The sequence below is a fragment of the Mytilus trossulus genome, chromosome 9, assembly GCF_036588685.1.
Source record: "Mytilus trossulus isolate FHL-02 chromosome 9, PNRI_Mtr1.1.1.hap1, whole genome shotgun sequence".
Taxonomy (NCBI): Eukaryota; Metazoa; Mollusca; class Bivalvia; order Mytilida; family Mytilidae; genus Mytilus; species Mytilus trossulus.
In genome coordinates this window covers 8106331-8178419 of record NC_086381.1, presented here as the reverse complement: position 1 = coordinate 8178419, position 72089 = coordinate 8106331, and the positions used below count along the sequence as shown (strand labels likewise).

Sequence of the window (72089 nt, the reverse complement as noted above, 5' to 3'; positions counted from 1 at the left end):
TACTGCTGGTGGATTTTTCCCCGAGGGCATCATTAACTTGGTAGCTTTATGCATGATGAATACAAATAATACTAAGAACAAACCGGCTGGGACGTCGCCCGGGTTACCAAGGTCCCCTTTTGCTACACGGAACACTGTAGCATTTGATTTGTGTGTTCCACGGAATATCCTCCGGGATACCCCTGATTTGACGTACGTTCAGCCAGAAGGTAATTACTACTTTAAAAATTCAGACACTTTTCATAAATTAAAGCCATGTTCCGTTAATATTTTCGACTGTTTGAAAACACCTGCTACAAGTGAATCAACACCTATCATTTCGTCTTGTAAACACAAAAAAGGAAAAAGGAGTACGTGTAAGACATGTGATATGTTAATCACGACTCCTGATTTCACCAGTAACTTAACAGGAAAAAAGTATTATACAAAATCTTTCGAACCTCTGGACTGTTCCACGGACAATGTAGTGTACGGAATCGAATGTACTTTGTGTGGACTACTTTATGTTGGTGAAACTCGACAAACTTTACGTAAAAGGATGAATCAACACCGGTCTGATAATAAAAATCCGCAATTCAGGGTTCTTTATAACCACTTTAATCAATCGGACCATGACCCTTCGTTATCTATGAAAGTACGGATCATCGAGAAAATTTATCACCACACAAATAGTTCAGTACTTAGTACTCCTTTCCGAAAAGATAGAGAAAATTTCTGGATAAGGGAACTAGGTACTGCAATGCCATATGGGTGCAATGATAATGTCAAAGGAGTAGGAAATTTGTCAAGTCCAGCCTGCAGTGATGTTAATGTAATGAGTTTATTTAATACTACCTTACGAAACCAACGTAGTCATGGACAAAAACGTTACCATCGACCTAATGTAAAAAAGTCTTCCAAATCTAGATCGGCCTCTGGAAGCTTTGATGACCTTCTTTCTCATCTGCATCATCCGTTAGGGTTACATTACATAAGAACTATTCTTTTTTCACTGCCGGTTAATTTTCTAAAATGTTTGAGAGATTATGCACTTGACAAAGGAGGTACTAATACATTTTCTCCAATATACAGACTTGTCAGTATAATTTGTGATGTAGCTCTTTTCCGTCTCTTTAAACCAGTAAGATCGGAACCTTTACATGAGGAAAAGAGAAAATTCCTTCCTGTTCACTTTAACAATAGAGGAATTGATGCAATCAACATCAGCAACGTTCTACATAACAAGGAGGTAACATCTAAAATTCCTATTTATTTTCAAAATCAGTCTGTTCCTATTGTATCCTACAGTTACACCAAAACCATTGCACCCAAAATATTTAACTATAAACAAGCATTACATGACCTTGATTTAGAACAATACCTAAAAAAACCTCTGACATGTGATTGTTCCAACTCGCCTTACAATTACTGCCCCTCTGGCCATGTTATTACTGGGGATCTAAACATAATTCAACATGATAATCTCCGAAAGGTGATTTCTCGTGGTCCTAAGTTTAGAGAACCCCAACACATCAATTGGAACCATAACTTCAAAATAATTATGGATTCCATTGAGAACTACGCCAGAGCATGGGCTAAGCGAGAAGAAGTTCAACTGGACACTTTGTCAGAATGGGTCAAAACAATCAGGTCTCTGATAAAACGTCGCATTCATAAGTTGAAAAACTGTGTGAATGATCGACCTAAGTCCATTTTCAGTGACAAAGAGGCTGTGAAATGTCTATCATCTCTTCAAGATAAGTATGTTGTTGTTCCTGCGGACAAAGCTTCAAATAATATTGTCTTTGTATGTAAATCGTATTACTACGAGTGTCTTATAAAAGAATTAGGAATAAATGAACACTCAGGTAATCCCACATACAAAAACATATCATTTGACAAGGATGAGATTTTGGCGAATCATAAGTCCTTCATGGCTTCTATGAACATTGCATTGAACGACAAATCGGAGGACTTACCTTGTTTGTATTGGATACCTAAACTTCACAAAATTCCGTACAAACAACGGTACATTGCCGACTCATCTGCTTGTTCTACTAAAGAATTATCCATCAGACTGACTAAAATTCTGTCCGCAGTTAAAGAGGGTCTTCAGATATACTGTGAAACTGTTTACTCTCGTAGTGGTATTAACCATATGTGGATTCTGAAAAACTCTAAAGAACTTCTTGATAATTTTAAATCTCGGTCTTTTTCTGAAATTAGTTCTATTAAAACTTTTGATTTTTCAACCTTGTATACAACCATTCCCCATGTGAAATTGAAAAACCGTCTAAAAGAAATAATCCACAATGCTTTTCATCATAAAAATGGTAGCATACGCTATAAATTTATCACTTTGGGATACCATAAGGCATATTTTGTTAATAAGGAACAAAAGGGTAAAACATACTACACAGAGGAACAAGTTATCAGTATGCTGGAGTTTCTTATTGACAACATATTTGTTGAATTTGGAGGTAGACTTTTTCAACAAATTGTCGGCATTCCTATGGGAACGAACTGTGCGCCTCTCCTTGCTGACCTCTTCTTATTTTCATATGAATCGGAGTTCCTTCAGACACTTGTCAAAAACAAGAAGATCAAAGAAGCCAGGTTATTTAATTTCACTTTCAGATATATTGATGATGTTCTTTCCATTAACAATCCGAACTTTTCTGATTGGATTCCATTAATATACCCACCAGAACTAGAAATTAAAGAGACCACAGACACGGCTTCCTCCGCCTCATTTTTAGACTTATACCTCGAATTTGACATACACAGTCATCTCAGTACCAGAATCTATGACAAACGAGACGATTTTAATTTTGAAATTATCAATTTCCCCCACCTTAGTAGTAATATACCAACTTCACCTGCATATGGAATATACATTTCCCAACTTATTAGGTATTCAAGAGCTTGCAGCTCCTATTCAGACTTTGTAAAACGTCACCAGTGTCTGAGCAGAAAGTTGATGAACCAGGGGTATGTCAAAGAACGTCTCGTCCTTTTTCTAAAAAAGTTCATCGGAAGATACCCAGAACTTGTTGATAAATATTCCGTATCAACTTCACAAATAATACAAGATGGTCTTGAAGGATAGATTTTGCGTACTGACGTTTGTTATCATCTTAATTACGTATTATAGAATTATTTTATAAGTCTTTTTTAGTTAATCATTTGAAGTGACTCAGTGGTTATGTAAAACCACATACTTTGAACGGCAAAATTATTTCATTGATTGATATTACTTTTACTTAAGGATCTTGAATACTATGAATGACAAAACTATTTTATTCAATAATACTACTTTTTCTGTTTAGTACTTAAGGATCTTGAATACTATGAATGACAAAACTATTTTATTCAATAATACTACTTTTTCTGTTTAGTCTGTTTTTCATGATATACATTTGACGTGAAACTGTACTTATGTATCCCGTCATACTTTGAACCACACCATTATTTTATTTATTATTATTACTTTTACTGTTAAGTCTGGTTTTTGTTATATCTACTTTACGTGAGTCTGTATTTATGTATGCCGACATACGACAAAATTATTTTTTATGTCTACCTGCGCGAATTTCAAACGCGCTATTTTACACCAGTAATGAAAACCTTCTATCATTTATGGGTAGACTTTACATAGATAAATTCAGCCGTATTTGACGTGAAACTGTACTTATGTATCCCGTCATACTTTGAACCACACCATTATTTTATTTATTATTATTACTTTTACTGTTAAGTCTGTTTTTGTTATATCAACTTTACGTAAGTCTTCATTTATGTATGCCGTCATACGACAAAATTATTTTTATGTCTACCTGTGCGAATTTCAAACGCGCATTTTTAAACCAGTAATGAAACCTTCTATCATTATGGGTAGACTTTACATAGATAAATTCAGCCGTATAAGAAAAGCAAAATGAGAATGTTAAATTAATGTATGCCTTTTTGTGCTTCTTTGTTACATTTGTTGTTTATGTAGAGATATTAAGATGATAACACAATATTGACTGTTGTACCCCTATTTTTGACATTTTTACTCTTTGAGTATGTTTGTTTTGTTCATGCATCGTTGACAATTTAATGGAATTTGATGCGACTGTCATATAAGTGAGAGGTTTAGCTAGCTATAAAACCAGGTTCAATCCACCATTTTCTACATTAGAAAATGCCTGTACCAAGTCAGGAATATGACAGTTGTTACCCATTCGTTTGATGTGTTTGGACTTTTGATTTTGCCTTTTGATTTTTGATTTTCCTTTTTGAATTTTCCTCGGAGTTCGGTATTTTTGTGTTTTTACTTTTTTCATCTCCTACTTCTAAAAGGCACAAGGGACAATGTTTTCTTTGTTTACAATTTATAATTTTTGTTAAGCTGCAGAAAACTCATATTGATTTAATATTTTTTTTATATTGCCAAAAAAGCAGAACCGTGTTAGATAATTACAGCAAAAAGTTATTTTAATGTCAGAATCTATTAATTACCGAAATCAATTCATCGAACGCGGTCTCGTCTTATGAATATTGTTGCCGGCTAAACTGATAAATATCAATGGCAGAAAGCTTCACACTAGTTCTTCTTACTATTGAAATAAGAGCAAAAAAAATTAAGAAAACCAGTAAATAAGTCATAAGTGACCATATTTCTATTACGTAGTCCCCTTTGGAAGTAAAGACAAATTATTCAGTTTGTTCTAAATCATGTTTGTCCTAACTACTCAAAGTATGATAAACTAGTGAACTAATTAAATGAATTTACAAAGAAAGGAAAAAAATAATGCGATACTAAGTACTTCTGAAATGATAAAAAAAAAAAAAAAAAAAAGTGTAAATAATATACGTACATCTCAAAAATATAACTGTCTTAATTTCTGATGGAATAGAGCTACCATGGAGTTTTATTTCTATGTGACTGCGTAAAGTATAGCATACGCTTTCACAGACTCCTCCCTAGTTCCCCTTTGAGGTAAACAAAAATAAATAGTTTGTTCTAAATCATGTTAGTACTATCATATAAGCTGATGATTAACTAAGAGTTTTGTCAAATGTATTTGGTAAATATTCTTCTTGTATGATCTTCATATATTGGAAAATTGCCAGTTTTTATCAAAAGAGTTATATTATGTCTTATGTTTGCAAAATGGAAGTAAAAATGTATTGAATTTTAAATCGCGTATAGTTTAATATATATGTTAGGTGTAAAGTAAATGATTCTTAATTTAACTTTAACTTATAGACAACCTTAGAAACTGTGATATCATTTTTGATATTTCAAAATTGATCGAAACTTTAAAACTGATCTTTGATAAAACATACAAAATTGACCGAAACTTTAAAACTGATCTTTGATAAAACATGCAAAATTTAAAAACGATTGTTCAAGAGCTTACTGAGATTTGCTCTGAATATTTTTGGCAATTGCAAAGTTTTATTAGGATTTGCATTTGAAACATGGAATCACAAATAGTGCTATGTATTGTGTTTAAAAAATCGTGTATATTTTTGTAAGTATTATTTGAGTACATAAATGTAAACGATTCTCCGTAAGGTGATAATGATATTATTACGATGTTAAAAAATTCGTTGCAAATAATACATACAAATTAGCATTTAATTATATATCCTGTTTTTTAATAAACTTTCGTGTCAAACCGGATCCTTACCCTTAACGTACTAGTATGCATTAAACAGTTGAGAACCAAAAAATCTTTTATGATACTTCCAAAATTTCACATGCTGTATGAATACCAGCAAAATTAAATAACAAAATGATTTCTTTTTCAGAAGCCAATATTAAGATACAAGGAATCACCAATTTAAATAGATTCAGACTGTTTATTTCAATACACGTACCAGAATGGCGACGGGCAATAGGTTCATGAATCATTACAGTAATATTCTTTTAAGTCGAACACAAGAAGAGTACCGCGATGAATACAGAAGGACGGAACATTCCATACAAATAAATAAAAGCGAATTGACCGTCGGTGATAAAGAAAATTATTCCATAAATAGTCCTTTAGGGGTAGAAACTAAAATTCAAAAATCTAAGCGAGCACACAAAAAAGAAGCAGTTACTACAGATGTAATTCAATCGCTCTCACGATCAAAAGCAAGAATAGAAACAGATAAGGATATGTCGACTTTCGAAATGAGAAAAACACGTGAGACACCTAACAATAATTGTATGGATGCGACAAACAGAGAAAAGACGATTAACAGTAGAGACATGGTTCCAACAAACAGAAAGAAAATAATAAAGAGTAATGACACGGATGCGACACATAGAAAAAAGATGTCTAATAAATATAACACAGATACGGAATACAGACAAAGGACGACTTATACTTATGGCGTTGATGCGAAATACAGTCACAAGACGACTTATGAAATTGATGCTACACACAAAAAGAAGGCGACTAAGAGTAATGGCACAGATGCAACAATTAGAAGGAAGACGCCTAACAGTAATGACCCGCTAGCGACAGTCATAAAGAAGATGGCTAAGAGTAATAGCACGAAATCGAAATACAGAGAGAAGATGTCTTTAAAAAATGAAATGGATGCAACAAAGAGAGAGAAGACGACTTACAGTAATAACTTAGATGCGAAAGACACTAAAAAGACCGCTAATAGTAGTGTAACGGATTCGACAAACAGAAAGAAGACGGATTACATATATCACATGGATGCAACAAACAGAAGGAAGACAGCTATTAGAAATTATAAGGATGCGACAGGTATAACGAAGAATAATGGAACGGATGCGTCAAACAGAAGGAAGACGGCTATAAGTAATTATAAGGATGCGACAGGTATAACGAAGAATAATGGAACGGATGCGTCAAACAGAAAGAAGACGGCTATTAGTAATTATAAGGATGCGACAAGTTACGAAGAATAATGGAACGGATGCGTCAAACAGAAAGAAGACGGCTATTAGTAATTATAAGGATGCGACAGGTATAACGAAGAATAATGGAACGGATGCGTCAAACAGAAAGAAGACGGCTATTAGTAATTATAAGGATGCGACAGGTATAACGAAGAAAAATGGTACGGATGCGTCAAACAGAAAGAAGACGACTAGTAGTAATTATAAGGATGCGACAGGTATAACGAAGAATAATGGAACGGATGCGTCAAACAGAAAGAAGAGGGCTTACAGATTTAAATCGGATGCAACAAACAGAATAAAGACGGCTTACGGTAATGGCACGGAAACGACAAGTATAAAGAAGACTGCGACGAGTTATAACAAGGATTTGAAAAAAGGAAAGAAGGTGGCTGAGATTAATGACACGGATGGGGTTTACAGAGAAAAAGAAAAATCAACCACGAGAAACAAAACTAAAAAACCCCAACAATCGTCTGGAGTACGCAAAAAATGCAGAACAAATGAAGTTCATGACGAAGATAGGTCACGAAGTAGATCTGCTGAAACGATAGTCCTGAGAAAAGTAAATAAATAAGAAGCTAGTGATTTAAGTCAACCTGTTATTCCGTCTGTGGTATCCACATTTATTTGCTCTATTATTGATAAAAGCATCAAACAAGGTTTTAATAACACAGACTTTTCAGAAAGCCTTAAAAAATCATTCATGATTTCAATACAAACATTAAAACAAAGATGTCTTACCAGAGGATTAAGAATATTTATGAAATGGTTACCAACTGCAGTAACTATGGCTACACAATTGAATTGTGATAAGCTTCAAGTAGCGCTCAAGTACAAAGACGACATGTGGAAATTCATTCAGATTATTAAGAAAATGCAAGATGGTCGCTTGACATTTTGGGAAGCAGTAAAACAGATTTTCATCAGAGCAGTTTTTGTTGGACTTAGATATTTTATTATATACCAATTTGGTACTGGAGGATATATTTACGAAATTTTCGTGTCCGTAGCTTTTCGTGGCATCGAGGATATGGTTAACCGCTTTGTATAATTCTATAAACATAATCACAATGGTTTGTTGACCTTCATTGAAATGTCATTGTGCTTTAAACAGAGAGCTAAGTATCTATGTTATAATATAATATTTGTTCTGTTTGCAAAAACTATGTTTAAAATTTTGTTTACATTAAAAGTTGTGTTTTTCTTTTTTGGTCACTTATATTTGAGACGAAGAGCATTAATGGCCAAGAGAAAATTTTTCAAAATGCCTTTCCAAATACTAGTACTGCTAAGGTAATATTTTCTTGAGGTAAAAACGTCTTAATATTTCTAAAGCATACAAAAAGTACAAATTATATATAGATCTTCTTGTGACGTATTGATACCTAGGGATAATAAATTAAAAACATTGTATTGATGCATTTAAGAATGACAAACGTTGGTTACATGAGAACATTCAAATATTTGTAGGTCAATTTATTATTATTTGCTTGTGATGAGTTAATGTATTCATCCAAAAGTTAAGGTCAGACTTTATTACTAAAGGGACGATTGCAGCTTTCAAATAGTGATGTCCCATGTTTATGTCAGCGACTGAATATGGCATATACATTTCTCATTTCATTTGATACAATATGTAACTGTTTGTGTTTTCTGTCATATATTCTCTGAAATGATTGCTTCTTTCACGGAAGCTATTGTACTAAGTATTTTTCGTAGGAAAATGTATGATTTTGAAAGTAAAACATACACATGCCAAATACTTTGGGCAAATTATTCAACCTATTTGTTCTTATTAACATGGTATTGGGTTTATAGTATACATATTCTTTTATTATATCTTCATGAAACAGTTTTATTGATAATCACAAGATTATTTATAACAAACATAGCAAACATTAAGAGTTGGTTGATCGTTATGGAATATTCTTTTCACAGATATAACTTGTAGTGGATATCTTCCTTATGTCGTATCTTAAATCCCGTTCTCTTTTCATGAAAGTGACTACTATACGGAATAAGATTATTGTCTGTTTTTACTAGCATGAGCAACACGACGGTTGCCAAATGTAGAGCAGGATCTGCTTACCCTTTCGGAGCACTTGAGATCATCTCGAGATTTTAGTGGGATTTGTGTTGTTTTGTCTATATTTGTCTATTTTGTGTTTTGAGTACTATTGTTTGTCTGTTTGTCTTTCCTTTGTCAGCCATTGTGCTGTCAGTTTATTTTTGATTTCTAAATTGATTGTCCCTCTAGTATTCTTCGAACTTTATTTTAACAAAAATATATTTTTTATTCGTTTGTTCTCTAGTGATAGATATTATAACATAATGTTCACTGCTGTACCCTAATTTGGACATTTGTTCCTAGTATATAGATATAAGAAAATGTGATATGAGACAATTTTCATCCAAGTCAATATTTAAAAAAAAAAACCATTCCAGGTTAAAGTTAGTCTTCAACACGGAGCCTTGGCTCACACCAAAAAGCAATCAATAAAGGGTATGTTCTATATAAAAACAAGAAACGAAGAACACTGACTAAGGACAGGTGCAAACAAATGCAGGTTAAACGTTAAGATAGGCACCTTCACCCTTACCCGTTACAACAGTATAACATCACAATATAGGAAGATAAAAGATAAAATATCAAGTGAAAAGGCTTAACTCAATCAAAAGACATATGAACACAAATGAAACATGTATATTTGTTTTGTACACAAATTGTGGTCAATGTAATGGAATTTCTTGCTACTCTCATATAAGTAATGAAAATACAAATGATTATTTGTTTGCTGAACCTCCTTAAGGTTGCAGTCTTGTAATTGACTGCTCCATAGGCTTACATGCTAAACAGCTGATCTTTGAAAATAAAAAAATAAAAAATGCTACATAGAAAAAATATTTCATGTTCATATCATGTATGTTCTAATGTGAAATTGTGATTTAATCGAAAAAAAGGGGGTCTTGCCACGAAAAATAAAAAGTTACGCAATCCTGAAGTCAAAACATTTTTTTCTACTTTCTGTTTGCTATTTTTACTAGGCCGCACCACTTCCAGTAAACATGATATCCTTCCACTTTCCTGGATTGATATCCCCAAAAGATGCAAGATATTTTTTAAAGTCTATATATATGTTTCAATTCAGCATAAACCTATAATCAAACAGAAAAAAATGAGTTCAGAAAAAAATTCAGAAAAAATGCACTATTTTGTTTCCCTCCATGTTTTGACATGCACCGGAAATTGGAGTTGTAATACAAGACTGGTACCTTAATGCAAAGGACTTGAGCTAAACAAAATGATTCTAAAAATTTAAAATCGAAAAGGCGTTTTCATCTTGTGTTGCTAAATTATAATTGATAAATAATATTATCGAAAAAAGCACTTGAATTGTGCGTTTATTCAAGTTTTCTTAAGTTAATAACATGTAATGTCCCATTAAGACTTACTACAATGAACTCATAATCGGGACACGATTGATGTTTATTAACAAGGACACACATACCTTACCTTAAAAAGGTTTTGCGTATACCAGTTTGTTGTTATACTCATTTAGAAATACATTTCTGCAATTTTCAACATATGCAAAGGGATGGTAACGTTTAACATTTTCTAAAATGTCAATTTTATTTTGTGTTTCATATGTTTAAATATACATGTACAGAGACGTGCAAAAGGTATTCGGTCACAATGGCGTCATGTTTACGTGTATACAGGTGACTGGTTTTTACATGGCCTTTCCCCACGTCAATTACGTCACCGAGTATTACTGTACTAATCTTATAGCATTGTGCATCACATGGGTTACCGTCATGTGACGTTTGTTGTCGTCTGCCATTATTGTTTTGTTAAACCAAGTAGAATAACAAGATGGGTAGAAAAGGTCAGGAACTGTCAACGATTGTCAAAAACATGATTGTGGGAATGTTTCAGAATGGTTTTTCTCGCAGAAAAATCGCTGACATACTTAGAATCCCCAATTCAACAGTTATTGACACCGTTCGGAAATTTATAGACACAGGTTCTGTAGAGAATAAACCCAGAAGTGGCCGACCATTGTTTGAAAAACCACGCGACTACCACAAGCTTGAACGCATTGTAAAGACAAGTCGGAGGAGTTCTTTATGTGATATAACAAACAAGTTAAATGAGGAAAAGTATGTTCCCGTGTCTAAACGTACCATTCAACACCATTTACATAAACATGGGTATCACAGGTGTGTAAATAAGAAAAAAATCGTGATCAGGGAAGTCAATCGGAAAAAAGACTTGCATGGTGCCGATAACAAAGGAGATGGACGGTTAAAAACAACTGGAAAAAGGTTATTTTCTCTGATGAGAGTAAAATTATGATTAGACATGCTGACCGTATGTACGTATGGCGAAAAAGAGACGAGGGATGAGACCAGATCTTGTTCAACCGCGGACTTCACAAACTAAATATCAAGTCATGATTTGGGGTTGTATTTGCTGAAATGGCGTCGGTACACTTACTCCTGTAGAAGGCAATATTAATGCTGTTGAATATCAAGAAATACTTGATGAACATTTGTGGCCAGTGATAGCTCGGCATTTTCCGGGAGGAAATTATTTTTTCCAGGATGACAATGCCCCTGTCCATCGTGCACGGTCCAATCAAGAGTTTGTAACTCGGAACGGAATAAACGGTATGAGCTGGCCTGCACAGTCCCCAGACTTGATTATAATAGAAATAGTTTGGTTATATGTAAAAAGAAAACTTCAAATACGTACTGGGATGATTAAATCTAAAAATGAATTGTTCCAAGAAATACATCGTGTTTGGGTAGGTATAACCCCTGACTATATTCAGTGCTTATATAAGGCGATTCCAAAGAGGATATTAAATATCAAGCTAAAAGGACACTGAACAAAGTGGTAGAGGTAAGTTTTTATTTTTGTTGTATTTAATTGGTTGATTTATTTAAGCATGAATTTTGCAACTTTCGTTTTGAAACGTAAACACGCCGTCATTGTGACCGAAACTTTTTTGCACGTTTCTGTATATATTTAAAAACAGTATTATACTATCACCAGGACATATTAATCTGTAATTTCTAATGATGATCAAACGTTTTGTTTACAAAGGAAGTCTAACTTCCTGTAAAAAAAACCCAGTTGACATAACAATGACTTTATGCTTAAAATCAATTTAGTTAAACATAATTTGAATCAAATAATAATAGTTATTCCAATTTACCATAATGATATTTATCTGAATAAATATTTGAGTCATTTTTTTATGCCAATTGATGTCATACTTCTGTAAGACCTTCATAATTGTTTGTTGTAAATAGTTGTATAAGTGAGTGAAAACAATCTCAAGTGTTTGTAAAACTTTTTTGTTAAAATGTTGTAACATTTTTATACCAAATGCAATAAACACTTTTTTCCACTTATGTAAATATAATTAAATTTCTCAAAACAAAAGAAAAGCGAGCATTCCTCATGACGTTGCTATGCACATTTCCAACGAAATGATTTCGATTGAATAAACACAATTGACCTAAGAAGATCGAACGTAGGATTAACATTCCAAATAGTTAAGATGAAAATATTGGTTATTTGTTTTTAGGATTACAATACATAATGACACATGATATTTTTGTATAAAATTTATCATTCAAATTCGGTGTAAAATTGAACTTTATGGTAATATTTGACGTAAAACAGAACGTCGATATTTACAAGGTCTGTTAAAACTATATATGAATGAAATATATTCAAGTTCAATGTCCAATACTACATTCAGAGCAGGAGTTAAAGGTATATTGATGTGATATGAATATGAATAATTTGAACCCTGTTAGGTACTACAGATCACAAATGTAAACCGTGAATTTGCACGACACCTGTCTCTTGGAAGCCGTGTTATCCTGCCTGAGCACATAATTCCAAGTCAACCAATGTTTACAACTGCTTAGAATGGATGTAGCACTAACCAAATTTGCAAGACTTCGATTCAACCTATTCATATCTTATCAAATTTTGACTAGGATGCTATGTGACAAAAGGAATCACCAGAAACACAAAATACACAAATTTGAAAGCAAATAACATACAAACGGAATCTTAAAATAAATATTAATCCATGTATCTTCAACTGCGTTGGCGAAATATTGAGCCGTAAGTTCTCAATAATTGTCAAATATCAATGACGCCGCATTTAGGAAAAAGAATGTAAAAATTATGTGAATACCAAAGCACAGATTACTGAGCTAGTAATACAGTCTTAAAAAATCAGTCCACCAGGAGCAAATATTTACCCGGTGCTTGAAAAATAAATCAATGTTTTATCATTTCTGTGCGTCCGATGTCCTTTTCATAAAGTACTCTCAGTTAAAACGACTTATTCACAACTTTGAGTTTTGGACGCAATAATATTTCTATATCGTTAGATTGATAACCTTCGACACCTTTTTTTCTCTCTCAAAGTTCACATTGACCATTTATGAATTTACCAATCGATAATCAACATCGTTGTAAATATGTGATATCAAATACGACAAAATTCAAACACAGATTTTTATCAATGATTTTGTGAAGTTCTATCTTATTAACTAGTGTAACTAAATCTTATCAGATATTCATGAATAAATTTTTCGTCTGAATTCAAACCTCTATTACCGATAGAGGCTTCCCAAACAAACAAGTTCGAGAACCTCACCGTCCATATAGCTTTGTCTTTTGTCTTTTTTATTCAAAGATTTTCTTTTTTTAGATATGAAGCATCTTAATGCCAGATTTTTAAGCCAGTTAGACATTTGATTTCAGCCTTTACACACAGTTGTTTTAAATTAAAATTAAATTTTTTGTATAAATTAAAATGTTTCTTGTTCATTTTATTTTGATTTCCCAATAAAAAGCAACAATATTAATTTGTGTTCTCTGCTCAACATCAAAGCGAAAGTGTTAAACTGCACTTAAGTACTTTGTTTTAATTTTCAATTCTTCATGTTAAAACAATCAGCTGTTAGACGGAAATATGTAATTCATCATCAACACAGGAAGTTAATTATTTCATATTTATGAGGACTCAAATGGATCGCTTAATGTATTGGGTATTATTTGAATTTTTATGTAAGTAAAATTTCATATATTTCAAATGATTGAATGATTGATTTGTTTTGAAGCCAAATTCAGCAGTGATTTTTTATTTCGTGGCTGCAGTTTTTATGAGTAGAGGGGCCGTGGTGCCCGGAGAGATTCACCAACCTTCTGTATGAAACTTGACAACTCTAACCAATTTAGATTTGAGTCGCGCGCACTTACTACGGGCAGGGTTAGTGATAAAGCAGTTCAGCTACATAGACCACTAAGCCACCGATGCCCCTTTATATGTTTCATAAAGTATACTCAGCTTGTTAATTTGAAAGATCCGCGAAAAAAATAAACTAAGAAGTAGCAACATCGACTCCAATTTTTTGTATTGAAAATTGTTATTTATACATTCTCAGGGGTTCTTGCAATGAAGATACCATATCCTTCATAATCAGGTTAAACCGATACGGTGCGGATTGTTTGTTGTGTTCAAGACCCATTGATTGCCTTCGGCTGTTTTCAGCTCTTTGGTCAGGTTGTTGGCTCTTTGACACATTTTCATTTTCAATTTTATAAGTATTGTTTAAAGGGGCACTAGCTGTCAAATTCATGGTCACCGATTTTACTCAAATTCTCATATTTGATTTATAACAATGTAAAACATCTATCCACCTTTTCAAAAGTCTAAAAAAACCAGTTTAGAGCGCATGGGGTAGATAACATATAGGTTCGTATTGTGTGTATTTTAGTCAAGACGCCATCGAATTAACTATTGATTTGACCTCAGATGACCATACAAGCGATGTAAACATAAATAAAGAAATGAATATATTAAACCAACACGTGCTATTGGATTTTTATAGGTCTGTTTGATTTTGTTTTTATAGATTAAAAATAGATGTTTCTCATTGCTTTTAACCGTATAAGAATGGTTTTATGTGTATCGAATTAGTAATCAAATGATTTACCGTAGTTTCACTTTCATTGTTGGCATTCTTTTTCTTTAAATAACCAGTACACTTACAATGCATGCGTTGTCAATCTCTAGCTAGGGGTTGAATTGAAGTTTACATGAATACGGATTTAAAGAGGTCAACTTATCACTAAAAGTGAAAACCTAATTATCAATGTTTCTTGGCGTAATTTGACAAAATTGAACCTTTTTGGCTGCAAAAAGCGAATTGTTATTTCACTATTTCACTTTCATTATTGATTGAACAAAAAAAATCAAACTTTAGATTTTTTATATATCTGGTAGCTAGTGCCCCTTTAAGAAATACTTGATGCAAGTTATACTTTATTGTAATTTTAACATGTGTAGGCATTATATTCGTGATTAATTTTACCCGAGAGAAAGTGAGGGCTAAAATAACACGAATGTAATGCCTACCTGTGTTAAAACTAAAATAAAGTATAGCTAGCATCAATTATTTCGTTTCTGATTAGGACAATGAAGGTAATATCTAGTTCCGATGTGTATACGTGTAGGTGTAGAACGTTGTGTAGGGTCTGCCATGAACCGTCCGTTTTTGTTTGTAAACAAGCAAACGCCTGGCAATGTGAATTTTTAAAGGGAGGAGTTTGAACAGCATGAACGGTGGTCAAAAGACTCATATCTAGGTCAAATATGTCAATTTCGAAGTGCAACAAGTGACAGACATTATAAATGAATTATTAACACATGTGCATCATTTAAGAGGTTGGAAATGTTTTAATATAACCAAATATCTTTAATGCATGCCAATTTGATAAAACGCATTATTCTGTAGTAGGCAATATACGCATGTGCAAACACATTTTATTGGATTTAGAGCACGGGTTTATTCATAAAGCGAATGAACAACGTCAGTCATATAAGAATTATTTATACTGGCACATGCATAACTAGATTGACCACCTGGCAAATATAAAAGACAAAATTCGTTAGCATTAAAACTATCGTGTATAAGGAAAACAAAACAAGAGACACATTTTATTATCATATTTGTTTACGATAGTAAATAGATGCAATTACTTTTTACTTTGTAGATATTGTTCAAAGTCAATGTTACATTTGCCTCACATGGAGTTTACAAAAGAATACACTAAGGTTCAAATGTTTGACTAGCAAGATAGATTCAAAAATTTCATTTGATAATCCATATAATCAGAGACAGGGGTATTGTAGTATTCCCTTTCCATCACCACAATGCAGTGCATACTACCGGAATGGTACCATTTACCAGGCTTTAGAATCGAAGGAGACAGTTTATGAAGTCATAGGTACATTAGGTTCAAATATAAATGGAATTTGGGCTTGTAATCATGGCAGAAATAAAGAAACGGCATTTGCAAATGTACAAATATTTAATAGGACAGGTAACTATTGTTTATAGACATCAAAATTAACATAAAATCATAGTTGTTCACATGGACATTCGATTAGGAAATCATGGCATAACTTAAAAATATTAAGTTAAGGCAGAGAAAATAACTTAAAATAGACCAAAGTTCACAGAGAATTGATTCTAAAACAACACGAATTTTTAGAGAGTTCATTAAAAGAACATAGGAAAACTAATAGCCGTTTGCCTTCTGTCGGCTGAATATCAAAATGTTTTGTCGTGTGATATTGATCTTTCAAAAATAGCGTTTTTTTATTTAATTAAAATCAGATTAAACTATATTGCAGTCACCTATTTTGTCCGTCTGTCAGTCGTTAAAACTTTTCGGATATGAAGCTATGAATGAGCTTGAAAATTTCGTCCTTACATTATTCATACAGTGATTTATTATCAATTGATTATAGCTCCAGAGTATATGCTGCGTTCATACGTTCATTTGAGTGGAACTGCCGTGGTGAAACAATATGAACCTGTATGGCTAACATGTTCGTCAAATGTGCCATTGCAAATAAGGGAAGTTATCATTTATGCAAACAATAACATTTACACTAAACTGACGACAGACAACGTGAAGTGTTATTCCTCATTTCATAACGGCGATTGTAAAGCGGATGAGTGCCAGTGTTCTAAGGATAGACGAACATATTTCATAAAACATGAGGGGTTCAAAGGAGGAAAAATAGTTTCCATTGAATGTAAAATAAAGTACGAATTACTGGTGGAAATGTCCGATTGTACCATGCTAAAGGTTATTGGTGAGTATTGCATACATAATTCTATTATATTGATTCTGTAAAACATTGACCTAACCCCTTGTATATGTTTTACTTAATTAGTAGAGTACTTCTAATTATATATAGTACAGAAAGAAAAGAAAAAATCCCAAACAAAATCACTACTACAACACAATACAATAACAAGTAAAAAAAAATCTGATTCTTTAAAAAAAATTGATCAGTTTGGGAACGATTGCTCGACAATTTTTTCCCGTATGATACGTTAATCTTTATGTTTATAAAAACTTTATTTGAGCTAAACACAATGTATTTCAACACATACTTTTATTGGACAAAAAATATTTAGCTTATTTATAACAATAGGACATCTTGTTTCAGATATCGAGGGACCCATGATTGTACATGAGAAAAGCTTGCCTTTTCTGGGAACAGATGTTGTTGAACTGACATGTTTTGCATACACCAATAGCACAGATATAAGAATAGAATGGGAATGTTTCAATATGAAACCATATAATCAGTACACAAATTTGACTTTTATTAAATCTGTCTTGTTATTTGAAGCACTGTCCGCAATGAATAATAAAACTTGCAAATGCAAGGTATTATGCACAGACTTTGTGACATCTACATCATTGAAAATAATTATTAGGCGTAAGTAGAATTACTGATACAATTAACCTCACTTGAAATGTGTATAAAATGTGATAGCATTTAATAGAACGCTTGCTTGCTTAGTAGTTTTAGAAAATTGTGAAAATGCAGTCTTAAAGCTATGTTTTGAAAAGTAAAATGCTTCTGCTAAATAAATATGAACTGTTTTTGACAATACAACGCATAAATATTGCGTACTTGAATCATTAAGTCATGCTGAATTACTGAAATCTTCAAAGCTTTTTAGTTAATTTTTAGACGGTGTCCGTCTAAAATGAAAGTGACCGGATTCTTGTTCATTCATAATATTGAAATTTTAGTTGTATTTGATGATACTACAAAACATATATAAAGGTTAAGGATTAACACGGATGCGGCCACTATAATTTTGGACAAAAACCATCTTAAAAGCATTTTTTTTGCATATTTGATAGATTTTTCACATTTAAGCTTGAAACAGATCGTTTTTAATGACGAAGTCAGTTATAATCTTTCACATAAACTAATCGAATCAATTGAAAAAGACACCTACGTGTTTAAAAAGTGGCCAAAAACTTTCTTTAGTAAACCTGAAATTTGAGGCGAAAATCGGCCCTAACCGGTTTATTTCTTTACTATTTCATAGATTTTTGTTAAATTTTGCATACAACTTCAACTCGTTGAACTACAACTTAAAAAAGGGGTAAAAAATGCATTTATGACTCTAATTTTCTGAATTATTGCAGATATGTAATGCTTACGACAAACTTACAAGTTTACACCATTTGATTTATTATAGTGGATTTCCCCTTTTAAATTTGCCCATATATCTATAAGTTTTCAAACAACAAACGTTTTCTTTGTTTTATTTTAACTTTAAATATGATTTCGAATTAGTTTTTATTATTACATTGGTTGTAATAAATTACATCGATTTCCCAGTAAGATAAAAACCGATAATTTCTCATATGAAATAAACGTTGTTATTTCACTCTCTGACGTCATACAACAAAAGGCGGTTTCAAGACGTCGATAACGTCGGATCAAAACAAATGATGAATGCGTAGGAAAAACATATAGTTCTTTTCATTTTCTACATTAATTTCATAAAAAAAGCCATTAGCCAATGTAATAAAAAGTATAACTAATCGCCGTATTTGAATATCAAAAATAAGAAAACTTGTGACCAAACGTCGCTATGGATTTAACTCGTGCTGCGCACTCGTTTAATGCATGCGTCGTTCGGTCACGCGTTGTCTTATTTTTGATATTCAAATACGGTGATTAGTTATACTATAATTATTCAGGTGCTCCAGTTCTTGTATTAAACAGCTCATTCGTTTGCAATCATACGACATCTATTAACATATCATGTAACGCAAGCGGCGAGCTACCAATAACAGACTTTGGGCCTTGGGTGCATACATTTAATGGATATTTCATCAGAAATTTAAAAGGCTTTAGAAATGGAAACATGTCGACAATATTCATCAACAAATGTAGCTTTCAAGATCAAGGAGATTACATGTGTCAAGCTTGGACCAGTGAACAAGGAGCTAGTTTCTGGAACAACATTTCTAGTGAGCTTATAGTAAAAGGTCAGTACTAGAAAAAAGTAAAATCACAAAAATACTGAACTCAGAGGAAAATCAATTTGGAAAGTCCATAATCACATGGCAAAATCAAAAAACAAAACGCATCAAAAACGAATGGTCAAGAACTGTCATATTCCTGACTTGGTACAGGCATTTTCAAATGTAGAAAATGGTGGATTAAACCTGGTTCTATAGCGCTAACCCTCTCACTTTAATAACAGTCTCATCAAATTCCGTTACATTTACATGATGCGTTAAATAAACAGTCACAATCAATAAAATAGTCAAAATATGGGAACATCAGTCATCATCGTATAACAATTTAACAGGACACAACAACATCTACTATCTATGAACACATGGATTGATTTGAGTGTCTGACGTCAGAAAAATTATATACGTCACATAAATTTGTCGTTCAATGTGCATACAATAGTTATCCAAAGTACCTGGATTATAAACAATTTTAAATTTTACATAGGCAATGAGCGCAGACAGGGTTAAAAAATCAAAAGTATGTAAGAATAAATTACAGAAATCAAACTAGTCCAAAAGTTATACATAGAATTTATGAGAATCCAAAACTTTTAAAAGGAACAATTTAACAGGACACAAAAACCTATCCACGAACACATGGATCTACTTGAGTGTCCGACGTCAGAAAAATTATATACGTCACATAAATTTGTCGTTCAATGTGCATACAAACAATTTTAAAATTTACATAGGCAATGTACGCATACAGGGTTAAAAAATCAAAAGTATGTAAGAATAAATTACAGAAATAGACCGAGATTCAAACTAGTCCAAAAATTATACATAGAATATATGAGAATCCAACACTTTTTAAAGGGGACAATTTAACAGGACACAATAACATCTACTGTCTAAGAACACATGGATTGATTTGAGTGTCTGACGTTAGAAAAATTATATACGTCACATAAATTTGATGTTCAATGTGCATACAAACAATTTTAAAAAAATTTCATAGGCATAGGCAATGTACGCATACAGAGTTAAAAAATCAAAAGTATGTAAGAATAAATTACAGAAATAGACCGAGATTCAAACTAGTTCAAAAGTTATACATAGAATTTATGAGAATCCAAAAATTGTCAATTCCACTACGCCATTGATTGATTTTGACGTTTGTGGTTCAACGTATAAAGTAATTCATAATAGAAATATATCATAATGACATATTATAGACAAATATCATACTGACGGGATCTTTTAAAGTACAGAGTCACGTTATAAGCACAAAAGAAATACAAAGAGTCACATATACAAAACAAATCACCAAAAAATGAAAGCCAATACAAACACATTGACGAGATGTATAAGTACCGAGCCACGTCAACCGGATATCACATAAAACCATTCAACAGTAAAAGTAATCTTAATAATAGAACAAAAACAAATAAAAGAACAATAAAACATGTTGTTAAGATGATACACAACATCAGTACGCAGAATCTATACATCAAGACCATCGTGTATTATTTGAGAAGTTGATACGGAATATTTATCAACAAGGTCTTGGTACCTTCCGATGAACTTTTTTAGAAAAAGGACGAGACGTTCTTTGACATACCCCTGGTTCATCAACTTTCTACTCAGACACTGATGACGTTTTACAAAGTCTGAGTAGGAGCTGCAAGCTCTTGAATATCGAATAAGTTGGGAAATATATATCCCATATGCAGGTGAAGTTGGTATATTGCTACTAAGGTGGGGGAAATTTATATAATTTCGAAATTAAAATCGTCTCGTTTGTCATAGATTCTGGTACTGAGATGACTGTGTAAGTCAAATTCGAGATATAAGTCTAAAAATGAGGCGGAGGAAGCCGTGTCTGTTGTTTCTTTAATCTCGAGTTCTGGGGGATATATTAATGGAACCCAATCAGAAAAGTTCGGATTGTTTAAGGAAAGAACATCATCAATATATCTGAAAGTGAAATTAAATAATCTGGCTTCTTTGATCCTCTTGTTTTTGACAAGTGTCTGGAGGAACTCCGATTCATATGAAAATAAGAAGAGGTCGGCAAGAAGAGGCGCACAGTTTGTTCCCATAGGAATGCCGACAACTTGTTGGAAAAGTCTACCTCCAAACTCAACAAATATGTTGTCGATAATAAACTCCAGCATACTGACTACTTGTTCTTCTGTGTAGCATGATTTACCTTTTTGTTTGTCACTATTAACGAAATATGCTTTATGAAATCCCAAAGTAATAAATTTATAGCGTATGCTACCATTTTTATGTTGAAAGGCATTGTGGATAATTTCTTTTAGGCGATTTTTCAATTTTACATGGGGAATGGTGGTATACAGGGTTGAAAAATCAAAAGATTTGATGGAACTTATTTCAGAAAGAGACCGAGATTTGAAATTGTCTAGAAGTTCCTTAGAATTTTTAAGAATCCACATATGGTTAATACCACTACGCGAGTAAACAGTTTCACAGTATTTCTGAAGACCCTCTTTCACTGCGGACAGAATTTTAGTCAATCTAATAGACAATTCTTTGGTGGAACATGAAGATGAGCCAGCAATATACCGTTGTTTGTACGGAATTTTATGAAGCTTTGGTATCCAATACAAACAAGGTAAGTCCTCCGATTTGGTGTTCAATGTAATGTTTATTGAAGCCATGAAGGACTTATGATTTGCTAAAATCTCATCCTTGTCAAATGATATGTCTTTGTATGTGGGATTACCTGAGTGCTCCGTTATACCCAATTCTTTTACAAGATATTCGTAGTAATACGATTTACATACAAAGACAATATTATTTGAAGCTTTGTCCGCAGGAACAACAACATACTTATCATGAAGAGTTGATAGACATTTCATGACCTCTTTGTCTCTGAAAACGGACTTTGGTCGATCGTTCACACAGTTTTTCAACTTGTGAATGCGACGTTTTATCAGAGACCTGATAGTTTTAACCCATTCTGACAAAGTGTCCAGTTCAACTTCTTCTCGCTTAGCCCATGCTCTGGCGTAGTCCTCAATAGAATCCATAATTATTTTGAAGTTATGGTTCCAATTGATGTGTTGGGGTTCTCTAAACTTAGGACCATGAGAAATCACCTTTCGGAGATTTTCATGTTGAATTATATTTAGATCCCCAGTTATAACATGACCAGAGGGGCTGTAATTATAAGGCGAGTGGGAACAGTCACATGTCTGAGGGTTTTTAAGGTATTGTTCTAAGTCAAGGTCCTGCAATGCCTGTTTATAGTTAAATATTTTAGGTGCAATGGTTTTGGTGTAACTGTAGGATACAATAGGAACAGACTGATTTTGAAAATAAATAGGAATTTTAGATGTTACCTCCTTGTGATGTAGAACGTTGCAGATATTGATTGCATCGATTCCTCTATTGGCAAAATCAACAGGAAGGAATCTCCTCTTTTCTTCATGTAAAGGTTCAGATCTTACTGGTTTGAAAAGAGGGAAAAGAGCAACATCACAAATAATACTGACTAGTCTGTATATTGCAGAAAATGTATTGGTGCCTCCTTTGTCAAGTGCATAATCTCTCAAACGTTTAAGAAAATTAACTGGCAGTGAAAAGAGAATAGTTCTTATGTAATGTAACCCTAGTGGATGATGAAGATGTGAAAGAAGGTCATCAAAGCTCCCAGATGGTGATCTAGATTTGGAAGACTTTTTTACATTAGGCCGATGGTAATGTTTTTGCCCATGACTACGTTGTTGTCGTAAGGTAGTATTAAATAAACCCATTACATTAACATCACTGTAGGCAGGACTTGACAAATTTCCTACTCCTTTAATATTGTCATTGCAACCATATGGCATTGCAGTCCCTAACTCCCTTATCCAATAATTTTCTCTATCTTTGCGGAAGGGAGTACATAGTACAGGGCTATTTGTGTGGTGATAAATTTTCTCAATGATGCGTACTTTCATAGATAAAGAAGGATCATGGTCCGGTTGATTAAAATGGTTATAAAGAACCCTAAATTGAGGATCTTTATTATCAGACCGGTGTTGATTCATTCTTTTACGCAAAGTTTGACGAGTTTCACCAACATAAAGAAGTCCACACAAAGTACATTCGATTCCGTACACGACATTGTCCGTGGAACAGTCCAGAGGCTCGAAAGATTTAGTATAATATGTTTTAGATGTTAAATTACTAGTAAAATCAGGAGTCGTGATTAACATATCACAAGTCTTACACGTACTCCTTTTTCCTTTTTTATGTTTACAAGAAGAAATGATAGGTGTTGATTCACTTGTAGCAGGTGTATTTAAACAGTCGAAAACATTGACGCAGCATGGCTTTAATTTATGAAAGGTATCTGAATTTTTGAAATAATAATTACCTTCTGGCTGAACAAAAGTCAAATCAGGGGTATCCCGTAGGATATTCCGTGGAACACACAAATCAAATGCTACAGTGTTCCGTGCAGCAAAAGAGGACCTTGGTAACCCGGGCGACGTCCCAGCCGGTTTGTTCTTCGTATATTTTGTATTCATCATGCATAAAGCTACCAAGTTAATGATGCCCTCGGGGAATAATCCACCAGCAGTAAAGTTTCTTCTAGGAAGAAACTTGACATCGACTTGGTTGTAGTAAAAAGTAAAATCACAAAAATACTGAACTCAGAGGAAAATCAATTTGGAAAGTCCATAATCACATGGCAAAATCAAAAAACAAAACGCATCAAAAACGAATGGACAAGAACTGTCATATTCCTGACTTGGTACAGGCATTTTCAAATGTAGAAAATGGTGGATTAAACCTGGTTCTATAGCGCTAACCCTCTCACTTTAATAACAGTCTCATCAAATTCCGTTACATTTACATGATGCGTTAAATAAACAGTCACAATCAATAAAATAGTCAAAATATGGGAACATCAGTCATCATCGTATAACAGTTTAACAGGACACAACAACATCTACTATCTACGAACACATGGATTGATTTGAGTGTCTGACGTCAGAAAAATTATATACGTCACATAAATTTGTCGTTCAATGTGCATACAATAGTTATCTAAAGTACCTGGATTATAAACAATTTTAAATTTTACATAGGCAATGAGCGCAGACAGGGTTAAAAAATCAAAAGTATGTAAGAATAAATTACAGAAATCAAACTATAGATATATATAATGTCAATATTGAAAGCTGCGAAATATACGACCAAGACTATGTTACGTCATATATTCAAAAAATATCTGCAGTTTTTCTTGTTTCAAGACAGGATGATCTGTTTTCAAGATACACTTCTTTTCACATCTGAACAGAGCTGAAATCATTGCATGAACATTGATTTTCAGTTAAGTATTCAAATAAAATCGATTGCAGTCTAATGACGCTCCATGGCGTCACTCAAAATTATTTTATGCAGTTATGGAAACTCTTCCTTGTGAGTCATAGTTTTCTTCTCTGTGTGTTCTAATATTCCGTCCGTTTATATATTATTTCCATATCAGGTTAAAAATTAGGTTAAGGTTTGTTACTAAAAAGTTCCTGAATCAATACTAGTTTTACTCTGATAGTGTGAACCAAATGCAGTCATAGGTACCAGCTGTTCGTTAAGGCAGTTAACATTAAAATGAAGTTTACGTCTTTGTACTTGTTTGTCTTTATGAATATTTTGATATGAGCGTCACTGACGAGGCATATGTAGACGAAACGTGCATCTGGCTTACTAAATTACAAACCTGTTACCTTTGATAACTATTTGCACTACTGAGTCGATGACACTGCTGGTGGACGTTTCGTCACCGAAGTTATCATTAGCCCAGTAGTCAACACTTTATTCGGGGTTGACATGAATATCAATAATGTAGTCATTTATCTTTTATAAATTTTCCCAAAAAACTAAGGATTTTTTTTCATCCCAGGCATATATTACCTTAGCTCCTTTTTGGCACAACTTTTTGGAATTTTGGATCCTCAATGCTCTTCAACTTTGTACTTGTTTGGCTTTTTACATATTTTGATATGAGCGTCTCTGACGAGTCTTATGTAGACGAAACGCGCGTCTGGCGTACTAAATTATAATCCTGATACCTTTGATAACTATTCAACATGATATGAACTATTCAGATTATGCTTGATTACTCATGCGAACCGATAGTAATAATGATGATTTTCTTTTAATACTTCTTAACAACAATTCTTCTTAAAATATTAGACTTTATCATTGTCTTACCTTTTTCAACCGTATAACTAAAACATAAACAAAATATTTAATTTGATTGAAGCATCAGTTACACCAAAATAATAATCAAAACATCAGAACCTGTCCTTAACAAAATATAAGTTTGGCTATGGTCTGGGTTGAACGCATAGCTCTTGACGTAAGTTGTCTACAATTAGAACCTAGAAAGTTCTTACATATTCACAAAACATTCATCTCGTCTTTGTCCCGCCTGCAGTCCGTTTTTACCAGATTAGATCGGCAAAAATTGCCTGTTCAACTCATGGAGAATCGGTTTCTAAACACTCCAAACCGGTTCGTAACTAGTACTACTTCTTTGTTTACACATCGATATTCGTTATAACGGGTTCTCAAATCGATCACCTCGTTCAAATACTTGCTCTGACCACGTTCTAATTTTGTCCGTATGTCACAATAAGTTAAGATCTTAACAAATAATTTTAAGAAAATTGTGATAACAGCAAGAACGGCAATATATACAAAAATTTTGCTTTTATGTTTGAACTATTTTTTTAAAAATTATTTTTGATTTTAAATTAGTTAAAATTCATAAAAATCTAAGGATTAATCATAACATATTTTCATATACAACAGTAATTAACTTGAGAAAATTAAGTTTTAGTAGTTAACTTTTTAGGAATTTGTTACTTTATATTTTCTCTTTTTTTTAAAAGTAGAATTTATATCATTTTATCACTATAGAACATGATACCCTGATATTGTGGGGTTAAAAGGGGTGTGGCAAAAAACGTTTTTTTGAAATAAAGATACAGCATATAGTTGCTTTCTAATTGTCTGATATTCAGAGTTCTGTCTTCGTTGTTATAAGCTGAGGTACAACTTGAACATAAATATTTTAGTATAATATGTATTTTATTTCTCTTTATACAAACTAGAAACTGTGATTAAGACCACTGAAAATACTCGATGTTTCCCCAGGGCTGCAAGGCAATTCATGTTTCTGGACTTAGTTAGAAAATGGGCTCTTTTTATGAAAAACAAAAGTCTGGAGTACCATATACAATCTATCAATTAATGAAGTTCGTAAAGAGAAATATGATAGCTTAATATTTAAAATTGCATTATACTGTATTTATTATTTTGCGCAATTTAGGTATTTCCTTGATTAATATATTGTAATTTTGCTTTGCAGGTCCCCCGTTTATTACACAAGGGAATGTGTATTATGTTTACAAGGAACGTGTTCTTTTGATCGGTGTAAAGTTTTATGCAGTACCAGCACCTCTTCAGACATACTGGTTTTTCGGTGACAATAAATTGGAAAATTCAACTCGGACTGCTCAGTTATTCTCTAATAACTTTGTACAAAGAGAAATGTATGGGAGAATAACAAGGACTGTCGGATATTCTGCAAACCTTTCAATACAAAATTATTCGAACGAATGGACAGCAAAGAAATATTCAGTTTTTCTACAAAATGAGATGGGCAATATAACTAAATACTTTAACACACACGAGAAAGGTAGGAATCTTTTTTTTTTATATATCGGACATTTTGTATTCTTTTTATTCTTCCCGCATAAAATACGATATTCACAATAAATCATTCAAATATCTACTGGAAGTAGTTAAAACACTAATTGTCTTGAATTATTATTTTTTGCTCAATTTTGTATACAAAACAGGTGCTACAGTTAATAAATCAATATCAAACTAAATAAGTAGGATCGTAAATAAATGTTTAAGTAGTCATTACGAAAATTTTAGAAAAAAATAAAAGCATATGAAAACAGACATTACCTTATTCAAACTCAACACTATTTAAAACTTTGGATAGGGAGTGGATCATCTGTCTATTACTAGAGACTGCAATTTTGACAGTTATTAAAGCGTGCTTATTGTTGTTGTTGCTGTACTCGGTTGTTGATTGTTGGCATGGTTGGTCTGTACTTATCAATGTGATAATGTTTCATACTTTAGAAAACAATAGCACCTTAATATAAAATATACGTTAAAATTATTTTCTGTAAACAAAGTCGATGACATACAAAACTTAAATAAAAAATCAAGGAGATGTTAAATGATTTCCACTTAGAAAACTACACACAAGAGACCAGAGGACGTTGACATAATCAACTCTAGAGCAGCCATATAGTAATCTATCAAGCGCACAGGCATGACACAGTGTAAAATTATCAAAACAAGAACCTAAGAGGGTGCATCTAAACAACTATAAACTATTTTACGCTTAAAATAACCAATGGAAAAACTGATATTTTTAATTTCATGCCACCGTTTAAAACATTTATTTTCTGAGGGCCGAGTACACAGTTATTGTCCCCTATCTGTCTATTCTAACATAGTTATAAATAAATAAAATACCACCTGCGCTTTACTAAAAAGATTTCGTATACATAAAGTTTGGCATAAACCACAAAACAAAAGAAATAGAAAACTTTATCGGATCATTTTCTCTTGGCAACACAAAACACAAAGATATCAGCATGGGTTGAGCCAGAGAGCTTCCGAAAAAAGAAAATTACACATATGTTTACCTAACTTAATGACGAATTTCTGCTCCAAATATCAAAAAGAAATTTTACAGAAATAATCTTAGATGACTTTAAACTCACATAAAAGCAACAAAAGGGGAAAAAAATTAAAGGGATAGGCAAAACATAAATAAATAAGAAAACATATGCTGAAATTAAAGGGAACTATATTTGAGGGAAAATAGAGGGAAAATAACTGTGTACTCGGACCTACTCTTTGGAAATTTCGACAATACATCACTTATTTATCAAGATTAATGCATAACAAACAATAAACACACACACAAACGTAGTTTCGAAGTCTTCATCAATGGCTTATCTCAACACGACTCTTATGATTGATGGGCATCAACAGAACAAAGATTATAATTCAAAATGTTTTTTGTAGATTTGTCTGGAAATAAAGAGTTTATTATTAGCAATACTATATGGATTTTGGCATGTACGGGAGCAATACTACTGCTTGTTACTATCACCTTGTCAAGTATTTTGTATAGGCATATTAGAATTAGTGGTAAGCTTGTTATCTGTTTTGAACAATTAGGAAGGGAATGTAATTTTTTCTATTTACAAAAAAAGAACTTATTATCGTTAAGAACGCTGCTAGTTAACTATCCACAAGAGTCCTTTTAAAATATGACGATAATGTTTACAAATATAGGACACTGTATGACCTTCAACAATGAGCAAACCGCATACCACGTTAGGCAAGGTCATCGATTAACGACCCTTACATGACAAGATACAAAATTTTCCGATAAGTGACAAAACAATAAACGAAAATAAAACCAAAACAAACTTGCATGTACAGCAACCATCGACAACAATTGAAAGAAGACTGTATTTCAAGTATAATTAAATGAATAATTTAAGTTTTAAGCGAACACGTTACTTAATTATTTATCAAAGGTACCAGGATTATAATTTGATACGCCATTCGCGCGTTTCGTCTACATAGGTATCATCAAGGACGCTGAGATCAAAATAGCTACAAAGCCAAGCAAGTACAAAGTTTAAGAGAATTGAGGACCCAAAATTTCAAAAAAGGAATGCCAAATACGGCTTAGATAGTCTATTCATGAGATATGATAATCCTAAGTTTTTCAAAGAATTGAAAGTTTTGCAACAAGAAATTAAAAAAAATTGATATACATGTCAACATCGAAGTGCTGAATACTGGGCTGGTGATGCCCTGGGGGACGAAACGTCCACCAGCAGCGGCATCGACCATGTTCATTGCTAAATGAATAAAAAAGAGATGACAAAAGAATAGACAAATCGACTTTAGATCAATTTACCCGAAATGAATTAAGCCTAAGAACCTTAATAACTATCAAATTAATCAACGGAAGATTTAAGAAAGGTATTGTATAAAGCATGTGAGTATCGATGAACTAACTAGTGAGCTGATGGTACCCTTGAGACTTGCAATTCATCAGCAGAGGCTCGCCCTTTGTTACAAAACAAAAAAATGATTCGTCAAACTTTGTTTACTAGACTCAGACTTACATCAAAATATAGTCAAGCCTTTACAAACACTCTAATACTAATCAATAGCGTTCTAAAACGAATAGCGAAATATTTTTAAGAACAACTTTGTCTGAGGGGGTTGCAACTTTAGTTTCTAAATGATTTCAAAATATAGCTATGGATATTTTAAGAAAGGTGTATTATATAGAATTTCAATAAGCAAAAAGGTAAAATAACAAAAATATTGAACTCCGAAAACAATTCTGAAAGTATTTAAGCAAATGGCAAATTAAAAGCTGAAACACATGAAACGAATGAATAACAACTGTTAGATTCCTGATTTGGTACAAGCATTTTCTTATTTAGAGATTGGTGGATGAAAGCTGACTTTATAGCTAGCTAAATATCTCATTTGTACGACAGTCTCATAAAATTCTATTATATTGACAACGATGTATGAACCAAACTAACTGACACAAAACAATAGGTAAACATATCAAAAATAAAGGTACAGTAGTCAATGTATGTATGTGTTATAATCTTAGGCACTACAATTACTATGAAATATGTAACAAAGAAGCACTCAAAATGCATAAAGTCCAACAGAATAGCAAAATTAAAAGACAATCATTCCAAAAGTTCCCATTTATTTGTATTGTAGTCCTGTCATGTGATGTCATTTTGATGTTATATTCAGCATTGTCATAAAAGTGGAAGGTTTGGGTAGCCACAACACATGGTTCAACACCCCATAGTGTCTTAAAATATCGTGTACTAAGTTAGGAAAATGGCCGTTGTTATATTATAGTTTGTTTCTGTGTATGTTGCATTTTACTGTTGTTTGTCTGTTATACGTTGTTTTCCTCTTATATTTGATGTGTTTCCCCCAGGTTTAGTTTGTAACCAAGATTTGTTTTTTCTCAATCGATTTCCTTATTTAGAACAGCGATATGCTATTGTAACTATTTATTTGAAGACTATTAAGCTCTTTTCGAGTTAACTTTATCAGTAATGCTTAAAAATATTATAATAGGAAAGTAAAGGATGTAAAAAGCTTCAAATTCTTAATAAGTTAAAGGTAAAAATAAAAGCTAATTCAATGACCGGTCAACCCTTCAGGAGAGAGTCTAACTTTAGTTTCTGATTTCCTCAACGACGAATTTTTTAAAGGTATTGTATAAATCTAGAAGGAACGAATAAATGAATAATGCGTTCATTCTTCATTTGAACACTTGCAGATCAACATCAGCGACATTATCCAAGCCCTAAAAATAAAATATATTTTATAGATTTGAACTCTGTTTTGTAAACATACTTATGGAAGACCAAGCGATGTGTCCCTGTTTAGAAGATGACTTTTGTGAGGTTAATCGAAAAAAAAATCAAGAATAACTTATCGTTCTTGTAAATCATACAAGACCCTCATTGGGAAGTCAAGGTAGTTTACTACCTCCCTAACACTTCAGTGTTAATAGAAGGGTTCATGGTGGTTCATTTACTATTCATTATTCGATAAACATTTAATATTTCTTCTTTTGCGTATTTAGGCAATAGTGTTATGAACCTAGAAAACTGACACAATTATTTGGAACAACTTTACTTTACCGAATAGCAATCAACGTTTTAAAACAACATCATAAAACGCCAGATAAAGTACAAATCATTGTCTTAGTTACACACATATATTAAATGAATAATGAGAAGCTTAACAAATAGATAAACAGAATAAAATGCTTGAAAAGTGAAAATATTGATGAGCTGTACTTTTTTTAAATAGGAAATAGTGGAATAAGTTCTACTAGATCCATGTGAGTAACAATAAGACAATTGCTATGTTCCAATGTAATACACATATTCGAAATTGTTAATCAATTTGTAATTATTCCTTCATGGTTATGAATTTAAGATATGCTCACAAAGAAAGATAAACATGATTGAAGTGTTGATGGAACATAAAACTTTAAATTGTTTGCGTCTTAAGCTCTAATCTTGACAAGCACGTCGGTAGTTTGTCAGTCTCTTAATAGCATATTTACACAAAATCATTCAGTGTCAGGCGATTTAGTTTTGAATTAGAAATTTTCCGAACAATGTGAAGAAACGTTCATGTTTGGCTCGTGATATCTTTTAATCATTAATTTGGAATATGTATCTTGACTGATTTTTTTCTGATTCTTCACCTAATTGTTTTATATAAGTTCATCTATCAAGAATTTCAATTAATATAATTTGTGTACAATTAATGGAAGATTAAAGAATATCTGCTCTAGAAGTTTCACATAAAGATAGTCAAATTTAGTTACATTCGGTATTACTTATATTGTGTGTAATAGCCTAAAAACAAAACTTTATATATATTGCTACGTGCATACCTTTATTCCATCCTAGCTCCTTTGTTCTAAACAGGGGTGATCTGAGCCGGATCGTACCTACCAGATCACCCCAGTTTGAGTTTCTTTGTTATGCATGCTTTCCGTTGTTCTATAACATTTTGGCGGGAATGTCAAATCCGCTATAAAACTTATAATCAAATATACGGAAAAGACTTAGTGTGTCAGTGTGAGATCACCCGCGTCCTTGTGGGATAACTATTAAGGAACACTTATTGACATATATCCAGTCAAAACTTTTACTTTGCCATTGCAAGGCCGTGATTTTCTCCTGCTGTTGTTTTACATTTGTTCACTTAAATATCGATTTGTTATGTATGCTGATTAATATTTGAAAGGAAAACACCTCCGGTTATAGTTAATCATGCTCAGCTAAGCCTCCTATCTATATATTTATATATAACGCCATGTTCAAGCATTTAAACCAAGTATTAATTTTTTCAATTTCATTTTTTTTCTCTCATAAAACTATCTGTATTTTAAGCAGGTTCAGTTAAACAAAGAGTTCCAGATGGTGAAATTTACATTATCCCTTCGTAAATGTTACGAACGCCATCACAAGTTGGTTGACGTTACGGAACATCAGTTTTCAGATGAATTGGATATATTCCTGATGTCATAATTACAATCCCGTTCGCTTTTTCCGATTATGACCTACCGCATAAGACTATTTACCTGGTTTATAATAACATGAGCATCAATATCAGATATTTAAAAAAAAGACGTTTAGTACGCTCCAGAATGTAATAAAAGTTGACAAAAGAAGATGATATAACGAATAACCAATGCAAATGCTGGATAAGCCAATCCAATTAACGCAATTTTCGTATCACTTTTTCATCACAAATGTATTCATGCTAGAAACGGATAACATACACAACCATTAGAGAATGTTAAATATACATGATATACTAGTATGTTTTTTTGTTGAAATCCGATCACCATGAAATAAGATGTTTTTGCAAATTTTATACAATTAAAGCAAATAATTCACGATATATTGTAGACTTTTCGATTTTACACATTTCATAAAGCTTTTGTAAATTAAAAAAATGATTTAGAATTTAAATATGCTATTAATCTTGAATCATAACAATTGTGTTGTAATAACCCTTTTACTTCTGAACGAAAGTTATTCAAATACGTCAACTTGTTTCAGATATTATGCTGCACAACCTACAACGCCAAACGTTCATGCATATGAAAGAACAGAAATTATTCCCCATTATGTAGATATAAGTGTTTCCGAAATCTTAGATCATCCTACATCTCCACAAAATGAATTTGAAGACAACGATAAAGATTCAGTAAATCAGAATGAGTATGACTATGAGTTACCACATGACTATATGGAAGTCTTATGAAAAGAGAGAAGAAAAAATTGAAAGAAGTAGAATTGGCTCTAAAGCAACGATATCTGAAAGTGAATTTGAGTTTTTATTTGTTGAATCATAATGAAAGTGAAATAGTGAAATACTAAATACTACATCGCTTTTATCAGCCGGTTTGGTTCATTAAAAAAAAAGACGCTAAAACATCGTTGGAAGTGAACAATCTAAAATGATTAAATCTGTATGCATGTGACCTCCAGTTAAACCCACTTAGCTCTAGTTGGGTAACACATCAACTAAGCGTGTTCAGGTATGAAAATAAAAGGAATGTCAAGTGAAACCATGGTAAACCATTTGGTTAACTGATTTAATCAACAAAAACCTATTCTTATACCGATAAAACTATTATTTACATAGTTTTTAATATGAAATCAAACAGTTATAGAGAAACCTAATTGTTTGCTCTATAAGTATTCATATATGTAAGTTTATAACGTGGGTAGTCATATTGTGAGTCTCTTCGATAGTAATTTATGTATGCTTACATTGCCTATGTAAATTTTAAAACTGTTTGTATGCACATTGAACGACAAATTTATGTGACGTATACAAAGTTTATGATGTCAGAAACTCAAGTCAATCCATGTGATCGCAGATAGATGTTTTTGTGTTCTGTTAAATTGTTCTTTTAAAATTGTTATGCGATGATGACTGATGTACCTATATTTTGACTATTTTATTAATTGTGACTGTTTATTTAACGCATCATGTAAATATAACGGAATTTGATGAGAATGTTATTAAAGACAGAGGGTTAGCGCTATAGAACCAGGTTTAATCCACCATTTTCTACATTTGAAAATGCCTGTACCAATTCAGGAATATGACAGTTCTTGTCTATTCGTTTTTGATGCGTTTTGTTATTTGATTTTGCCATGTGATTATGGACTTTCCGTATTGATTTTCCTCTGAGTTCAGTATTTTTGTGATTTTACTTTTTAGATGATATCTGCACTAAATAATAACGAAATGAAGATACAAATTATCTAGTCCATGCATTGTGGATTGCTTGTTTTAGACTCTTTATGATTTCGATATACATTCAGATATGTTATTAATAAAATATGAGAATTTAATTCGAATCAAATTGAACATAACCTTGACAACCAATGCCCGTTTAAATCCATATTATACTATTATAATTCTAGACATCGTAATATTTGTGTCTGATGTCTAAATTGTCATTTGCTTAAATATAATTACTTGATACATTATATTTTAAAATTATTTTGCTACAAATTGATTTTTATAATTCAATTGGTTTATTTATGGATTACAGTATGTTTTTCACCAATTAGTTCAAATATTTATATATTCAAATGTAAAACTATCTTATGTTTGTTAAAGGTTAATATTAATTCTTCCTTTTGATGACATAAAATGTTGCCCTTGGTATGCTTCTAAGTGCCCGGGATAATGTTTACAACTAGACCATCTCCATTATAAACGATTTAAGACCTCCTTTTATTTTGCTGTCTTATATAATGGTTGTCTTATTTCAAATCAAAAGGAATTTTGTTATTCCTGAGATTCTGTTGTTGATGACAGATCTTTGACATTTATGTTTACTTTTCCATACTTGTAAAGATGTCTATTTATTGTCATAGAATATGTTCGCTGATACGGTGCTTTTTGTCCGCAATTTTCATTTTGTCCACTTTTCCTTTTGTCCATTTGTTTTGCTTTTTGTCCGACACTTTTGCCTTTTGTCCGTTACTTTTTGTCCGATAATTTAGCTTTTTGTCCGACACTTTTGCTTTTTGTCCGTCGCTTTTTGTCCGTTTTGCCTTTTGTCCGATAGTTTTGCTCTATGTCTGATATAAAAAATGAGTATATTTTTGGCAGGTATTATTTTGAACTTCGAAACACCATGTCCTTTTAGGAGTTAAATACAGACCATACACACTTTACACTTTATAAATAATTTGTACATAAAACATTCGTTTCTTCCACAAGATATTGCATTGCCTCTAAAATGGCTCATGACACTAATATCCTAGACCACTAGGTGTCGGTCAACAGAGGGCAAAGGGAATTCTTTTGTATGTCCCAAAGTCTTAAAAAACTATTGACAGCTGGCTGAACGAAGACATAATCCAGGTGGGCCATTATACCAGAAGTAGAGATAGTTATAACTCTTAAACTGGCCTATGGCACTTATGTCCTGGATCCGCACGAGTTTGTCAGCAACGAATTAAAAAAAGGATAAGTTTTTCCGGTATATCACGTAGTAGAAAAAAACTACTTTATTGCCGGCGCTCTAAACCAAGGAATTCTACACGTTGGCCATCATACCAGAGGTATAGGTAGGCAGTGCCCCTAAAGTGGTCAATGGCCCATGGCACTTATGTCTTCGAACCGTTCGAGTTGGTCAGCAGAGGGTAATGGGAATACTCTTGTATATCACAAAGTCCACAAAAAAAATTGACGGCTGGCGAAACTAAAAGATTCTTCAGGTGCGCCCTTATATCAGAGTATATGAAGAGGTAGTCATTCTCTTAAAAAATGGCTTACAGCACTCATGCTAAAGACCCGAACGAGATGTCAGAAATAAGCTAAAAGGGGTTATATTACGAGGTTGAAATAAACTTTTGCCTGCTGGCTAAACTAAGAAATTCCCCATGCGGGCCATTATATCAGAGGTAGAGGAAGGGATTGCCTCTAAAATGACCATGGACACTTATGACCTAGACAAGTACGAGTTAGTCAGTAAAGTGGAAAGTTGTTACCCTAGTATATAACAAAGTCGAACTATTGCCGGATGGCCAAACTAACAAATTCTCCACGTGGGCCATGATGCCAGAGGTAGAGGTGGTCATTGCCTCTTAAATGGTCGAAATCACTTATTTCCTAGACAAGTTCTCGGTTTTATCAAAGAGTTTGAAGGGTGAGGTCGTACCTCTGCTTACAACGAAGTCGAAATAAATTATTGTCGGCTTGCCAAAGTAAGAGATTATCCACGCGGGCCATTGAACATGAGGTGACTGTGAGCGTTGTCTAATAAAATGGATGATAGCACGTGGTCGTGGTCTATGTCCTAGACCCGAACAAGATTTCAGCAAAGGGTTAAAAGGGGAGGTGATGCCTCTGTTTACAACGAAGTCGATATAAACTATTCCCGGGTTGCCAAACTGAACTATTTTCATGCGGGCTATTATATCAGAGGATGAGGTAGACATTACCTCTAAAATGGCAATTGGAACTTATGTCCTAGACTCGTACAAGTTAATCAGTAAAGAGAAAGGGGGTACCCTTGTAAAGCAAAAAGTCGACGAAAGTTTGTTATCAAAGTGTTAAAAGGGGTAGTTGGTACCTATGTTTACAACGAAGTCGAAATGAATTATTGCCAACTGGTCAAACTAAGAAATTCTCCACTTGGGACATTATATCAAAGGTAGAGGTTGGCATTGCCTCTTAAATGGCCCATACTTCTTATTCCATAGATTCCTACGAGTTAGTCAGCAAAGTGTAAGGTCACAAGTGCTATACATCATTTTGAAGGCAATGCCCAACTCTACCTCTGGAAAAATGGCCTATGTGGAGAATCTCTCAAATTGACCAGCCAGCAATAGTTTATTTCGACTTTGTTAAATACCAGGATACTGCCCTTACCCTTTGATGTCTTACTTGTACGGGTCTATGGCATAAGTAATATGGGCCATTTTAGAGGCAAGGCCTACCTCTGAATGACATTCCCAAATGATAATGTTGAGATTAATGACTCTGACTGATCTTTTCATGAATTATATTCCAGTTGGAGAGTGTTCTTTGTTGAATATGCATATAGACCATGGTGAGCGAGCCTCTAGTTTATCATTATAATTATGTATATCTGGTTAAAAATGACTATACAGACCAATGTCGAATACTTTTTGCTTGATAGATTTTTTGAACTGATGTGAAGTACAGGGTTATTTGAACGGACGTAATTCGAGTTCAAACGTTTGCTCTTGAACTCAAATATGACTTTCTTGCTTTTACTATCGACATGTAAAGTTTAGCTATTGGAATTAATTCACGCCCTTATTGTAAAGTAAGTTAAAAAAACATAAGACTATATGCCAGGTCTTTCTGGGGCTTAATTTAAGGAGGCTTTCCCAAGGACACAATTGCTCATAGACTGTATATTTACACTTTACAGTACACCAAGTAATACAGAAATTCCGCAAAAGGGATCTTTTAATGATAAGCCATGCTCATTGAAACATGAAACAACAGACGCTCAGCAGGACCGATGCTTTCTTAAACATCTCCGATATTGATCCCGCGTGGCTTTCCAATTGACACGAGTGTCCATTGGTGTCCATGGTTAATCATTTTGAGCTATATCAGTTTGCGTTGAAAATTAAGAGCACGGTGACCTTTCCTTGGTAATATTTTAATGGCCTTCCAGCGTAAAAAAATGTATGTTAACCAACAACCATATCACGTGTACCAAAAGCCGGCAGCGATTGGTCACACAATTTGCTACCTTCATTGACAAAAGTCTGACTTTTCGAAGAACCCAATAAACATCTAGTGTTGTCACTACCATATGATGTAGAGATTTCGTTGCACAACATGACAGAAACATTCTTTGTTAGTACTTTTTCTAAATGTTTTACCAAAATTTTAGCTGCATGTTACATATTGAACACTTAGAACAGCGAAACAAAAATTTAGATTTCAGAAATAAATAGCTTTTAACCATAGAGTTGTTTTTGTTAAAGGGTGATTCCTTATATTTTTGTGCAATACTTGCTCTTACGGAGGCTCGAGGGTAAAAAAATTCATCCAAAAATTAATAATTTTTTTTGTTTTCATTACAAATTTTATTTATTATACTATTAGTTATTACTTTATGATTTGGTAAAAAAATCAACCCTAAAAATCGAATAATTTACGCCCCACGTTTATATCACTGAAAAAGCTCCAAATTATAATATCTTTGGTGCAATTAGGCCGTTTGTTCGCATTAAAATTAAAATGTCTTTTTGAACTCATCGGTGAACTATATAGTTCATCCATAGAAAAAAAAGCAAAATTTTTTATTTAAAAAAAATGAATTAATACCCTCCCTCTTAACGACAAAAAAAAGATTAAAAGAACATTACGTTTAAGTATAACCTATAGCATTTTATAACCTCCATTGGTGGTATTTCATATATATTTCTGCAGTTTTTTGTATATAAGTTATTGTCCTGAATAAGCCTCTTTATGCGTTTGTGCGTTTTTGCGTTTCAGTTTTTTTTGTGAAATTTCCTCTATCAGCCAAGACAACTTTTAAATTTTGCCTTAATGAATGTTTTAGCAAGAAATCCATGTATTATATCGAATTGCTACAAATTTAATCATCTATAGCTAGTACCTCAAAAATGAGATTTTTCCGAGACGCTGGGTTTGAAATGGGATACCCTTTTCAATTTATACAATTAAATATTTTAAATCTTTAAAAGATGCAGATGGGATTTTTCGGTTCTTATGAAAGAGTTCGCAATGAACTAAATCATAAATTATGGAGCTTTGAAGCTACCTTATCAGGATGTAATGGATATATTTCATCAGCAAGATTCGAAAACGGATTAATCAAAATAAAAACTTTTTAAATACCATGATTTGAAAGACTAAGTTAATTGATAGGCTTGCCCCCTTTTGAATTCCACCTCACTTAAAATCTTACCACTTGGGGGATTTCTCAGCTCATATATTTTTTTAATTTTGTTTTAATTTTTCATATAATCTAAGCAATGGCCATTCATTGCATTTTTTTTTATCACTGGTCAGTCTTTTAAATGACAATTTTTTATCCCCCAAGTTCTATCAACTTACAACTCACATTTCATTAGTTATACTACAGTTGATAGGACAAGTCACGTCGAAATTCCTGTCAACCACTGTTTCGCAAGCATCAATAGTTCGCGCAAACTACGCTTTACAACAGCTCAGGATTCAGGGAATTCGACGGGAAAATATTTTCATAACTAGCAAAAATATTTTCAAAATTAGCTGAGATGATTTCCCAAGGGCAATACTTAAATAATTTGATTTTTTTGTAATAAATTTATATATCTTTTATATTTGTCAGTTTTTCACTGTTGAAATGTATTCGTTTCAGTCAGGCATTTTGTCTCTGTTATAGCACCATTCACTTAATTACAGACTTGGTATAGGTCATTAAGGTCAATTACAAGTGTATACCAGTTGTAACCTGCAGACGATAATCAATGAGTCCTTAACTATGTCACAATGTAGTTATTTCATAGTATACCTTCATGGAGAAACTATCTGGTTATAAATCATATTATATGAATTAATACAAATATACTGATAGGTTAAATTTTTTTAATCCCTGTCAATGACTTTAGTTACATAATTGTTACGTTTGGTTTTCAGCAAACAATCGGCTTTCCCATTGGAACAATATGTGCTTCTACTTTTACCGACTTGTTCCTTCACTCATATGAGGCTGACTATATACAGGTACTTCTTACTAGGTAGAAACTAAAGAAGTAAGCAGGACTATTTAACTCTACTTTTCGCTATAAAGATGCTGTTCTCTCACAAAATATTTAAAATTTGGTGACTAATTTTAACACATATTCCCAATCGAACTTGAGATGAAGGATACAACGGATACTGTTATCCTGATGTATCTAGAAATTAACAGTAAGGGTCGGTTGCAAACAAACCTTTTCGACAAAATAGATTCCCAATTGTCATTTTTACTATTCTTTGTGACAACATTACAGCAGCACCTGCATACGGAGTACTAGTATATCTTATATATATATATCTCCCTGTTGATACTATTTTCACCAGCTTGTGTTCCTATAATGATTTCCTTGATAAAAGTTTACGGGGTTCGTGTTACTCAGTCGTTAGTTCTCCACGTTGTATTTTATGTAGTTTGATATGTTTGTCTTTTTAATTTTTAGTCCTGACTTTGTCAGTTTATTTTCGACTTATGAGTTTGATGTTTTTCTGGTATTTTCCGCCTCTATCTGAAACATCGTTAAGACCAACATGCTCGACTAAACCCTTATCATGATACAAAAAATTATCAAACCTTAGACGTTAATGCTTCATAGGCGATTTTTAGATTTAACTACATCATGCACACTTTTAATATTGCTGATACCATCTGCTCGACACAATGTATAGACGTTTTAAAACGAAATGTTACTGTGTATTGTGTTCTGTTTGTTTATGTAGCACATGTGCGAAGTAATAATAAAACTTTTGGAATTTTCAAAACAGAGGATCTAAATTGCTTTAAAAAGAAGATTTGTCTTCTCTAGTCTAAACATTTACAATTTAAAAGTATGTTTAAGCTGCAAGTCGAATGTGGGACGGATGTTTTTCTGCATAGTTATGGTGTTAAACTCACCAAAGATTCCAGGAATATAGTGTGAAAAGCCAAACGACCAATTGAGACTTACGCTTTGGGTATTAGACCACTATGTTTTGAATAATGTAATTAGCAGTCAATTTTCAGAAAAAAACGAACCAATAATATTTCAAGTCAACACTTACTTGACTAATAGTGCACGTGTCCCAATAGACTTCATATTGTGTTTAGCAGATAACATATGTGTTATACATTATCAAAATAAAAATCAGATAGTCGAATAATTGATTTATGTTTGTCGTGTTTATGATAACAAATATGTGTATTTTATTAGTTTAACAGTATACGGAAAGATATCTGATGATTTAATATGAAACTGTTGATATTGTTCGAACATATTAATGTCGGTGATAAATTGAGTCAAACTTATTCAGGGCAAGTTAAGCATATTTTACTGCACAATTGTTATATGCAATTTGATAAGGACGACACATGAAGGAAAGGGTAAGAATAATAATAGGACATGATATGATATAAGATTTTATTCCATAAAAAAAAAAGAAACACAAGTACAAAATAGGTATTTTCATTTTTCACAAATACATCTACATGCCTATATGTTACGTGAACGGATCTGAAATAATCAAAATCAATAAACTCGCTCGTTTTGCAATTTATTAATATCATTCGATAAGCATTTATTCAGTAACTCTACTTAGGTCTTTCATATAACGATACATCAATATACAATGCGTTGTTGTTGTTTGTATTTAAGAAATCTTTCCCCGGTGAAGTGGAGAGTTGTTGGTGTATGTTACTGCAATCTGTGATTTTTTTTCTGTTATTCCTTTTTATACATTGCTCTGCAAGTAAATCATAAGTGCATCAGTTAAATATAGTGGATTCCAGGCTTTCAACTATAATTTGTGGCATGTCAATTTACGTTGCGATAGAAAAAACAAACATTTGCAGAACGTACCGCATACGATTATTAAAAAGATCACAAATAAATTCCCGTTCATGATCAATGAGATTTTGTTTTGTCTCAATCTAATAAATAAATAAAAAAAAAAAAAACATTTTTGATTAATACTTATGTTTTGTAGTATAAATAGCTTTTTGCACTAACTATAGTTGATACGACTGTTCAGATGAGTTTTATGAAGAGGATCCTGTTGAAGGCGGTCGGACATTGACCTATAATGGTATACTTTTTTAAATTGTTATTTGGATGGAGAGTTGTCTCATTGACACTCACACCACATCTTACTATATCTATGTCATTATAAAAACTCATTTTACTTTCTTGAAATACTTGCGGACAAAAGTAGCATAAGTGATGTACCTACAAGTTATTTACAGAAATATTTAACTTGAAAAGTTTACTTAACTTTGTCTACTTTTTTTTGGTCAAAGAAACGGGTTTTGTGTGACGGTCGTACAATGAGAGGGTTAGCCATTTTTATATAAGAAATTGTTTGTACCAAGTCAGGAATATGACAGATATTCATTCGTTTGATGTGTTTTAGCTTTTGATTTTGACATTGGAATAGGGGCTTTCCTTTTGAATTTTCATGGCAGTTCAGTATGTTTGTGATTTTACTTTTTGCCGAGCATGAATGTAATGGGGCTTCACTGAGAATTGAACGTGGGAGATATGTGATCATTTAAGAAAACAAAGTCACTCGTTGTTACATTGACACATTCCCCATTTCCATTCTCAGTTTTGAATTATTACGTGAAAGCCTCATGTCTTGAATTACATCTAGAAATTGACAACGAGGGTCGGTTGAATACAAAACTTTACGACAAAAGAGATGATTTCAGCTTTCCAATTGTGAACTTTCCATTTCTAAGTAGCAACATTCCAGCAGCACCTGCATACGGGGTATATATCTCCCAATTGATACGATATTCCCGTGCTTGCATTTCCTATCATGATTTTCTTGATAGAGGGTTACTGCTTACAAGGAAGCTATTAAACCAAGAGTTCCAAATGGTGAAGTTGAAATCATCCCTTCGTAAATTTTACGGACGCTATCACGAGTTGGTTGACCGTTATGGAATAACCGTTTCACAAATGATATCGGATATGTTCCTTACGTCGTAACTACAATCCCCGTCCCTTTCATGAATTTGACCTACCGAATTAGACTATTTACCGGATTTGTAATCACATAAGCAACACGACGGGTGCCGCATGTGAAGCAGGATCTGCTTACCCTTCCGGAGCACCTGAGATCACCCCTAGTTTTTGGTGGGGTTCGTGTTGTTTATTCTTTAGTTTTCTATGTAGTGTTATGTGTACTATTGTTTTTCTGTTTGTCTTTTTCATTTTTAGCCATGGCGTTGTCAGTTTGTTTTAGATTTACGAGTTTGACTGTCCCTTTGGTATCTTTCGTCCCCCTTTTGTAATCCATGCAAATAGTTATCAAAGGTACCAGTATTACAATTTAATACGTCATACGCGCTTTTTGTCTTCATAAGAACTCATCAGTGACGGTTAGATCAAAATATTTATAATGCCAAACAAGTTCAAAGTTAAAGAGAATTGAGGACCCATAATTCCCCGTAAAACTTGAGCCAAATACGGCTAAGGTGCCCTCTGTTATAAAATTTTAGAATCATTGTTGTTTGTGAGGGAAAGTTAAATATTGTTCTTATAATTAAGATGACTACCAATCATCATGTTTGGTTCATCAGGTTCATGACTCGGACATGTAACTCGGAAGTGGAACGTTCACGCTGATGCTCAATTGTCCATATACCGTTTAGTGGCTTTATTTGTTATATAATATGCAGATGTGAAGTAAATGAGATGGTTTTTAGATAATTATTCATTGATTTTTTTCTTGTAATTTTTATTTAACTCAATTCTGCATTAATATTTTCTTTAAGTAGTTCTTTTCACGAGTTTCCTGTGTGAAGTAATATTATAAGATGAAGAGTCTGTCTGTGAACCTATGTGTATTATTTGAGATATTAGACGTTTGAAATTCTTTACAAATGAACCGGACTGTAATTACGCGATTAAGCTTAAAAAGTTTTTTTTGTGTATTGTTGAAAATCTTAGACGTTCAAATTAAAAAGGGAACAATCATCTCTATTTGCCAGAAGTTTCACAAACAATTTAAAATCTTTTAACTTAACTTTCCATAAAGATCTATCATTAAACAATATCTGCATTTCATATAATACTTCCGGTTAAGATGGCGACGTCCACGTTTTTTAAATGAGAAACCAAATAAGTTAAAAGGACACTGAATTGAGGATCGATTCCTTCAAAATATACGAAAATACATAAAAGTATAAACAACACACACATCATGTATATCCTGTCATAAGCATATTCATTTATCACGCCATTCCCGGAGACAAATATGAGCTCCAGATTATCTAAACCCCCAGCAAAGTTTGACGACTGTGTCACAGGAGGGGACATTGACAATGCTATCAAAAACAATGAAAATCCGTTAATCCATAAACAATCTGATGGCCGTACAAATAATGTAACATTCAAAACTGAGCATACCGAAGTATGGAAAAAATGTACTCGTGTCCCATTTTGGAAATGACGCATCACTGATTAAAGACGGTGGCAACCCCTCGGTCATCAAAGTAACACCTACCGATGAATCTGGCACTGTTCTTCAAATAAAGATAAACATATATAAAACTGGGTCAATAGTTATTCAAGGTGCAAAATGTGCAAAATTTGAAGAAAAGTACTTTCAAATTCTCAAAGATGAAGTCGTCAAAATTGTTCAGGAAGCCCAACCCAATTGTAATTCACAAAACCAAAGTAACGTCAACCAAACCACAGCTTCACTGAAAGAAAAACCCGACGAGGAAGCCACTATACCTAAAACTTTTGATGATAGCTCACTGACATTACATTTAGATCCAGAGATGACAGTGATCGAACAAAAAGACCATATCTGCAACTCGCTTGCATCACCGCATAGTAATAAACAATTCACATCAACACCAGTGTCTAAAAAATCGACACTTACTCCGAAAGCCAAAGTGGCCCATCACCAAGAAACGCTTCACTCAAATCTGGACAGCATTTTTACTGTGCTTGAAACTGTTGATACAGCACTTGTCTCTATAGTTGGTATAGTCTCAGACATCAAACATGCTGTTGATGATTTTGACAATTTATCATCAAAGAGTGAAAACCAACTCAAGACTTTCACAAAACATATCAAAGAACAACTTAGTACTATAGAAAGCAAAATAAAACATAATTCTACATCTATAGAGTCTCTACATGTGAAATCTAATTCACTTGATAAACAAGTAAAAGATTTAAATATAAATCAGATTAAAATTATGGACAAGTTGGATATTATCCAAAAATCAGTTCTATCGCACAGAGAGGAACAAGAGGATTCAATAACAGAACTTAAAGAAAAATTTTATACGTTTGAAACACAAATTATAAAGGAACATGATAAACATTTAAAAGTTAAATCAAACGTACAAGATGAGACTGTATTTTCTCTCAACAATATCCTGGACAAGCCGAAGGACATTAACAACAACGATCAAAGTATAAATAGTTCTCAAATACATCCAGGCGATGATACTAAACCAGGAACAGACATAGACAATCTCTTTCTTGGTGATTCCATAATTAGAAGAATTCAAGCAAGGAGATTCAACCCTTATGAATCTACAGTTATAAACTATATAAATGGGGGGGGGCTGACAGTTGTATAGAAAATGTACAGGAAGCCGGTTATAAATTAAATCCCAAAAAGGTACTTGTGAACATTGGAGGAAGAGACCTTCGTGGAGAGGGGGTTAAAGAGCACAAATTCAAAGAGTTATTCTCTGAAATTACCAGAACATGGCCTAAGTCGCAAATCTATGTTCTCCCTTTACTGAAAAGGAAAGATATTCCATATGATCAAGTGCAGATGGCAAATCAGACAATACTATCTGCCAGTCAAGGCTTCAAAACTATTATAACACTAGATTCCTTTGTACCAGCAGACAATATGTACTTTGATCATGTGCATCTTAACACTACTAAAGGCATACCATCGCTTGTAAAATTTTTGAAAAAAGGTATGAATATTACACCTTCTAAAACCAATTCATCACAACCGTACAAGTTAACCACAAGACAAAGGGATCGACCCAATCAAACTACTAGACGTTATGACCACCAATATAACCAATATTCAACACATGAGGATCGTCTAACAAACGAAAGATACAGAAATTATAATAACAACCAAGTTAACAATATTCAACTCCAACCAGAGTTTCCACAACCACCAAGGTTTCCGCAATCACAACCATTCAACATGAACAATACTCAAGAACGACCACCATTTCCACAACCACAACAATTCAACATGAATACTAGTCAACGACCACCGTTTCCACAAACAACAACATTCAACATGAACAATAATCTACACAGGACGCCATTCCTGCAAGCACCACCAGTCAACTTACCGCCTTTGCCGTTTTATCCGTGGCCATGGGGCCCATTTAACCAACCAAGTAACCAAAATGGCTTTTCAAATTATCCGTAAACATTTGTTACAATCAGTATTAATTGCATACCACAAGATAAACATGTGAAACCTACAATGTATCTGTTATAGTTGAAAAACAATTGTAATTTGGTGTACTTATTTGCCTGACAAGTCAAGATATGACTAAAAATCAATGTTTTGGTTTTTTTTTTATTTATTTTTTCGTTGTTGTTTTATTTGTTCTTTTCAAATATATATATATATATATAAAGTATGAATATTCATAGTAATGAGAAAGAGAAATGAAAACACCATTTTTTTCATTCTATACTGTTTATAAAAGGAAAACATTTTTCATCCTATCTTTATGTTATATATGATAAATCATAAAAATAATGAAACTTCTATTAACCATTTATAGTAAAAATACAAAAAATGGATCATATAGTTCATTGTAATTTTAAAATTATCAATTCCTTGACAAAGGATCATCCAAAATCAACTCCAATTTTGTCCTTTTAACTTATACTTTAAATCATTTTACTAAAATAATGCCAAAACTTAGTTCTACTGAATATAACCTTAACATTGGCATGTGGAATATTCAAGGTTTAAATTCAGAAAAAATTACTGATCATACATTTGTAAATTTTGTATCAAAAATGCATATTATTAGTCTTGTTGAAACTTGGAGTGACAGTGGTAAACCTGTAGATAATATACCTGGATTTGATTTTATATGTAATAGTACCAGGAAAAAACATAAAAGAGCCAGACGTGGTTCTGGTGGTATTTCTCTGTATGTCAGAAGTTCTATATATAAAGGTATATCCAAACTAACTTGTACTCATAATAATGCTGTATGGGTTAAACTAGATAAACATTTTTTTAATCTTAAGAATGATATTTTTATGGCTACAGTATATTTTTCACCAGAATATTCTTCTGGTTGTACAGAAGACATAAATGAAGTCTATTCAAAGTTGCTAAGAAATATTGAGCACTATAGTCAACTTGGAGATATTGTAATTCAAGGTGATTTTAATGCATATACTAATACTATTCCTGATTTTGTTATCTCTGATGAAGCAAAATTCCCAAAATCAAAAGACAATGATTATTCAATTGACTCACATAATTTAAGAAATAATCTTGATTCAAAATCTGCAAATAAGAGTGGAAAGTTATTAATTGATTTATGTAAAGAATCCGGACTCAGAATACTGAACGGAAGAACTATTGGAGACCCTTTGGGCAAATGTACATGTATAACATATAATGGTTCCAGTCTTGTAGACTATACACTTGTGTCTTCTAATATATTACAATGCATTGGAAACTTTAAAGTTAGTGATTTTACTCCAATATCAGATCACTGTCCTATCAGTTGCTCTTTACCTACTTGCTTTCAAAAATGTAAAACTATAGAGACAAAATTAGATCCTCTCCCTGGTAAATTTTTTTGGGATAACAAAGCAATGGATTGTTATACTACAAACATTCAAAACTCACATGTAAAACAAAGACTAGATGAATTTGTAAATAATAAACAGATTGATTCTAATTCAGCTGTTGAAAAATTCAACGCTATTTTGTGTGATACAGCACTTTTATCAACTAAATTTGTTCAAAAGAAAATCATGAATAGGCCTATTAAGAAAAGTAAAAAACCATGGTTCTCAGACTCTTGTCATGACCTCTATACTACAGTTAAAAAGTACTGTTTACTTGTAAATAAGTTTCCAGACAACGGATCTTATAGGAAATCATTTTACTCATTCAAATCTAAATTTCGAAGAAGGTGTAAACAAGAAGAAAGAAATTACAAGAGTCAAATCTGTGACCAAATTTCACTAAATATGAAAAAAGACCCAAAGACATTTTGGAATTTACTTAACAAATTAAGTTCTCTTTCAGAAATAAAAGAGGAAAACCATTTTGATCAAGAATTATTTATAAACTACTTTAAAAAAATGAACAGTACTTCTAACATCCAAAACAATAAATTCCATGACATAATTATTGAAAAATTAACAGCCTTAAAAAAGACACTAAATACATGCAACTCTGACAACGAATTTAATAAACAAATCCAGCCAGCTGAAATTTTAAATGCAGTTAAAACACTTAAAAATGGTAAATCATCAGCTGAAGACTTAATTTCTAATGAAATGATTAAATGCGGTATGCCAGTATTATTAGAACCCCTATTAAAACTTTTCAACCTAGTATTTATGAAAGGCAGCTTCCCAAAATTATGGAACAAAAGTTTGATTACTTTAATTCATAAAAAGGGGAACAAATCTGACCCCTCTAATTATAGAGGTATCTCATTGACTTCTAATTTGGGAAAATTATTCAATAAAATTATACACACTAGACTAATGAAGTTTATTAACACTAATAATTTGATAAGTGAAAATCAGATTGGCTTCAAAGAAAAAGCTAGAACAGCAGATCATATCTTCTCATTAAAGTCTATTGTAGACAAATATAAAACTAAAAAAAAGAAAATTTTTGCAGCATTTATAGATCTGCGAAAAGCCTTTGATACTGTCTGGAGGGAGGGTTTATTCTACATTCTACTCCAAAACAGACTTCCAGGCAAGCTTTTTAATGTCATCCAATCAATGTATAATGACAACAAATGCAGAATTAAATTTCAAAATGGTATGAGCCATGAATTTATATCAAATTATGGAGTAAAACAAGGGGATGTACTTAGCCCCACTTTGTTTAATATTTATATAAATGGCCTTGTAAATGACCTTGATCATGCAAACACTCAACCAATTATTATAGGAGATGTTAAATTAACATCATTATTATATGCAGATGACATTATTTTATTATCTGAAACCCAAGAAGGGCTACAAAATGCACTAAATGAGTTAACTAAATTTTGTTCCCTATGGAAACTTGATGTTAACAAACAAAAATCAAAAATTATAATATTCAATTCTAATGGAAAATCTCACTGTAATTATTTTAAAGTAGAAAAAGAACATCTTGAGACTGTTAAATCTATTTGTTACCTTGGAATAACTATAAATTGTTCAGGAAGTTTAAGTCATTCAAAAAAAAATCTTATGGAAAAAGGGAGAAAGGCTTGGTTTAAAATAAAAAAAACAGTCTCTTTAGATAATTCCTGCAGTATGCTTGAAAAATTATTTGATACTTTAGTTGTTCCAATAACTCTTTATGGGAGTGAAGTTTGGGGTGTAAGCCAAGTGTTCAAAGATTCAGATCCATTTGAACATTTACATATTAAATTTATTAAAGAAATTTTAGGTGTACAAAGCAAAACAACAAATGTAGCCTGTTTAACTGAGACAAACAGAATCCCTTTGTACTTTAAAATTCAGCTTTCAGCTATAAAATTTCTAAACCATATTGTAAACTCGCCTAACACTTTAGTCCATAAAATATATAATAATGTAGAGAAAACAAGTAAATGGGTTAACATTGTAAAAGACTGGTTAAATAAATTAGGTTTTGGTCATCTCACTTTTGATACTTTTAATTTAAAATATCACATAAATAGTATCCAACAAAGAATCTATGACCAGGCTTATCAAATTATAAATTGTTCTATCAATAAATGTGAAAAATTAAATTTCTTTTGTCATACTAAAAGAATTAGAAAAAGGCCCCCATATATTGATATATGTAAATTCAAAACTGACCGATCAGTTTTCAGTAAATTTAAACTAAGTGCACATTCCCTAGCAATTGAAAGAGGGCGTTATACCAACATTGAAAGAAGTAAACGCATTTGCTTATCCTGTAACAGACAAGAAATTGAGGATGAATACCATTTCTTCTCAATCTGTCCATGCTATACATCATTAAGGGATACCTATATACAAAATATTAATAAAAATCTTAATTTCAATTTTATTAAATTGCAGTCCACTATAACACTTAAGCATTTGACTGTACTTTTAAATAGCAGTCTACCAGTCATTATAAAAATCACCATAAAGTATATTAATGATTGTCTTTTATTAAGAACATCTGTATAACTTGTATTTCTTTTAATATGCAATGACAACCTATTTTTTGTTTGTGTTCTTTTTTCAATTGTTCATGAACATTAATAATGTGTTAACTGTTGATATTTATAGCCTTTTTTCTTCTTTGCTGTGAATACCACTGTCACTCTAATATAATTGTAATCAATTTAACTATTGTAAGATTATTGTCTTAATTTTGTATGCCATAACCATTTAATGTAAATGTGTTTGTGCGAATAAAATATTGTCTATAATGAAAATAGTACTAGTATGCTTGAAGTCGTATTATTTTTAGTATGACCGACCAAATCATTTCATACTGGTGTTTCAAAGGATTAATCTATTAAGTGATATTCACGAATTCAATGTAATGTAATCAAGAAAAAACCTGAATTTCTTCATCCTGTCGCAGTGGAGTTAATGTCAATCGTTTTGTTCTATATTTTCCTTTAATAAAAAAATAATATATTAGAAAAATACGAATAAGTTTAATTCTATAGATTGATATTTAGTGACTCATTTTTTTGTTACGAGGACTTTGAAACTAAGATGTGGTAATCTATTGTCATCTTGATGTGCTCAGTTGATTACACTCAGAATAAACATATATATCTTTTTCAAATACTTCTTATATATATTTATTATCATATGATAAAAAAACAGTATGTACTTCAAAGGGGGAATTATCATCTCACCTTTCGAGATCAATAATGGAATAATAAGTACTCCAATTACGACACCTATCATCAGCAGGAAAACCGTGGAAACTCCTGTAAAAATAGAAAAAGGGATAATTTCATAATTATAAGTTTTTGCTTAATTGTCATTTTCCAAGAAGCGTGCAGAACTAGCTTTGCTTCAAATAATGAAATACTAGGCATGGGTAAAATTTTATCCTGTAATGTACTGCCTTGAAAATTCCCCCCCCCCCCCAAAAAAAAATATCCACTGATGTAAACCAATTTACACTCCAATTTTTCATGGTTACAAGTTTTTTTTATCATGTCGACTCAAGTTTTCAAAAGATGTCATAAAAACACAAAAATAAAAAAAATAAATATATTTCTATAACTTGCCAAACAATCTGCATTGAAATACAAGGTTATTTCATACAACACAGAATTAATTGTCGGCCATTTTCTGCATAAAACTGGATGAGACGTACTATATTTTGATTATTTTACTCGAACTAATTTAAATGAAATGTCCTTAAAGGTATTCATTGAGCCAATGACAACTAATATATAACACTTGTAACGTTCATTTTGATTTGTTTACGTCATCAATTTCCATAGCTCCAACTCGCAATTTATGCTTTGAAATCGTACGTTCAGGCGCAGACGACTTATCGTAAATGTATGATTTGACGATGTTTTCTGTTTCATTAGAATGTTGTGTCATGTGTTCTATTATTTGTCTGTTTGTCTTCTTTCATTTTTAGCCAGGCGTTGTCAGTTTCTTTTCGATTTATGAGTTTGACTGTCCTTCTGATAACTTTCGTCCCTCTTTTATTATTTATCTTTTATTACTTTTTGGAATTTTTGGTCCTCAATGCTCTTCAACTTTGTATATGTTTTGGCTTTTTCACTATTTTGATCTGAGCGTCACTGATGAGTCTTATGTAGACGAAACGCGCGTCTGGCGTATGAAATTAGAATCCTGGTACTTTTGATAACTATTTACACCACTGGGTCGATGCCACTGCTGGTGGACGTTTCGTCCCCGAGGGTATCACCAGCCCAGTAGTCAGCACTTCGGTGTTGACATGAATATCAATTATATGGTCATTTTTATAAATTTTCTGTTTACAAAACTATGAACTTTTCGAAAAACTAAGGATTTTCTTACCCCAGGAGTAGTTTACCTTAGCCTTATTTGGCACAACTTTTTGGAATTTTTGGTCCTCAATGCTCTTCAACTTTGTATATGTTTTGGCTTTTTCACTATTTTGATCTGAGTGTCACTGATGAGTCTTATGTAGACGAAACGCGCGTCTGGCGTATGAAATTAGAATCCTGGTACTTTTGATAACTATTATTAAGGATGAACACCTCTGAGGAGCCAAAAATTTCTAGAATTAAACTTTTTTTCTAACCCTGTTTTTTGGGTTCATATGACTGTAAAAAAATAACTGGTGAAGAAAAAATCATATGGTGGTGCACCTCTTTCTTTGCTACGGCCCTTTGAAAGTACCCAATTTTGATGATTTTCTCATTTTTCATCAGTTTTTACCTATTTTTGGGCTATAATCATGAAAAAAATCACATTTCCATAATTAAACTTTTTGTCATACTTTCAATAAAGATAAAGGGGACCAATCTGAATAAATTTGAATTACAAAAACTATAGGTAGGTGTTAATATAAGAAAGTTTTATCATATTTTGATGCTTTTTTGTGCCAAATTTACCATGTTGTCAATTTTGTAAATGTGTGATTTTTCTCCATTTTAAGTACAAATTGCATATTTTGTCAACTTCTTTGTTATAAATGTTTGAAAACATACATATCTAAGAAATTTGAAAAGAAAAAAGGGATGTGCGATGTACATGTTTCTGGTAAAATAATTTTTTGTATCCCTCACCCATTTTCTCGAAATTTTGGCTAAAAATACTGACTTGATTGGTAATAAAATTTGAAAAATTGATTACTCAAAAACTACTCATTGGAAATACCCAATTTTTTCAAATAGTTGAGTTTGATTAAAACATTTTTTAAATTCATTCATATTTTCCACTTGTACCACATGTTTTAGACATAATTCCAGAACGAGATTTCAACGAGACTGAACGAGACTGAAATGTCAGAAGAATACATCCTTAAACATGACTTCAGTTATTTTCATTTTTGATAACACTTGGTCGATATCATCGAGTGTATCATGAAGATAAATCCAGAAAATTGATTGCGAAGCATACAATGAAGAGTTACTTTTATTTGTGATGACATACTTTCAAGAATTTACAAAAAAATATTTCTCATACTTTTGGGTTACCACCTAATAGGCAAGGAAGTTAAAAAAAATATGACATAAACACGGAGTTAATACAGTGATATTTAAAAACTAGAGGCTCTAAAGAGCCTGTGTCGCTCACCATGGTATATGTGAATATTAAACAAAAGAATCAGATAGATTCATGACAAAATTGTGTTTTGGTAATGGTGATATGTTTACATCTTACTTTACTGAATATTCTTGCTGCTTACAATTATCTCTTTCTATAAAGGACGTGGCCCAGTAGTTTCAATGGAAAATAGTAAAAGTTTACAAATTTTATGAAAATGGTTAAAAATTGACAATAAATGACAATAACTCCTTAGAGGGTCAATTGACCATTTCAGTCATGTTGACTTATTTGTAAATCTTTCTTTTCTGAACATTATTGCTGTTTACAGGTTATCTTTATCTATAAAAGTATTAAAGATAATAACCAAAAACAGCAAAATTTCCTTAAAATTACCAATTTAGGGGCAGCAACCCAACAACGGGTATGATTCATCTGAAAATTTATGGACAGATACATCTTGACCTGATTAACAATATTACCCTCAGTCAGATTTGCTCTAAATGCTTTGGTTTTTGAATTATAAGCCAAAAACTACATTTTACCCCTATATTCAATTTTCAACCATGGCGGCCATCTTGTTTGGATGGCCGGGTCACTGGACACATTTTTTTAACTAAATACCCCAAAAATTATTGTGGCCAAGTTTGGATTAATTTGACCCAGTGGTTTCAGTGGAAAAGATTTTTTGTAAAAGATTACCAAGATTTACGAAAAATGGTTAAAAAATTACTATAAAGGGCAATAACTCCTAAAGGGGTCAACTGACCGTTTCGGTCATGCCGACTTATTTGTAAATCTTACTATGCTGAACATTATTGCTGTAAAAAGTTTAACTATATCTATAATAATATTCAAGATAATAACCCAAAACAGTAAAATTTCTATAAAATCACCAATTCAGGGGCAGCAACCCAACAATGGGTTGTCTGATATATCTGAAAATTTAAGGGCAGATAGATCTTGACCTAGTGAACAATTTAATCCTGTTAGATTTGCTCTAAATGCTTTGGTTTGTGAGTTATAAGCCAAAAACTGCATTTTACCCCTATGTTCTATTTTTAGCCATGGCGGCCATTTTAGTTGGTTGACCGGATCACCGAACACAATTTTTAACTAGACACCCCAATGATGATTGTGGCCAAGTTTGGGTTGATTTGGCCCAGTAGTTTCAGAGGAGAAGATTTTTGTAAAAGATAACCAAGATTTACAAAAAATGGTTAAAAATTAACTATTAAGGGCAATAACTCCTGAAGGGAACAACTGACCATTTCCATCATGTTGACTTATTTGTAAATCTTACTTTGCTGAACATTATTGCTGTTTACAGTTTATCTCTATCTATAATAATATTCAAGATAATAAACCAAAACAGTAAAATTTCCATAAAATTACCAATTCACGGGCAGCAACCCCACAACGGGTTGTCCGATTCATCTGAAAATTTCAGGGCAGATAGATCTTGACCTGATTAACAATTTTACCGCTGTCAGATTTGCTCTTAATGCTTTGGTTTGTGAGTTATAAGCCAAAAACTTCATTTTACCCCTATATTCTAATTTTAGCCGTGGCAGCCATCTTGGTTGGTTGGCCGGGTCAGCGGACACAATTTTCAAACTAGATACCCCAATGATGATTGTAGCTAAGTTTGGTAAAATTTGGCCCAGTAGTTTCAGAGGAGAAGATTTTTGTAAAAATTAACGACGACAGACGCAGGACGACGACAGACGTAGGACGACGACGGACGACAGACGACGGACGCCGAGTGATGAGAAAAGCTCACTTGGCCCTTTGGGCCAGGTGAGCTAAAAATCCGATATTGTTGTTTTGGATAAAAGATGAACGCGTGTACGGGTTTTTGCGTTAAGTAGCACGTCAACATATATAGTATGTAAATCACTCACAATTATTTATACAAACATTATACAATTTTACGAACGATCTTAGTGGAAGAAAAGTTCATATAACTTTACTACATTCAGTAGTTCTTTTGGTATGCGTTTCGATTGATTTGATTTAATTTTAATCGCTTTATGGTAACATGTTTCAAATTTTTTTTACATAAATAAGGCCGTTAGTTTTTTTCGCTTGAATTGTTTTACATTGTCTTATCGGGGTCTTTTATAGCTGACTATATGCGGTATGGCCTTTGCTCATTGTTGAAGGCCGTACGGTGACCTATAATTGTTAATGTTTGTGTCATTTCGGTCTTTTGTGAATAGTTGTCTCATTGGCAATCATACCACATCTTTTTTGTATATTCACGTTCATTAGTCTGATTAGATAAACATTTGAATTCGAACTATCACGGTATCTTACTTGTACAACGGCCTTGTTCATCTACAGATCCAAATAGAGGTACTACGATAAACAAAGTACTGCAGGTAAATAAAAGGCAAACTTTCACAACTAAAAAAAAAAGACATTCCCGTCTTATATTGCAACAATCTTAAAGTTGAAGTGATATTGATAATTTATCTGGATTGTTTTATACTATCGTGTTATTGCATGAATATTGGGGAATATTGTCCGAGTAGAATTTTATATTGCACGAGCTTGCGAGTGCAATATATGTTCTACAGAATTTGGAATGTATTGCACGCAAACTTTTGGTTACTTTCTTTTGGAAATATTATATTGCTATGCAATAAATACAATTATCGATGATCAATTACTTTATAAGTCTTATACTGAGACAAAACAAGCTAATTTTGGGGCCCTTTATAGCTTGTTGTTCGGTGTGAGCCAAGGCTCCGCGTTGAAGGCCGTACTTTAACCTATAATGGTTTACTTTTTAAATTGTTATTTGGATGGAGAGTTGTCTCATTGACACTCACACCACATCTTCCTATATCTATAAATATTAAAACGCAATAGAAATTTCCACAATTAAAGTAGAGAACATTGGAAGTGACAAGTTTTTTTTTGAACAAATCACTCGATTACAAGGAAGTTTTGAACCAATTGAAGCACTTTTATCAATATGATATTTTATGGACATATTTTTGTGTCAGATAATTTATTTCAAGAAACAATCAGTATTCGTGAGTGCTTATTAAACCTTTTCTGTTATATTGCTACTTCATCCTTGAAAGATATCTTTTATTAGAAATTCATGACAAAATTATCTTATACCTCAGGTAGGCTCTGTCGTATTTTCTCATTGCAATGTTAAAGAGATACAACTATGAGTACTAGTAACCTGAATAATTATACGAATATTATGCAGAATTTTGAATCATTGTTTCTTTTAGTAAATAGAACTTGAACATTATATGGATTGGATCGAACGCAAATGTTTTTTTGTGCTATGTAATCGACCATCGATCCTATGTTCATCATTATGTTGTTTTGAAAATCAAAAATCAAAAATAATGTTCATTACCATAACGTTCACGGTACATATTCTACTACACCAGGTTTACATTTCAACTATTAAAGTCGTGGTTATTTTAAAAGCTTTAAACTCCGTATTTGATTTGATTTTCTAAATATTTTGATGCGAGCGTCACTGTTAATGGGTGGAAACACATTCGCTTTTTTCCCGATTATCAGGTTGTCTGTGTATTGTATTCCGTGAAATGGAATAACTGATTAAAGATAAAACATAGAAATCGATTGCATATATTGCCCTTATCGGCTTCCGTATATAATAGCTTACGATTGAATATTAAAATTTACTCGAAGAATATAAATATATTTTACAACTATATATTTTACGTACACATCAATAGCAATGGACTACTGCACTTTCCACTACATAATTTTGTGAAGGCAAAGGAGCACAAAACAGCAAACCATTGCTCAAATACTGGTCTTTCTACAATGGATCAAAACAGAATTATGACAAAAAATTGTGAAATGTGACAATAAATTAGCGATGCATTCAGTCGGTTTTTTTTTTATTTGTTGGAAGAGTAGTTTAGTGCAGAGTACTTCTGGTATATCTCGTCAAATGATTTTCGGAATGCTAAAGATTAAAATATGCAAGCCTTCAAAGTACACAAATTTGACATCATGGTATCAAAAATTAAGTGACCACTGGCATAATATTGCTGTCAATTGCAAATAACAACGTATGTTGATCAGAATGTATTTCTTTTACTTCATATTTATTTATTACTGAGCTCAAATATTTTTCTATTTTCTGTTCTTATACCGTTTACTTAATAATAAGAACAAAATCTATTTAAAAACATTATTGGCAAAGACAATCCATTTTTTCATTCACAAAGCTGTTCAGTTCAAAATGCGAAAGAACTCAATAATTTAGGTAGTTTTTATTTGAAAATCGTATAGTTTATCATATGTATTGTTTCTGAAAAAAGGATAATAATCATAAATAATCAATTACATACATAAGAACATGTGATTAGTTTGTAAACAGGACGACTAGTCACCATAGTCAAAATGATATTCAGATCACACGAAACTCATACATCTTAATTTATGAAGACACGCCTAAAACAAACTAAAGAAGACAGACAGCAAGCAATGATAATCAATTCAGTACAGGTTTTAATTATTCGTAACCTTAACCCTTGATAGTGGTGTAACATCACAACATCAGACCAAACTGTAAATATCAGTAAGAAAGACATTTTTCTACTTAGATTGGTCCAAAGCATAACAATAACACCTTAGCTGATATAGGGAGAAGATACAGAAACTAAAGAATACCTGCAGTTACTTACAGGGTTCTCAAAACCGATAACACATTATTAATACATAATGTCTTAACCGATTAAAGTTTTTAAACTAATTCCTGTAACAACGAACAGTTGTCCGAGGACAACAATGGTTTTATTGGTCATTTCTTTTCTTTTCCAAACATCGTTTTCTATGCATAATGAGTTATTTGTCTTTAATGTCTTTTCCTTTCTTATTAAATTTTAAGTTTGTATTGGGTAGAAATATAGAAAACAGTTGAAATACATTTGTGTTTATTTTTTTGACAAGATTTATTAATTTAAATGGTAATAAGGTCACATTTGAAAAGGTATCAGGTTTAGTTTTCAAATAATTTTTGACGGTATACACGTCTATCGATTAAATTTGTAAACTGTAAAGGTTTAATTTTTATAAATTTTTGGATACATTTCAGGACTTTCACTGTTCTGTTTACACACAAAAATGGGGCTGAATGCAAGTTTTTTTTAAATGACAAAACATTATAAAGAACTAACAGAGAAATCGATAGTGGTCTGTAACCAGTTATGTATGTTTAAATTGCTCAATAAAAATATTTGAATAAAACAAAGATATGTTCGTAAATAAAAACTGTTCCCATATTTGTTTTTCACACTTTTTGTTTTTACTTTCATCACTTTTCAAAACTAAGATCTAGGAAATATGGAAATCGGTTGAAAGCAATTTACAAGAAATATACATTATGAAAGGCATTGAGGTTATGTGCAATCCTTCCTCTTTGTTCTTACCTTGTTTATATTCGATAAACCATAATATGGTACGACTAAAAAAAATGGTACTGAAAAAAGCAATTATTATCCACAAAAGACAAGTATATGGTGCAGTTGAATACCCAGTGTCTGAAATATAAATACACGGAGCATTAGGCATATCATAAAAAATGGCAACCGCTTGCAATAACCATCCTAATTAGATTGGTGCATATCTATAAAACCAACCGAGCTGTTGATATCAACTGAATGGTGTATATGATTATGATGTTAAGACATTTTGTGTTATATCTTTCATAAATAATTGACTGACAACCTTATCGCCCTGTTGAACATTTTCTAATGTAGTTCATTGTTATGTATGAAATATTATATATTTTATCAACATGCTCAGCTTTAATAAATTCAAAAATTCCTCAGAGATAAATGTTTCAATTCTGTAGGCAAAAGGAGCATAAAGAATTAGGCTATTTATTTTTGATCCATTTTTGTCAAATAACTCTTTTTCTTTAAGGTCTTATACATTCTGATCTTAAGGCGAAATATACCAAAATGACATTCAAAACGAATTGACAATCCCAATTAACAAAAACACGAAAAACAACAGTACACAAAACACATAATAGAAAACCATAGACTGAACAGACCATCCCCACCAAAAACCGAGGGGATATAAAAAGCAGGAAAAACGAGGTGGGCACAAAAAATTGTTCACAGTTGTATTTTTCTTTTATAAGATCCGATCATATCCATTAAATGTCCAGACACAAGTCTTTTTAATTAGTACTTGAGTGTCACTCTGGTATCTGGTGTCTCTATTGCACGAAGGGTTAAATAAAGGCAACAGTAGTATACCGCTGTTCGATATTCATAAATCGATTGAGAAAAAAACAAATCCGGTTAACAAACTAAAACTGAGGGAGACACATCAAATATAAGAGGAGAACTACTTCACAACAGAAACACAACATTAAAATGTAACACACACAGAAACGAACTATAATATAACAATTGCCATTTTCCGGACTCTCAGGACTTTTAAATAAAAAAAAAACCGGAGGATTGAACCTTGTTTTGTGGCATGCCAAACCTCCCGCTTTTACGGCAATGTTAAATTTAACATTAAATTGACAACATTACATGCCAGGACTACAGTACAAATAAATGGGAGAACATATAGGACAGATAACACACGAATAATAGCTAACCTAAGTTACCAGGTTCAAAATTCAAGACGCCAGACTCGCGTTTCGTTCACACATGATTAACCAGTGACGCACTGATGAAAAAAGTTCGAATTATGATTTTCATGATTTAGTTGTGATATTACTTTTAATAATAAAAAAAACCTTCTATTTGGCACATCACAATATAAATGGCAAAGCTATTACCACCTAACATGTATGAATGCATTATTTGTGTTTTAACGTCCGTTTTGGTAAACTTTCTAATCTAAATTATAGCACAATGTTAATTGCTGTACCCCTTTTTCGACATTTTTTACCTATTATTATGTCTGATTGTTTGATTTGCACTTCGTTTTTAATATAAAGAAGTTTTATGCAACTGTCATACAAGTAAGTTGTTCAGCTAGGTATAAAACAGGTTTAATCTACCATTTTACATGAGAAAAGCCCCTACCAAGTCAGGAATATGACAAATGTTGTCCATTCGTTAGTTTTGATTGAGCTTTTGATTTTGCCATTTGCTTAAGGACTGTCCGTTTAGAATGTTCCTTTTACGTACGATTGTTATTTTACTGTTTTTCAACAACCGAGAGTATCACCAGTCAAGTAGCCAGTACTTCGGTACTGGCATGAAAATACGGATTGTTGTGTTATTAAAATTTGCTGTTACAAAATGATAGAAATTATTATAAATTAAGGAATGTATCTCCCTGATGCAAAGCTCTGATTCCTTTCACGGATTTGGCTATACTTTTTGGACCTTTTGGATTATAGCTCTTCATCTTTTATATAAGCTTACGATTTCAAATATTTTGACCACGAGCATCACTGAAGAGACATGTATTGTCGAAATGCGCATCTGGTGCAAGAAAATTGGTACCGTTAATTTTATTAATATGTTTTACCACAATTAGCTTCGGCCAACACCCCTGATCAAGAATTGTAAATGTCTAGGGATTGAAAATCATCATTGAGATTTTTGGTAATAACACGCTTTGTATTGCGGACAAATGTTTTCTTAACCCTTTCACTTTCAGGCATTTCAGACCTTAACTTATCGCAAAGACACTATCAAAGTTCCAAAATGAATACTCCATCTGCACCAATGGTCATGCACAGGCCATGTTGGGCTCAAATGAAAGATAATTGGTCAAATATTTCAGAAAATTAAGTTAACATGGATAATTCGTCCTTTTTTTGTCACGAGGTATATTTTCAAAAGTCACGTTACTGTAGGAGACAAGCGTGAGAAAAAACGAAATCCTTGGGCAAAAAGTCGTGCAGAGACATATTGTTGCGGTAATAGGGTCAGATTTTGATGGAAACACAATGCCTCGAGTCTGTTAAAGACAAACACGTATCATATTGGTATTAAAAGAGAAATAACGTGCTATAGGCCTTACATTAAAAAATAAAATAAAAAAATAGACGCTCTTTTCGTCCAATTTCGAACTTGGAAACTAGTTTTTTGTCTAATTCGTTTTCAATTAATCAGTACCCTAACTTTTGTTTTACAAGGGAAAATTCATTGAATTATCAATGCTAGCTTGATCAGACATGGATCAACCTGGACCGAGACCGATGAAGCAAATTGGGCAATTTGGCACAAACATTCTTTTAAAGACATTTCGTAGGCTTTCTGTTTGAAACTGAAAGTAAAGTTAAGTTAAGTTACTTTAATATAGGAAAGGATTTTCCCAATTCTGGCAATGAGATTCGAACACGCAGTCTCACCGCCTTGGGATATTTCAACATACCCCTGCGCCATTGGTATCGTGAAGAATAATTAGAAATTTAGGCAGTTAAGGTGGTATGGGTTTTTTCCTCCATCTTGGATTGTAAAAAACAGAGAATCAAAAGTCAGCAAAATTTGATGTAGGAATGCAGATATTTAATGTGAATTTTTATACAAATATATCATGCTTACAAGAGGTATTTGCCAAAAATACAGGTTGAGAGGTACAAATTTCCAGAGCCGATAGGCGAGGGAAATTTGATTACCTCGAAACCGGTATTTTTAGCAAATACCCATTGTTAGCATGATATAATTGTTTAATTCCCCCGAATGTTCCACCTCAGTGAGTTTATTATAATCAAGTATCATATGGAATTTATACTTGAATGTATATTGTTTGTATACACTGCAGTTGTGCTATTTGCGCAGTCAAATTACATCGACCGTATGATTATTTCTTATCATATTTTTATGTATCGTCACTAGCTGACCTTATTATGACAATATGCTGGTTCCCAGCAGACTACTACACTTAGTTCAACAGTTTGAGTGAAACGTAATACAATAAATGGACTCCAGTTTTATGTGATCGGTTGACAATTCATTTTCGTTGAGTTTTATTTAAGACGTCATTAAAAGTACAGGTTCGCAGAAGTTTTACGTCATTCAATCATGATGCTTTTTATCCTTAGTATTTCATCTGGAACCGTATATTTAGTATGACCATGAATTTGTCAAATGAAAATAGAAATAATTCATTGAGGTATTTATAGACATGGTATTCCCCTTCTGCCATGGTATTTGCAAGGGTATTCCCCATCTGCCATGGTATTTGATAGCAAATGCCCCGGCACATGGAATTTCCTAATGACAAATACCCCGGCAGAGAAAAGAAAATCTTAATTCATAGAAATTGGTAAAAAAAAAGATGGTTCTCATCCAATCAAAATACAGCATTTAATTTATTACATATGGTGAAATTACATTTAAAAGAACCAATTTGTAAAAATATAACTTATAAATAATAATAATTTTGCAAAATGTAATTAGTTTTTGTTGGTTTTTGTTTTTTTTGTTAAATTGGCATTTTAAGTGGAGGTTACTTTAAAACAGTGCATTTTCTGAAGGAATCTACATGAAATTTTCCTATTTTGTATTTTTGCCTGGGAAAACGTACGGTGACCCTATCTTTTCTTTTGATATTCTCAAAGCATTGTCTGAAAGCTGTCTTTTCTTTCCATAAATATTTAACAATTCTATCATTTTGTTTAGTTTCTAATCCCAAAATTGTGTTTTTTCCTGTATAATCCATACAAAATGTGTCATTTTGTCACGACCTGTAGCTTGAGAAAATGCGCGGTGACCTATCATTTTTATTATATTTTTCAACATATATCAATGGATACTACGTGTTGGCAAAGAATGAACAAATTCTATCATTTTTATTTTAGACTCCCATACCACCTTAAGTCTACTACTCAAGAAATGAAAAAATAAATAATTATAAAGATTCTCACCCAGTTCGTTTTCTTTTAGAAATTTATATGTTTACATGATATTTTTGTTGTTGCCAAATGCATGATATTGACGCAAATATAGGAAAAATCCACTCTTTAGTATGTAATTTTTACATTGAAATATACATGGACCTTTATCTTCATCATACTCCAACCATGTTTTGTTACATCTATATCAAAAGAGGGACGAAAGATACCAAAGGGACAGTCAAACTCATAAATCTAAAACAAACTGATCGCCATGGCTCAAAATGAAAAAGACAAACAGAAAAACAATAATACACATGACACAACATAGAAAACCAAAGAATAAACAACACGAACCCCACCAAAAACTAGGGGTGATCTCAGGTGCTCCGGAAGGGTAAGCAGATCCTGCTCCACATGCGTCACCCGTCGTGTTGCTTATGTGATTACAAATCCGGTAAATAGTCTAATTCGGTAGGTCAAATTCATGAAAGGGAAGGGGATTGTAGTTACGACGTAAGGAACATATCCGATATCATTTGTGAAACGGTTATTCCATAACGGTCAACCAACTCGTGATGGCGTCCGTAAAATTTACGAAGGGATGATTTCAACTTCACCATTTGGAACTCTTGGTTTAATAGCTTCCTTGTGAGCAGTAACCCTCTATCAAGAAAATCATAATAGGAAATGCAAGCACGGGAATATCGTATCAATTGGGAGATATATACCCCGTATGCAGGTGCTGCTGGAATGTTGCTACTTAGAAATGGAAAGTTCACAATTCGAAAGCTGAAATCATCTCTTTTGTCGTAAAGTTTTGTCTTCAACCGACCCTCATTGTCAATTTCTAGATGTAAGTCAAGATATGAAGCCGACTTAACTGTATCTGTAGTATTCTTTATCTCCAATTCGATGGGATAGATGCGATCCACATAGTCACCAAATTTTGAATTGTTTAGTGAAAGAACGTCATCTATATAGCGGAAAGTAGATATAAAGGATATTGCTAACTTCTTATCTTTCTGCCTAAGAAGTTCCTACATGAAGTCAGCCTCATAATAATAAAAAAACAAGTCAGCAAGTAGAGGGGCACAGTTTGTTCTAATTGGGATGCGGACAGTCTGTTGAAAAATACGTCCTCCGAACGTAACACATATGTTGTCAATCAAAAAATCAAGCATCTATAATGGTAATATCGGTTTCAGAGAATTTTTTGTTTGAATCAGAGTGATTCTTTACAAAGTAGGATTTATCCCTCCCTAAGACGAGATACTTGTATCTACGTTGGCCATTCTTTTTTATGAAGCAAAGTAATACCAACTCTTTTAATTTGTCTTTTAGTTTGGAATGTGGAATACTTGTGTAAAGAGTAGAAAAGTCAAATGTTTTAATACTGTTACAAGATGAAAGAGAGTTAGATTGTATGTACTCTAAAAGATCTTTGGAATTTTTAAGTATCCACATCTGATTCACGCCACCTCTAGAATAGGCAGTTTCACAATAACTTTGAAGCCCGTCTTTGATTGCTGATAAAATAGATTTTAATAATTTAGAAAGGGGTTTCGTGGAGCACTTGGAAGACCCAGCAATATACCGTTGTTTGTAAGGACACTTATGTAGTTTAGGTATCCAATACAGTGATGGAAGATCCAGTTCTTCATCTTTGGTTGAAATACCAAAGGAACAAAGAACAGACCTATGATTATCCAGGATTTCCTCTTTGGTAAGTGTTGTGAGGGTATATGTTAAGTTTCCAAGTGAATTGTCTATACCTAATTCGTTTATCAAGCAATTAATGTAATGACTTTTACAGACAAAAACGATGTTATTTGGGGCTTTGTCTGCGGGGACAACAACATATTTATCATAGAGGTCGGATAGGTGTTTAGCAACATTTGGGTCTTTGAAGATTGACGTAGCATGGGCATTAATGGACCCATTCAGTTTCTTAATCCTGATTTGTATTAACGACCTTACTGCCTTAATCCATTCGGATAAAGTGTCTTCGTCTTCCTTCTCGCGCTTAGCCCATTGCCTGGCATAATCCTCGACTGAATCATCAAAATTTTACAGTTGTATTTCCAATTGATGGATTTAGGCTCACGATATTTCAGACCTTTCGATAACACGTTTCGTAGAGAAGTGTTATTAACAATGTTAAGGTCACCGGTAATAACGTGGCCTGTAGGAATATATATAAATTGGGAACTAGCACAAGTGCAATCAGGAGGTTTAGACTTGAAGTCGTCAATATCGAGATCCTGCAAAACGCGTTTGTAATTGAAAATTTTAGTTGCAATAGGTTTGGTATAGGTATAAGAAATTATTGGTACAGACTGGTCTTTGAAATAAGGAGGTATTTTCGATTGAACTAATTTATGATGAAGAATATTGCCTAGGCTGACGCCATCGAGATCTTTGTTGGCAAAGGAAAGATTTAGAAAAGATCTTTTCTCTTTTTCATCTTTTCCGATGCGAACTGGCTTGAAAAGTCTGTGACTTGCAATATCCGAAATCATAGCTTGTAGTTTGTATTGGTTTGAATGAGGGTTTGTAACAGTTGAATCCAAACATAAATAAAAAGTTTCATGGACATTGGTGAAAGCCTTTTTGAGTTATTGTCCGAAGTGTTGAAAATCCCCCCTTTTTATGAATAAAGCCCCATAAATCCAAAACTTAAAATCTGAAATTAAAAAAACCCGAAAGGGAGCTTACGTCACTTAAGTTTCATGGAAATTGGTGAAAGTGTTTTTGAGTTATTGTCCGAAGTGTGGACGACGGACGGACAACGGTATAACATAATACGTCCCGTCTAAATGACGGGCGTATAAACACTAGATAGATATAGGAAGATGTGGTGTGAGTGCCAATGAGACAACTCTCCATACAAGTAACAATTTAAAAAGTAAACCATTATAGGTTAAAGTACGGCCTTCAACACGGAGCCTTGGCTCACACCGAACAACAAGCTATAAAGAGCCCCAAAATTACTAGTGTAAAACCATTCAAACGGGAAAACCAACGGTCTAATCTATATAAACAAACGAGAAACGAGAAACACGTGTATATTACATAAACAAACGACAACTACTGTACATCAGATTCCTGACTTAGGACAGGTGCAAACATTTATTATGTATTCTGTTTTTTTTTATCAATTTTCGTGTTCAAACTAACTCGAAGTTTAAATCATTCATTATTCTGGAATAAGTTAGCAAGATTAATTTCGATAATAATCATACCTTTATGGTGTAGTACCGTGACATTTACAATAGCTGCATCTAAATTTGTTCCATGCAGACATGACCACTGTCCGTTTATGTTGTTATTAATTACACCTTTAACAGTTAGATATGTCTCGTTTGTAGATGCATTTTGAGAAATACTTGAATTTCTATAAAATGCGAAACAATGAGGAGCTGGAAAAGGCTGTAAACAATATCCTTGGGTTTTGTGGTATTGATTGAAAAATCTAACTTTATGACGTAGTTTGTCAACTTTGCAGATCAATGTCAATATCTTTTCATTCACAGACCATGCAAGACAAATCTGAATATTGCATGAACTAATTCCTAAAAGAAAAAGATAAAGATGATTATTTTGACACAATTATAATCAAATGCAAAGAATAATGTAAGATTCTAGACAAAATGACATAGATTATTTTGTTACTTAAAGCTCGTTCAGGTTTAAAAAAGTAAAAAGCAAAATTTTGTTACAACAATCCTAAATCATAATGACATGAGCATAATTACTAGTATCTTGTGTATTACATATGTATCTTGAAGAGTACAATCAACCTACTTAGGGAAAAAAAATCACAGTATAAGTTACTAGTAATGATCCTAAAAGTATTTTGTCTGTCGTTGCATATTGTTGGAAAAATCAATTTGTTCACGATAGACAGTATATAGGCATAAATATCAATGATTATGTAATAGGACATAAATATTTTACCACTCAATTTGTTAGGCATTGTGAACGTATACATCTCAAATAACAGAAATCTTTAATCTTAATGTAAAACAAAATGATCTGTTCCTTACTCGAGTATTGTACAGCGTCTCTATCGACTTCTGTCCATCGTTCAAAATTGAAAGGGTGTGTGTGTTTAAAAAAAGATATTTTTATTTTTCTTAGATACAACCTAGTGCAAATTTACTTTAAAGTATTTTGTATTTTTACTTGCTTATGACTTTGAGATATGCAGAATATAACAATATTAATGATAAATACATTATACAAGAAAAGATAAAAGAAAAACCAACCTAACATTTCAGATTTAAACTATTTTTTAACAATTGTGGGTTTTTCAATTTACAAAGCCTGCTACATATCAGATCAAAAGACAAAAAATGTCAATGTTTTCTCAATTTTTCTCAATGAGTTCAATAGAAGAGTATGTTTGAAAATTAAAAGTAATGTTTTAGCAACTATAAGAAAACATATGAATAGTCATAGTATCTGATTAAGTGATATTATCTGATATATTATATATGATGTAAAACTGTAATATGTATTTTGCAACTAATCACTACCCTGAGTGATTAGTGGATTGTAACAGGGAAAATCAGGAGGAGCTTGGACTCCTGAATGATATTGTAACAAGCCAATATTTGAAATAAATATTTATTTATGTTGTTAAAAAAAAAAAAAAAACATTTCAGATTTAACAGACTAATTTCGTAATATAAATTCAATTGCTTATTGAGTGGTTAACATAATGAATTGGTGCGCATTCCGGTAGTACAACCTAAATCAGATAAGGTGGGACAATGTTTTAGATATCGATTAAATCCAACCTTGTAAGATTGTTTAAATCCATAAAGATATTAATCTTATTTTCTATGGTCTCTCTTTACACAATTTTGACATTTTGTTTATATGTATTATACTGAAAGCAAGGTAAGGGTACACATAATAAGAAGAGGGAAATAACTAAGAAATGAGTTATCACTAGTTTCAAAAAAAAAAAGAAAGTTAAATCACAAAAATAATTAACTTTGATAAAATAATGATTAATGTAAAAAGACAAACACAAAATCGAATCTTTTGACTCGATCATAAAAACAATTGGTGTAAAGAAATATGTAAACATAGGTACAATAGTGATACCCTCGCGTCAATAGTTCAAACCAATTTATTATATTATATTTTATTATTTACTGTTTATTTCAGCCGTTTTAATGCACCCGGACACATATTTTAAAAATACTAGTATACATATAAATATCAATGGTATTGATAAAACAATCATTTGGTTCAGTCTGATATAAATTTGAGAAAAACAGTAGATAATTGGCTGTCCCATTTCTGTACTTCTCGCGGGGATCGTTTCACTGAACTGTTCAGTCTTTTGTACAAATTCTGATATCATCATTTTCTAGAAATTATGTATGCCATACATTGTGTTAAAATATTTAGTAGAAGATAAGCTTAGTAGACAGTTTTACTTAAATGATACATACCGCAAAATAGGTTTAAAACGTAAAGAAACTTATATGCAGACATCTCATTTGTTTTTATCCTAATAAAAAAGAAAATGATTACTCAGTAATAATTAATAATTAACTTTTGTCAATGAAAATTAAACTGTTAACTGTTACTGGTTGGAGACGATATATGTAGTACTTCTGTGACTGATCCTCTACGATAGATAGTTCAGCTTATCTGTAATATTTCATCTTCATGCCTTATATATCATGTACTGTGTTACGACGCTAGATAAAAACTTACGAGGAAAGATAACACCATAGAAAGCTTGATTCTTGTCGAGCCTAATTGGTTGAGTGGTCGAGCACGTCGGGTATAGTGCAAGGTGATTTGGTGTAACGATATATCAGTAACCCGAGTTTGGCCAGGGAGGAACATATGTTAGACAAATTGTGTATATGTCAATGCTAAAGCTCTATCTGGCAAAAGCTTCTAGAATGTATGGTCCGCAAAGCTTTTTAGATTCCGAAATTTATCTCGCCTTATTCAATTTCTGTATTCCAGCGTATTTTGTAGACAATATTAGTCCCGGTCTTTATGAAAATTTATTGGTTAAGTCCGTTTGAATGAAGATGTCATCCTTTATTTGTGTGTTCATGCATAAATATAGATGGTATAAAAGAGGGACGAAAGATACCAAAGGGACAGTCAAACTCGTAAATCTAAAACAAACTGACAACGCCATGGCTAAAAATGAAAAAGACAAACAGAAAAACAATAGTACACATGACACAACATAGAAAACAAAAGAATAAACAACACGAACCCCACCAAAAACTAGGGGTGATCTCAGATGCTCCGGAAGGGTAAGCAGATCCTGCTCCACATGCGTCACCCGTCGTGTTGCTTATGTGATTACAAATCCGGTAAAAAGTCTAATTCAGTAGGTCAAATTCATGAAAGGGAAGGGGATTGTAGTTATGACGTAAGGAACATATCCGATATCATTTGTGAAACGGTTATTCCATAACGGTCAACCAACTCGTGATGGCGTCCGTAAAATTTACGAAGGGATGATTTCAACTTCACCATTCGGAACTCTTGGTTTAATAGCTTCCTTGTGAGCAGTTACCCTCTATCAAGAAAATCATGATAGGAAATGCAAGCGCACATATAAGTGGAACAAGATCTTCAAATGAGTCAATATAGGAGAAATGATCATTCGACTAATAAGTTATTAACCTTAGATGACAATATTTACACATTTTAAGGTTCTTCAATATTTGTTTACTGCTAACGCGGACGTTTTCATTTAATCTGATATTTGGAAACTACCTTAATTTCAATATGATATACGACTCACAAACATTTGTATAAATTGATTATTTGTTACTTATAAATGTGCGATTTTTCATTAACGCATAGATAAAGTAAATCGCACATTATTTCGGTTTTGTAGAATCTAATATCCGAAAACTGTTGTATAAAACATAGCTATTCAGTTAATCAACGTCATGCCTGTACGTTTCATCGAATAATGTCTTTGGTCCTTGATTTATTCAATATTTCTATTTGTACATATTCATCGTTTTTAGTCTTCAAATCTATCAAAATGACAAAATTTATATGGAAAAAAAACAAATAACAAAAAAATTATAAACGTAAGCACTCAAAACATATCTAAAGTCTTTTAGAGAAGAAAGGAATAACACACATAACTGTTAGGCATTAAGGACTGTAATGTTTCAGAAGAAAGGAAATAAATATGTGATTGTTGATATCCACAAAAAGTTGAATTGACTTTGGTTCGTTATATTTTTCTACCATTGCATAAACCATGTTACCAAAACTTATTGAACGTGGTTGAATTAGGATTGGTTCTTATTAATTTTAACAATTTTGTAATACTGCGATAGATCATGTTGCCAAAGCTTATTGAAATAATCATTAAAGCTAAGTTTATTCCAATGCGATTTGGCCAGCATGTATATTGAAAATGAGAAAAAAAAGGTTGGGATTGATTTTGTTCACTGATGCTGATGACTCCAACAATTTTAACAATTTTGTAATACTGCGATAGATCATGTTGCCAAAGCTTATTGAAATAATCATTAAAGCTAAGTTTATTCCAATGCGGTTTGGTCAGCATGTATATTGAAAATGAGAAAAAAAAAGGTTGGGATTGATTTTGTTCACTGATGCTGATGACTACAAAACTTAATATAAAAGTTCTTTCTTTATTTGAAAGACACATTTTACACATCTTTAGGCTCTAGACAAAATATGTGTAATGCTGTTCAAATTCCAAGTAAAAACACCCATGAAATAGTTATATTGTACGCATAGAGACTGGTGAACAATACTTTAACAATGGAAAACATTTGAATTTTCCTAAATATCGATATACTGCTAAGGAAATCTTTCATTTAAGAATAAAACCACATAGTATGAAAAGGAAATTTCAAATGTCATACATGAGTGTATTCAAAATACAACTAGACAAAGTGATGCTGACGTACTCCACTCTGAAGTAGCTGTATTATATCAAAATTAATGTGAGACTTTTCTTTGAGATATTATTGTGTCTTGGAGACACTAATAATGCCCCTCCAAAGTTTTATTTCAAAATACAAATTGAACATGGGATCACATAGGTCTTTTGTTCACAGTAAAAGGACCTCTTATACAAGTTAATACTTAAAAAGTAATAAAGTTCAATTATCTCCAAAAACAAGAGTATTGATATTGATAAAAATCATAACCCTGACAACATGTTGCGGGGGCATAAACAAATAACCATATTTTACCTTACGTATGATTAAAAATCAACTCATTTTCTGTTTATACAACAGTGGACACGCTATACACTGTAAACAATGTTATCGAAATATTGATTACACATGGAAAAGACTAGGTTGTGGTATGTGTGAGAGGCATGTTCATACGATCGTAGCTTTGATATGATAGAATGTCATATGCACACACTGACGTCTGTTTATTCTTATTTTATAATTAGATTGAAAAGACCTTGAAAATCTCTTACGTTTGAATATATTCGAAATTATATTATTTAAAAAATACTGATAATGGTAGTTTTTTTCCTAGAATATAAATGGAAAGACATCAACAGCCGACATGCGTCGGAATTAACTGCTTTGCATGCATCATTCGTCATATGGATTTACTCTCAAAATGACACAATCTTGAAAACGACACAATCAGTTGATTATTGATTCGATACTTGGATATATAAGAACTAAGACCTGTCGATAGTGAGTTATCAAACTGACACATTATATCGAACAACCAATTCATGTGTGTGACGTATAACCATATTTTTGTCTTTTGAGTATATGTTCAAAACTTATCATAGTTAATTGCAAAAGTCGATGTCTTTTTGACGTCTTCCCAATTGCAATGACTTCGGCCTTATGTCCAGGAACATTAAAAATACTTTTTAGTTTGTTTTCAAACTGTTCCATTTTGAGACGATTATGCTCCTTAGCAACAGTTTTTTTCACAAAATGAACTGTATGGTTGTATATGTTGAAAACTTGTTATATTAGTATTAAATATGGCTATACACTCATACAATTGATGAATGAAGATCAGTTTTCAAACAGTTTTACACAATTATTA

General features: G+C 32.5%; 1 protein-coding gene and 1 long non-coding RNA gene across 2 annotated transcripts; one reads left to right on the top strand and one right to left on the bottom strand.

Moving 5' to 3' along the window:
• The first annotated feature begins 10769 nt into the window (after positions 1-10769).
• LOC134683739 (uncharacterized) lies at positions 10770-11252 on the top strand. Its single transcript, XM_063543054.1, has one exon. It carries the CDS (start codon positions 10770-10772, stop codon positions 11250-11252), a length of 483 nt encoding a protein of 160 aa, XP_063399124.1.
• A 29925-nt stretch (positions 11253-41177) lies between these two features.
• Positions 41178-55601, bottom strand: LOC134683547 (uncharacterized). Its single transcript, XR_010101046.1, has 4 exons — positions 55508-55601; positions 50821-50895; positions 50514-50572; positions 41178-41477 (listed from the first exon to the last, which is right to left on the bottom strand). It is a non-coding gene; the product is annotated as an uncharacterized LOC134683547 (long non-coding RNA).
• Positions 55602-72089: the final 16488 nt, after the last annotated feature.

Excerpts from the sequence above, each read along its gene's own strand:
- LOC134683739 (XM_063543054.1), top strand. The coding sequence starts at position 10,770 with ATGGGTAGAAAAGGTCAGGAACTGTCAACGATTGTCAAAAACATGATT.